General features: G+C 42.9%; 1 long non-coding RNA gene and 1 pseudogene across 1 annotated transcript; both read right to left on the bottom strand.

Moving 5' to 3' along the window:
* Positions 1-1464: 1464 nt before the first annotated feature.
* On the bottom strand, positions 1465-12156 carry LOC107984037 (uncharacterized). Its single transcript, XR_001755416.3, has 3 exons — positions 11886-12156; positions 4518-4672; positions 1465-2705 (listed from the first exon to the last, which is right to left on the bottom strand). It is a non-coding gene; the product is annotated as an uncharacterized LOC107984037 (long non-coding RNA).
* LOC107984030 (translation initiation factor IF-2-like) lies at positions 7265-8626 on the bottom strand (annotated as a pseudogene).
* Positions 12157-60948: the final 48792 nt, after the last annotated feature.

The following is a 60948-nucleotide window of genomic DNA, read 5'->3' as shown; positions in this document are numbered from 1 at the left end:
CCGCTAATTTTTTTTTTCCATGTCGACAGGGTATTATTTTGTTGCCCAGACTTACCGTGAACTCCTGGGCCAAAGCAACCATCCTGCCTCAGCCTCCTAAATAGCTGGAATTATAGGTGTGGGCCACCAATTCTGGCTTCATGTTCATTTCTTCTTGCCGCTGTTACAAACTACCCTACATTGAGTGGCTTAATACACCACAAATCTACTAACTAAGAGGTCTGGGGGCCAGAAGTCCAAAATAGGTCTATTAAGGCTAAAGTCAAGGTGCCAGCAGGACTGCATCCCTTCTGGAGGTTCTGGAGAGAATATGTTCCCTTGCCTTTCCCAGTTGCTAAAGCCACTCCTATTCTTTGGCTCATGGCCCCTAACTGCATCTTCAAAGCCAGAAGCAAAGCATATTCGAATCTCCCTCTGTGACCTGTGCTTCCATCATCAAATCTCCTTCAATTCGGACTCTCTTACCTCCCTCTTTCACTTATAAAGACCTCTTGTGATTGCTGGACACAGAGGCCGTGGCTCACAACCATAATCCCAACAGTTTAGGAGGTCAAAGCAGGAGAAACGTTTGAGGCCAAAACTTCAGGACCAGCCTGGGAAACACAGCGAGACCCCCTCAATTAAACAACAAAAAGAAATAAGAAAAAATTAGCTGGGCATGGTAGTATGCATCTGTAGTTTCAGCTACTTGAGAGGTTGTGGTGAATGGATCGCTTTAGCCCCAGAGTTCAAGACCAGCCTCGGCAATATAACAAGATCCCACCTCTCCAAAAATATACAAAAATTAGCTGGGCATGGATGGTGTGCACCTGTAGTCCCAGATGCTTGGAAGGCTGAGGTGGGAGAATTGCTTGAGCACAGGTGGTTGAGGCTGCAGTTAGCTACAACAACATCACTGCACTCCAGATTGGGTGAAACAGAGACTCTGTGTTCAAAAGAAAAAGAAAAGAAATACACATTTGGTTTCTGCCCGTCATCCTGGCACAGAGCTTCTCAAGCTCTTATAAAGGCCTTGGTGATGAAGGTGATGGGGCATCTTCTGTTTCAATATTTGGTCTTAGTCCCAGGTTTCTAACACAAGAGCCTCTAAGACCTTTGGGATCACCATAGTAAGAATGCATTTGGTGATGTTACTGAGATGACTGGGTGACTGAAAACTCCTAGACAGCTTCAGAAAAAGGGGTGGTTGTTGTCAGAAGAACAAACCATGTGATTAGAGGCTTGGAACTGTCAGCCTCACCCCCTGGGCTCCAGGAAGAAATAGTGGCCGAAGACTGACTTAATCACCAATGGTCAATGACTTCATCAATCTTGCCTGCATAATGAAGCGTTCATAAGCGCCCTCAACAACTGGAGTTGGAGAATGTCTGGGTTGCTGAACACAAGGGAGATACCAGGAAGGTAACATGCACAATAGAGGACATGGAAGTTCTGTACCCCTTTCGACATACCTTGCCCTGTGGGTTTTTTTTTTTTGAGACAGAGTCTGGCTCTGTCTCCCAGCCTAGAGTGCCATGGCACAATCGTGGCTCACTGTGAACTATGCCTCCCTATCTCAAGCCCCATCCTCTCATCCTCTCACCTCAGCCTCCTGAGTAGCTAGAATTATAGGCACTGAGTAGCTAGAACTATAGATAACTGTGCCTGGCTAATTTTTAGAAAAATCTTTTTGTAGAGATACATTTCCACCTTGTTACCCAGGCTGGTCTTAATCTCCTGAGCACTTAAGCGATGCTCCCGCCTCAGTCTCCCAAAGTGCTGAAATTACAGGCATGAGCCACTGTGCCCAGCATGTACATCTCTTTCACTGGCTGTTTCTGAGATTTAGCCTTTAAAATGAACCAGTAAAAGAAAGTAAATTGGTGAGATGCAGTGGTTCATGCCCATAATCCCAGCATTTTGTGAAGTTGAGGTGGGAGGATCACGTGAGCCCAGAAATTTGAGACCAGCCTGGGCAACATAACAAGACCCCATCTCTACAAAAAGTAAAAGAACATAGCCAGATATGCTGGTACAGGCCTATAATCTCAGCTATTTGGGAGGCTGAGGTGGGAGGATCACTTGAACCCAGGAGTCCCATGCTACAGTGAGCTTTGATCACACCACTGCATTCCAGCCTGGCAACAGACTGAGACCCTGTATCTCAGGAAAAAAAGAAAACAATCTGTTTTTCTGAGTTCTGCAAGCTGTCCGAGCAAATGATTCCACCCACCAATGGGGGTCATGAAACCCTGTTTTCTAACTGGTTGGTCAAAACTACATGTAACAACCCAAGACTTGCAATTGGCATGTGGAGTGAGGGTAGACTCCTGGGACTGAGCTCCCATCCTGCGGGGTCTGCACTAACTCCAGGGAGTGTCAGGATGGAATTGTGGGATACCCAGTTGGGATCCAGATTGTCTGAAAATCAGTGTAGAAACTCCACATGCACATTTGGTCAGAGGTGTTTGATCGTAACTACTATTCACGAAAAAGGTCTACTCATTAGAACTAAAAATCACAAAATTGTAAGTTCTACGAAAACAAATCAACCTTATCTACCGCCCAGTCCTACCGAACTACAGAATGTGAGAACAGAAGGTCTGACCATGGAGGCGAGAGCTGACAGGAATGTCACCACCATCCTGCTCTCCAAGGACTCCTCATCTTCAACAGACTCCTCATCTTCAATGGGCAGGGTGGAAACTGCAACTTGTGCCATGATCCTTGCACAGGAAAAGTAGTAAGAAAATGAGTGGTAGAAATCCAGTGTCCTAAACTCACATCCAGAGCTGTGAGAGTTTTTTACTGGCTGGATAATTCACAGTTTTCTTGAATCAGGGGAAAAATAAGACTCAGAAACTAGGAATTCGTTTTGCCCAAAACTCTCATCAGATACAGAATCCATCCGCTAACTATCTAGTATTATTTCCATAAGTTAGATCAATTATCACTCCCAAAACAAATGCACATGGCACCCAGAATCTGTGCATTTCTCCCAAGTAAAAGAGGAGGTGGACGGGCGCAGTGTCTCATGCCTTTAACCCCAGCACTTTGGGGGGCCAAGGTGGGTGGATCACCTGAAGTCAGGAGTTCAAGACCAGCCTGGCCAACATGGTGATACCCTTTCTCTACTAAAAATAAAAAAAAGTTAGCCAGGTGTGGTGGCATGTGCCTGTAGTCCCAGCTTCCTGGGAGGCTGAGGCAGGAGAATCACTTGAACCCAGGAGGCTGAGGTTGCAGTGAGCAGAGATCGCACCACTGCACCTCAGCCTGGACGACAGAGTGAGACTCTGTCTCAAAAAAAAAGGAGGGGAGGAAAGGAGGCAAGGCACTTTACAACCCAGTGATGGGCTACCACAACTCAGCACAGCAAAGAGTTGCCAAGCTCCCTTTCTCTCCTGCACAACCCGACACAGAAGAGTTGGTGCAGTGGAATGAGGCTGGATGGAGAGAAGTTCCTCTTCTTTCTTTCCTTTTTTTTTTTGAGATGAACTCTCGCTCTGTCACACAGGCTGGGGTGCAGTGGTGCAATCTCGGTCACTGTAACCTCTGCCTTATGGGTTTAATCAATTCTCTGCCTCAGCCTTCCGAATACCTGGGATTAGAGGCACCCCCCACCACACCCAGCTAATTTTTTTTTTTTTTTTAGTGGAGACTGGGTTTCACTATGTTGGCCAGGCTGGTCTTGAACTCCTGACCTTAGGTGATCTACCCACTTCGGCCTCCAAAAGTGCTAGGATTACAGGCATGAGCCGCTGTGCCCAGCCAAGAAGTTCCTCTTCTTACTTAGAAAACAGATCACAGGGCATCAAGTAACACGTAAAATCCTTTATAATAAGCAGTATTATTTTTGGAAAACCTTTCCTAATATTTTGGTATCAGCAAAAAGCCTCAGATTAATTTCAAACACTATAAAAATACAATACATAAACAGAAAATATTAACTGTCAGCAATGCTATAGAGAAATTGGAAGCTGTATGCATTGCTTTTTGGAATGTAAAATGGTACAGCCCACTGTGGAAAATGGTTTAGCAGCTCCTTAAAAATATGAAGCATAGAATTATATGATCCATCAACACCCTTTAAGCGTATATACCCAAAAGAACTGAGAGCAGGGACTCAAACAGGTATTTGTACACCCAATTAACAGCAGCATTATTCACAGTGGCCAAAAGGTAGCCCAAACCTAATGCCCATCAGTAGGTGAATAGATAAAGAAAATGTAATATATACATACACAGAGTATTATTCAGCCATAAAAAGAAAAATATCTGGCCAGATTCAGGGGCTTACACCTGTAATCCCAGTATTTTGGGAGGCCAAGGTGGGCAGGTCTCTTGAGCCCCATATTTTGAGACCAGACTGGACAACATGGCACATTTGGTTAGAAGTGTTTGACCATAACTACTATTCCAGAAAAAGATCTACTCATTAGAACTACAAATCATAAAATTATAAGTTCTACAAAAACAAATCAACCTTATCTACCACCCAGTTCTACCCAATTATATCATGTTAGAACAGAAGGTCTCACCGTGGACTCGAGAGCTGATATGAGAAATGTTACCACCATCCTGCTCTCCACGGAATCATCTTCAACAGACTCCTCATCTTCAATGGACTCCTCATCTTCCATGGACTCCTCATCTTCCATTGGCAGGGTGGAAACTGCAACTTGTGCCATGATCCCTGTGCAAAAAAGTAGTAAGAAATTGAATGGTAGAAATGCAGTGTCCTAAACTCAGATCCAGAGCTGTGAGAGTTTCTCACCGGCTGCCAAATTGTTTTTTGGGTCAGAGAAAAAAATAAAACTTGGTAACCTGGTACTCGACTTGCCCCAAACTCTCATCAGATAGAGAATCTATCCGCTAACTTTCTATCTAGTATTATTTCCATGAAGTTACATCAATATCACTCCCAAAATAAATCCAGGTGGAAGACTAAATCCAAAGCTAGCAGAAGGAAAGAAATAATAAAGAGCATAATTAGAGCATAAATCAATAAAATAGAAGGTTGGAGAACAGTAGAATGAAAAAATGTAGATTCTTTGAAAGATCAAGCCTTTCACTATATTGACTGAGCAAAAGATGGGAGACTAATTATTAAAATAATAAATGAAAGCAGAGCCATTACTACCAACTTTACAGAAATAAAAAAGGATTACAGGAGTATACTGTGAACAACTGTCTAGCAACAAATTAGGTGCCCTGGATGAAATGGATGAATCGCTAGAAAGACACAAACTACCAAAGTGGCTCAAGAAGAAAGAGAAAATCTGAATAGACCTATAACCTAGGAGATTGAATTAGTAATCGAAAGCGATTAACAAAGAAACATGTATGACCAAATAGCTGCATTAACTGGTGAGTCAACCTAACATTTAAAGAAGAATTAATACCATTTCTTCTCAAACTCTTCTGACAAAATATATGAAGAAGGAATACTTGCTAATTCATTTTTTGATAACAGCATTATCCTTATACCAAAGACAAAGAGAGCACAAAAGAGAGAAATACAGCACTATATCCCTTATGAATATATAAGCAAAAATCTCAGCAAAATACTAGCAATACTAGCAAAATACTAGCAGCACTACTGTATAATCAAAGGATTGTAAACTATCACCCTTTGAGATTTATCCCCAAAATGCAAGCGTGGTTCAACATATAAAAAATCAATCAGTGTAATATGCTGTAACAGTAAAATGAATAAGCACGTGATTATTTCAATTGCTGCAGAGAAAACATTGATGAAATACAACACCCTTCTATAATAAAAATACTCAATAAACTAGGCATAGAAGGGATCTTCTGCAACATGACAATGGGATGTACAAAAACCCAACAGTTAATATCATGATCAATGATGAAACACTGAAAGCTGTTTTCCTAACATCTAGAAGAAAAGGATGGTGCATTTGCCACTTGTATTCAACGTAGCACTGGCAGTTCTAGCCAGAGCAATTAGGCAAGACAAAGAAATAAAAGGCATCTAAATTAGAAATAAAGAATAGGTGTAAAATTATATCTACACATGGTCTTATGGGTATAAAGCTCCAAACAAAACACAAAACCGATTATAACTAATAAAAGAGGCAGGATGCAAACAAACATAGGCAAATGAGCTATATTTCTATATAGTTGTAAAGAACTATGAAAACATTTTAAAAATTCCATTTATAATGACATCAAAGAATACGTTATTCAGGCATAAATCTAACCATGGTGGTATACACAAAACATTGCTGCAAAAAACTAAAGAGAGTGGAAATAAGTGGAAAGACATTCTGTGTTCACGGGTTGTAAGACAATATTGTTAAGATGACAATACCATCTAAAGTAATCTACAGATTCAATGCAATACCATCAAAATCCCAAAGGCATTTTTGCAGAAACAAAGAAACTCATTCTAAAGTCATACAAAAATTCAAAGGATCTGACAGACAAAACAGTCTTGAAAAAGAACATTGGAAAACTCACATTTTTCAGTTTCACAGCCTACTACAAATCTACAGTAATCAAGAGAGTGTGGTACTGGAATAAGACCAATAGGCTTTCAGACCAATACAACAGAACAGATTTGAGATACTACAAGTTAGTCCTCACATATATGGTCAATGACTGTTCAACAAGGTGGCCAAGTCTAGTCAAGGGAGGAAAGAACAGTCTCTTCAACAGCTGGATGTCAGTGCACAAGAGAGAAGTTAGACCCCTACCTTGCAGTATATACAAAAATTAATTCTAAATTAATAAAAGACTTAAATGTAAGGACTAAAAATATGTAACTCTTAGAAGAAAACACACGGTAAACCTTTATGGCCTTTGAGTTTTAAGTGTATTTTGAAATGTGACAGAAAAGCACAGATAACAAAAGAAAATACAGGAAAATTAGATTGAATCAAAATAAAAAACCCTTTATGCATCAAAGGATACTATCAAGGGAGTGAAAAGACAACCCATAATATGTGAGAAAATATGTATCTGATAAAATCAAAATGTGTATCTGATAAAAGCTTAATATCCCACAGCTCAACAACAGAATTTCTAAGATCCCAATTAAAAAATAGTCAAAGGACTTGAACAGACATTTCTCCAAAGAAGATACACAAATGTCTAAGAAGGAAAAGAAAAGATGCTAAACACCATTATTCATTAATAAAATGCAAGGTAAAACCCAAATGAGATGCCACTTTGCATCCACTAGTAAGGCTTTCATAACAACGACACAGAAAATCAATGTTGCTAAGGAGGTGGAGAAACTGGAACCCTCATGAACTGGCTGCTAGGAATAGAAAATGATGCACTTGCTGTGGAAAAGAGTTTGGTGGTTCCTCAAAGAATCACACAGAGAAACAGGCGCCGCTGGCTTGCGGGTTCTCCTGGGCTGGCGCGGGACGTCCCGGAATGGCAGGCGCACATTCCTTCCCGCCTGAGGGCCCGCCTGGCCGTGACTCCCGCCCCTCTCCTCCTCCGAAGAGAGATCGGGGCCACCCCAGGGGCCGTCTGCAGCCACCGGGGATGGTGCTGAGGGTCGGTTCCTGCCCCGGTGCAGCCGCCCCTGGGCAGACCGCCTGGCTTGGTCGCAGCCACGGCGACATCTAGCCCCGGTTCTGCGAGGCTGGGAGCGCCAGCCAGCTTGGGAGTCGCCCGGCGCCTGTAGCTGGGCGCCCAGGTGGTGGAGCATGCCCTGGGCAGCCTCTGGATCGCGGGTGCCCCTGGCCTGAGAGCCTGCCAGACCCTGTCCCGGCCCGGCTCCTCCTCTGTCAGAGCTCCACATCTCTATCCAGGGGCCCTCTGCAGCCACAGGGGATGGGGCTGAGGGCCGGTTCCCGCCCCTGTGCAGCTGCTGCGGGACAGACCGCCTGGCTTGGCCACAGCCACAGGGACATTTGGCCCTGCTTCCGAGATGTGGGGAGTGTGGGCGGGCTCGGGAGTTGCCTGGAGACTGCTGCCTGCACGCAGAAGGCGGCTGCAGCTCGGGTGCCCAGGCGGGCTGGAGGTGCATGGCCTGGTCGGCCTTGGGATCACCAGCGCGCCCAGCGTGAGGGCCCCCAGGCCGTGCCTCCCGACCACTCCTCCACCTGAGGGAGATCGGAGCCATTTGTATGGGCACTCGGCAGTCACCTCGTGTGGGGTTGAGCGGTGGCTTCTCAGTTCTCGCTCCTGTGCAGCTGCTGCAGCAGGGCAGAATGCCTGGCTTGGCTGCAGCCACTGGGACACGTGGCCCTGCTTCTATGATGCTAGGAGCGCGAGCGGGCTCGGGGGTTGCCAGGCAGCTGCTGCCTGCACACAGAGGGCGACGGCAGCTTGGGCGCCCAGATGGCGGAGCATGGTTTGGGTGGCCTCTGGAATGCGTGCGCGCCAGGCCTGAGGGTCACCCTGGTGGGGCCACATACCCCGGTCTTCCTCTGCTGGAGCCTGGAGCAGCTGGAATGGCCACTATTCCGTCACAGGGGATAGAGTTAAGTTTTCTTATCCCACCCATGCACACAAAAAGGTGACTATTCTGTGAGGTAATAAACGTGTTAATTGACTTCATTCATGCCACTCTGCATCCACAAGTAAGGCTTTCATAACAATGACACAGAAAATAAATGTTGCTAAGGAGGTGGAGAAGTTGGAGCCCTCATGATCTGGCTGCTAGGAATAGAAAATGATGCCCTTGCTGCGGAAAACAATTTGTTGTTCCTCACAGAATGAGCATTGGGTGAAAAATGAAATCAAGATGGAAATGTAAAAAATTTCTTTGAACTGGATGACATAACCTATCAAGACCTCTGGGATACAGCAAAGGCACTGCTAAGAGCAAAGTTTGTAGTCCTAAAAACCTACATCAAAAAGTCTGAAAGAGCACAAACAGACAATCTAAGTTCACTTCTCAGGGAACTAGAGAAGCAGGAACAAGCCAAACCCAATCCCAGCAAACACAGGAAATAACAAAGATCAGAGCACAACTAAATGAAATTGACACAACAACAACAACAACAAATACAAAACATAAATAAAACAAAAAGTTGGTTATTTGAAAAGATAAATAAAATTGATAGACCATTAGCAAAATTAACCAAGAAAAGAAGAGAGAAAATCCAAATAACCTCAATAAGAAATGAAACAGGGGATCTTACAACTGACACCACTGAAATATTAAAGATTATTCAAGGGTACTATGAACACCTTTTGGCACATAAACTCCTGGAAAAATACAACTCTCCTAGCTTAAATCAGGAAGAATTAGATACCCCAAGCAGACCAATAAAGCAAGCAGCAAGATTGAAATGGTAATTTTAAAATTACCAGCAAAAAAAGCCGAGGGACAGACAGATTCACAGCAGAATTCTACCAGACATTCAAAGAATGTCTTCTTTCATTCAAGGAAGAAATGATACCAATCTTTTCATACTATTCCACAAGACAGAGAAAGAAGAAACCCTCCCTTATTCATTCTATGAAGCCAGAATCACCCTAATACCAAAACCATGGAAGGACATAACCAAAAAAGAAAACTACAGACCAATATCCTTGATGAACGCAGATGCCAAAATCCTTAACAAAATACTATCTAACTGAATCCGACAACATATCAAAAAATAATCCACCATGATCAAGTGGGTTTTATACCAATGATATAGGAGTGGTTTCACATATGCAAGTCAATAAGTGTGATACACCAAATAAACAGAATTAAAAAAAACTAATATGATTATATCAACAGGTGCAGAAAAAACATTTGACAAAATCTAGCATTGCTTTATGACTAAAGCTCTCAGCAAAATAGGCATACAAGGGACATACCTTAATGTAATAAAAGCCATCTATGACAAACCCACAACCAACATAATACTGAATGGGGAAACGGTGAAAGCATTCCCTTTGAGAACTGGAACAAGACGAGGAGCCTACTCTCACCACTCCTCTTCAACATAGTACTGGAAGTCCTAGCCAGAGCAATCAGACAAAAGAAGGAAATAGAGGAAATCCAAATCGGTAAACAGGAAGTCAAACTGTCACTTGTTGCTGATGATATAATCTTTTGCCTAGAAAACGCTACGGACTCCTCTAGAAACCTCCTAGAACTGATAAAAGAATTCAGCAAAGTTTCCAGATACAAGATTAATGGACACAAATCAGTAGCTCTTCCATACATCAACAGCTACCAAGCAGAGAATCACATCAAGAACTCAACCCCTTTTACAATAGCTGCGACAAACAACAACAAAAAAACAAAACTTAGGAATATACCTAGCAAAGAAATAAAAGGACAGCTACAATGAAAATTACAAAACACTACTGAAAGAAATCATAGATGGAGCCAAGCACGGTGGCACATGCCTATAATCCGAGCTACTCGGGAAGCTGAGGCAGGAGAATCACTTGAACCCGGGAGGCAGAAGTTGTAGTGAGCCGAGATCACACCATTGCACTCACACCTCAGCGACAAGAGCTAAACTCCCTCTGAAAAAAAAAAAAAAAAAAAAAAAAAAACGAAAGAAAATAAGTCATAGATGACACAAACAAATGGAAATGCATCCCCATGCTCATGGATGGGTAGAACCAATATTGTGAAAATTACCATTCTGTTAAAGGCAATCTACAAATTCAATGCAATCCCCATCTGAAAGCCACCATCATTCTTCACAAAATTACAAAAACAATTCTAAAATTAATATGGAACCAAAAAAGAGCCATGTAACCAAACCAAGCCTAAGCAAAAAGAACCTGGAGGTATCACACTACTTGATTTCAAACTGTACAATAAGGCCATAGCTACCAAAACACCAACGTACTGGTTTAAAAATAGGAACATAGAACAATGGAACAGAAGAGAGAACTCAGAAATTAACCCAAATACTTACAGCCAACTGATCTTCGACAAAGTAAACAAAAACATAAAGTGGAGAAAGGACTCCCTTTTCAACACATGATGTTGGGATAATTGGCGAGCCACATGTAGGGGAATAAAACTGGACTCTCATCTCTCATTTTATACAAAAATATACTCAAGATGGATTAAGAACTTAAACCTAATTCCTGAACTATAAAAATTCTAGAAGATAACACTGGATAAACCCTTCTAGACATTGACATACGCAAGGATTTCATGACCAAGAACCCAAATGCAAATGCAATAAAAACAAAGATAAATAGCTGGGACTTAATTAAACTAAACAGCTTTTGCATGGCAAAGGGAACAGTCAGCAGAGTAAATGGACAACTCAAAGAGTGGGACCCCTGAACCTGACCCTGACCCCTGACCCTGATCCCTAACCTCTGACCCTGACCCCTAACCCCTGACCCTAACCCTAACCCCTAACCCTAACCCTTAACCATAAACCCTAAGCCTAACCCCTAACCACAACCCTCACCCTCACACTAATCCAACCCTAACCCCTTATCCCTAACCCCTAACCTCTCCTAACCTCTAACTCTAAACGTTGACTCTTAACTCTTAACTCTGACCCCAACCCCTATCTCAAACCCCAACCCTAAACTTAACCCCTAACCCCTAACCCTAACACCAACCTTAACCCTAGGTTCGTTACTACGTTTGTACTATGCCAATGTTGATTATTATGATCTCTGTCTTAGGACTGCATGGCAGCAAGGGGATTGCGGATCTTATATTAATATTTTTGTATTGAGGCAGTGCATTAGCATTACAGGTGCTTGTTACATGAGCAATGGGGGTGTCATATTTTGGGTGTCATGTCTGCATTAGGAATGCTGCATTTGTCTTCCGAGGCTGCGGTGTGGATCTCGCACTGCGGCCGCCTCGGCTTGGCTGGGGAGAACCTCGGTGGTCAGGATTCAGAGGGGCTTTTGGTTTCCCTTTTCCACACTGAGCCCTTCTAACTGGTCTCTGATCCTGATTATTCAGGGCTGCAAAAGGGAAGGATTTTATTCACCGTCTATGCGGTCCCGAGTTGTCCCAAAGCGAGGCAGTGCCCCAAAGGTCTGTGCTGAGGAGAAGGCTGCTCTGCCTTAGCGGTGTCCCCCGGGTCTGTGCTGAGCAGAACGCGGCTCCGCCCTCGCGGTGCCCCCGGCCCGCCTGGGTCTGTGCTGAGGAGAACACTGCTCCGCCTTCGCTGTATCTCTGAAGTCTGTGCAGAGGAGAACTCAGCTCCGCCCTGGCGATGCTTTCCTTGTCTGTGCTGGGAAGAACGCAGCTCCGCCCTCACAAAGGAGCACAGCGCCGGCGCAGGCCCAGAGAGGCCCACAGCGCTGGCGAAAGGCGCAGAGAGGCCCACAGTGCCGGCGCAGGCGCAGAGAGGCCCACAGCGCCGGCGCAGGCGCAGAGAGGCCCACAGCGCCGGCGCAGGCGCAGAGAGGCAGAAGGCCCATGAGGGGAAGGTGAGACACCTGGGGCAAAGAAGAAAAAAAAATGCGCCGCGAAGCGGTGTCTGGGTCATCCAGGGACGAAAGTTTTTTCCCATCAGCCCTTGCGCTGGGCCCCAGGGACCCTGGCATCCCTGGTTCACGCCCAGGGTGTGCCTCAGGCGACTAGGGGTAACCCAACTTGGACAGAAGGCCCATGAGTGGAAGTTGAAGTTTGTGGGAGGAGAGGTGAGGCAGCAGGGGCAGAAAAAAAAAAAAAGAGGACCGCGTATCAGAGAAGCGGGACCTGGGTTCCCCACGGATGAAAGTGCCTTCCCATTAGGCCCTATGCTGGGCCTGGTGGACACTGGGGACCCTGGTTCAAGCCCAGGGTGCGCCTCAGGACAGCTTGGGGTACCACAAAGCGAACAAAAGGTCCATGAGGGGAAGGTGAGGCACCTGAGGCAGAGAAAAAAAAAACGCTCAGCCGAGAAGCAGTGCCTGGGCCCCCCACGGATGAAAGTGCCATCCCATCAGCCCCTTCCCTGGGCCCTGGGGACCCTGGCGTCCCTGGTTTGACCCTGGGGTACGCCTCGGGACAGTAGGGGTACCCCAAGGTGGGCAGAAAGCCCCTAAGGGGAAGGTGAGGCACCTGGGGCAGAGAAAAAAAGAAAAACTTCGCCGCGGAGAAGCACGGCCTGGGTGCCCCACAGACGAAAGTGTCTTCCCATCAGTCCCTGAACTGGGACCCAGGGACCCTGGTATCCCTCGTTCAAGCTCAGGGTGTGCCTCGGCCGCCAAGTGCACCCCAAGGGGGGCTTTGGGGACACAAAGCCCGTGAGGGGAAGGTGAGTTTTGAGGGAGGAGAGGTGAGGCACCTGTCACAGTAAAAGAAAAAAAAGAAACCCGTGCCGCGGAAAGGTGTGGCCTGGGTACCCCACGGATGAAAGTGCCTTCCCATCAGGCCCTGCACTGGGCCCCGGGGAATCTAGAGTCCCTGGTTCGAGCTCAGTGAGAGCCTCGGGCCACTAGGGGTACCCCAAGGCGGTGGAAAGCCCATGAGAGGAAGGTGAGCTGTGAGGGAGGAGAGGTGAGACACTTGTGGCAGAAAAGAAAAAGAAACCACGCCACGGAGAAGTGGGGCCTGGGTCTCCCATGGAAAGAAAGTGCCTTCCCATCAGTCCCTGCACTGGGCCCCGTGGACCCAGGCGAACCTGGTTATAGGCCTGGGTGCACCTCGGGCCCGCTAGGTGTATCCCAAAGCGGGCAGAAGGCCCATGAGGGGAAGGTGAGGTTTGAGGGAAGAGAGGTGAGGCACCTGCGACAGAAAAAAAAAAAACCGTGCGGAAGAGAAGCGGGACCTGGGTCTCCCACGGACGAAAGTGCCTTCTCATCAGCCCCTGCGCTGGGCCCCCTGGACTCTGGCGACCCTAGTTCAAGGTCCAGAAGAGACTCCAGCATGCTAGGGTACCCTAAGGAAGCCAGAAAGCCCATGAGAGGAAGGCGAGATTTAAGGGAGGAGAGGTGAGTCACCTGTGTCAGAAAAAAAAAATACATATATATATATATATCAGCACCTCGGAGAAGCCGGGCCTGGGTCCCCACTGATGAAAGTGCCTTCCCATCAGCCCCTGCGCTAGCCCCGAGAACCTGGCGACCCTGATTGGAGACCCGGGAGCGCCTCGGGCCTGCGCGTGGTACCCCAAAGCAGGCAGAGGGCCAGTGAGGGGAAGGTGAGGCACCTGGGGCGGAGAAAAAAACCGCAGCTTTGAGAAGCGGGGCCTGGGTACCCACGGATGAAGGTACCTTCCCATCAGCCCCTGCGCTAGGCCCCGGCGACTCTGGCATCCATGGTTCGAGTCCAGGGAGCGCCTTGGGCAGCTAGGGGTACCCCAAGTCGAGCAGAAAGCCCATGATGGGAAGTTGACGTTTGAGGGAGGAGAGGTGAGGAACCTGTGGCAGAAAAAAAAAAAAGAAAACAAGCCGCGCCTAGGAGAACCTGGGCCTGGGTCCCCCAAGGATGAAAATGCCTTCCCATCAGTCCCTGCGCTGGGCGCTGTGGACGCTGGAGACCCCGGTTCGAGCCCCGGGTGCACCTCGGGCCCGCTAGGGGTACCACAAGGCGGTCAGAAATCCCATGAGGGGCAGTTGAGGTTTCAGGAAGGAGAGGTGAGGCACCTGTGGCAGAAAAAAAAAAAACTGCACCACAGAGAAGGGGAGCCTGGGTCCCCAATGGACGAAAGTGTCTTCCCATCAGCCCTTGCGCTGGGCCCAGGGGAACCTGGCATTCCTTGTTCGAGACCAGGGTGCGCTTCAGGCCGCTAGGGGTACACAAAAGCGGGCAGAGGGCCCATGAGGGGAAGGTGACGCACGTGGGGCAGAGAAAAAAAAACAACAACAACCGTGCCGCGGATAAGCGGGGCCTGGGTCCCCCACAGAAGAAACTGTCTTCCCATCAGCGCTTGCATTGCGCCCTGGGGACCCTGGAATCCCCGGCTCGAGCACAGCTTGCCCCTGGGACTGCTAGGGGTACCCCAAGACAGACAGAAGGCCCATGAGGGAAAGGTGAGACACCGGTGGCAGAGAAGAAAATAAAAAACTGCGCCGCCCAGAAGTGGGGCCTGGGTCCCCCATGGACGAACGTCCCTACCCATAAGTCCTGCACTGGGTCACGGTGACCCTAGCATCCCTGGCTCAAAACAACACTGCGCCTCGGGCCGGCTAGGGGTACCTAAAGGCGGGCAGAAAGCCCATGACGGGAAAGTGAGGCACATGGGGAAAAGAAAAAAAAAAACGCCACAGAGAAGAAGAGCCTGGGTCCCCGAGGAAGAACGTGTCTTCCCATCAGCCAATCCGCTTGGCCCAGTGGAACCTGGATTCCATGGTTCGAGCCCAGGGTGTGCCTCGGGCCGCTAGGGGTACCCCAAAGCATGCAGAAGGCACAAGAGAGGAAGGTGAGGCACCTGGGGCAGAGAAAAAAAAACCCAGCCACGGAGAAGCGGGGACTGGGACCTCCACACGGACGAAAGTGTCTGCCCATCAGGCCTTGCGCTGGGCCTCAGGGACCCTGGAGTCCGTGGTTCGAGGTCACAGGGCACCTCGGGCGGCTAGGTGTACCCCAAGGAAGACAGAAGGGCCATGAGGGGAAGGTGAGAATTCAGGAAGGAGAGGTGAGGCATCCATGGCAGGAAAAAAAAAAAAAAACCGCGCCACAGAGAAGCAGGTCATGTGTCCCCTACAGACGAAAGTGCCCTCACATCAGGCCCTGAGGGTTTGAGACAGAATGAGGAGTGACTAATGTCTACAGGGATTTTCTCTGGTCGGGGGTGATAAGACGTTCTACAATGGATTGCGAATTAAAATTGAATGTGCACAACCACAGGTATACTAAAAGCCACTCAATTCATGACTTTTAATGGGGGAATCTTATGTGGCGCACTCTCATGGAGAACACGGCAGACATAGTGAGAGAGAAAAAGGTGAGTAAATATCTGAAATGGAGGCAGAAACACAGAGAATGAAAAGCCCTGTGAATGGAAGGGAGAGCGAAAAGGGAAAATGGTCCTATTTAAAAATGACAGATGTGAAACTGGGGTTCACATCAACAGTGTCATTGCAAGGAACGAGGATCACGCTAGCCATATCACCGGTAGTGTGGCAAGCAGGGACGCCGACCTGCTGGAGCGTCATGCCAGCATGGGCTGTGGCATCCACGTGGGCCAGCAGGAGGTTCCCGCTGCACAGCTGTGGGGGGAGGATAGACTGGGTGGTGATATCGGCCATTACAAGGGGCCTTTTCTGCTGGCAAGAGTGTGACAGTAGCAAGTAGATGGACAGGCCTGCGTGTGAGGACGGAATGCAGGAGAGGCTCTTGTGCGGCTGGGTGTGGGGCCCTCACGGGAACCGTGGAGAAATGGCCAGGTAACTGCGTCATGTGGGCTGGTAGATTGGCCAGGGCTTCGAACCGAAGGACAATAACGGGGAGTAGCTGTCAGGCCCTGGGAGTGCCTGAGTGTAAGTGGAGATGGGTTTGGGGTCACTGAGGGATGCGTGGGAGCCATCCCTGTATAGGTACAGGTCATAGGGAGATAGTCTCGTGAGGCCTGTGAGTGTCTAGGGTTGTCCTGGGTGCCTGGGGCTGACTGTGGCAGAAATCTGGGGAAGGCTGGAGAGAAGCTGGGAGACCCAGGAGAGTCTCTGAAGGCAGGGGGTGAAGAGGTGAAAGAAATGGGGGAGGGTTGCAGTAAGGTCCGTGATTTTGTAGGTGATTCCTGGGTGCGGGAGGCTGACTCCAGGTGAAATCTGGAGATGGTTGGAGAGTAGCTGAGAGAGACAGAAGAGTCCCTGAGAGTTGGGGGTGAGAACATGAGGGAGACTGGCGAGTAAGTCAGTGAAATTCGTGAGTTCGGTGGTGTATCGTGGGAGCTTGAAACTGACTCCAGCTGGAATCTAGAGAAGTTTTGAGAGTAGCTGAAAGAGACACAAGAGTACCTGTGGGCTGAGGGCAAAGACATGAGAGAGACCAGGGAGGACCTCAGTGAAGTCTGTGAGACTGAAGGTGATTCCGGAGTGTGGGAGGCTGACTCCCGCTGAAATGTGGGCGTGGTGGGAGAGTAGCTGGGACAGACAGGAGAGTCCCAGGGGGCTGGGGGTGAAGACATGAGAGAGAGTGGGGAGTAACTCAGTGAAACTGCTGAGTTTGGTGGTGATACCTGGGGGCCTGGAACTGATTCCCCCTGAAATCTGGGCATGGTTGGAGAGTAGCTGGGACACACAGGAGAGTCCCTGTGGGCTGGGGGTGAAGACATGAGAGAGACGGGGGAGTAACTGAGTGAAACTGGTGAGTTTGGTGGTGACTCCGGGGTGCGTGGAACTGACTCCAGCTGAAATGTGGGCGTGGTTGGAGAGTAGCTGGGACAGACAGGAGAGTCCCTGAGGGCTGGTGAAGACATGAGAGAGACTGGAGAGTAATTGAGTGAAATTGGTGAGTTTGGTGGTGATTCCTGGGTGCCTGGAACTGACTCCCGCTGAAGTGTGGGCGTGTTTGGAGAGTAGCTGGGACACACAGGAGAGTCCCTGAGGGTTGGAGATAAAGACGTGCTAGAGACTGAGGAGTAACTGAGTGAAATTGGTGAGTTTGGTGGTGATTCCGGGGTGCTTGGAACGGACTCCAGCTGAAATGTGGGCGTGGTTGGAGAGTAGCTGGGACAGACTGGAGAGTCCCTGAGGCATGGTGAAGACATGGGAGAGACTGGGTAGTAACGCAGTGAAATTGGTGAGTTTGGTGGTGATTTCTGGGTGCCTGCAACGGACTCTCGCTGAAGTGTGGGCGTGTTTGGAGAGTAGCTGGGACAGACAGGCGAGTCCCTGAGGGTTGGAGATAAAGACATGTTGGAGACTGGGGAGTAACTCAGTGACAGTTGTGGGCTTGGTGGTGATCCCCGGGTTCGTGGAACTGACCTGCGCTGAAATGTTGGCGTGGCTGGAGAGTAGCTGGGACAGACTGGAGGGTCGGTAAGGGCTGGGGGTGAAGACGTGAGAGAGACTGGCGAGGAACTCACTGAGGTCTGTGAGATTGTAGGTGTTTCTGGGGTGTGTGGTACAGACTACCGCTGAAAGCTCGGCGTATTTTGAGAGTAGCTGGGACAGACAGGAGAGTCATGGGTGGCTGGGGGTGAGCTGCTGGATGATGGCAGTAAGAACATATGGTATATTATTGATGAATGAGGTGACTGTGAAGAATCTCCAGAGGAGGACACGGGAGAACACAAAGACATGAGTGACTGCCCTGCTTGGTTAGGAAAGGGAAAAGTAAAGTTGTGGAATTCTGTTGATGATGGATGTGAGAGTGGTGAAGCCCTGCGGGAAGATGTAGAGGACTTCCACATCCCTGGTGAGGAGCTGCCCCTTGGGTCTGAGTTTCTGGGAGGGGAGAGGGAGAAGCTGGGTGAGGCAGGCATGAATCTTGAGGAGTCAGGGCTGGGGTCCGCTCATATTCTCCCGAAACCTGTGAGTCTCTGGGGGACCCCTGGGTGCATGGGGCTGACTCCCGCAGGAACCTGGGGATGGCCGGAGAGTAACTGGGAGCCACAGGAGGGTCCCTGAGGCCTGGGGGTGAAGAGATGAAAGACACAGGGGTGGAGCACTGTGAGGCTCGTGAGTTTGTAGGTGATTCCTGGGTGTGGGGGGCAGACTCCAGCTGATATCTGGGGTTGTTTGGAGAGTAGAGGGGAGACACAGGAGATCCCCCAGAGCTGGGGGTGAGCTGCTGGGTGATGGCAGTAAGAACCTGTGGTATATTATTGATGAACGTGGGGACTCTGAGGAATCCTCAGAGGAGGACACGGGAGAGCCCAATGGCTTCATTGATTGCCCATCACGGTGAGGACAGGGAAATGGGAGCTTGTGGGATTCTGGTGATGACAGAGGTGAGTGTGGTGAAGCCCTAGGGGATGGTGAATGGTAGCTCCGGATCCCTGGTGAGGAGCTTCCCCTTAAGCATGAGTTTCTGTGAGGTTAGAGGGAGAAGCTGGGTGAGGCTCGCATGGACCATGGGGATTCCAGGCTGGGGGACCGTTCAAGAGAAGAGACAGACAAGACCCTACTGTTCTTAGGTGCAGACATGGTTAGGAAACCTGCAGCACCCAGGGGTCCCTACTAATGTTCTAACTCGCAGAAGGAAGGAGTGTGTGTGCGTGAGTGTGTGTGCGTGTGTGTGTGTGTGTGTTTGTGTGTGTGCGGTGTGATGTATGTGCCTCTGAAGAAAATGGAAATCAACCAAACAATGGGACAGACAGACAGACACACAGAAAGAGATTCAATTGCCCAAGTGTTCTCTCCTGTCCTCTGAATCCGCTTCAAAGTCGCAAGATGCTGTGAGCTTCAAGTCCACGCAGAGTCCGCCAAACGCTCCGGCCGCTGATCCGCTCCGCGAAGATCTGACTACAGACCAGCCAGGGTGGGTTTAAATAGCCTCGGGCGCAGCCTAGCAGAGGAAAGGGCGGAGCTTCACTCCTCCTTTCCATCAGTCACCCCCAACTTCCCCAGGATACACCTCGTAGGAAACTGTTCTCCTGCTCTGATTTCATGCGCCACCTTTGTGACAATCTAAGAACTTACAAGATTTCTTGGCCAGATATATTAGGAACTGTATGCACTGAAACACTGAAAACCAACTAGTGTTTCTGTGCTTCCCACGTTGTGGTTTTGACACCAGCAGCATCCTTGCCACAATCAAACCCCGGAGATCCGCAGATCTGTGTTGTAACAAGACCTCCCCCTGACCCTGATGCATGGCAGTTGAAGAAGTCTTTCCGTGTAAGCGAAAAGACTTTGAAGAAAAGGTGGAGATATGCGTTGTATAAACATTCTTTTGCTCTGGAACCACGTAGAGACTTGGGAGCCAGTTGGGTGGAGCATTCGTTGGATGAGGGTGCTCGGGTTAGGAATATCAAGGTGTGGCTCCAGATAATCCAATCATCTAATTAAGATTCCAGTTATACTCATCTGTTTTAAAATTCCGTTTGGATAAATTCTTTTAGTCAGACTGAGAATGGCAAAGCCTCAACTCCAATTTCCAGGGAGGGTGGAGAGCCTCAGGTGGAGTTGATCACCAATAGCGTATGGTTTAACCCATCATGCCTATAGAATGAGGTCTCCATCAAAACCCAAAAGGACTGGGTTCAGAGAGCTTCTGGATAACACTTCCTGGAAGGTAGAGCGCCCCTCCCCACATGCTGGGCCCCACATTTATTTCTGAACTCATCCTTATTTCTTATCCTTATCATGTCTGCACCTAAGAAGAGTAGGGTCTTGTCTGGCTCTTCTTATGAACGCTCCCCCAGCACGGACAACCCAAGGTCCATGCGAGCCTCACCCAGCTTCTCCCTCTCCCCTCTCAGAAACTCAGGCTTAAGGGGAAGCTCCTCACCAGGGATCCGGAGCTACCATTCACCATCCCCTAGGGCTTCACCACACTCACCTCTGTCATCACCAGAATCCCACAAGCTCCCATTTCCCTGTCCTCACCGTGATGGGCAATCAATGAAGCCATTGGGCTCTCCCGTGTCCTCCTCTGAGGATTCCTCAGAGTCCCCACGTTCATCAACAATATACCACAGGTTCTTACTGCCATCACCCAGCATCTCACCCCCAGCTCTCGGGGGGTCTCCTGTGCCTCCCAGCTACTCTCCAAACAACCCCAGATTTCAGCTGGAGTCAGTCCCCCACACCCAGGAATCACCTACAAACTCACGAGCCTCACGGTGCTCCACCCCTGTGTCTTTCATCTCTTCACCCCGAGGCCTCAGGGACCCTCCTGTGGCTCCCAGTTACTCTCCAGCCATCCCCAGGTTCCTGCGGGAGTCAGCCCCATGCACCCAGGAGTCCCCCAGAGACTCACAGGTCTCGGGAGAATATGAGCGGTCCCCCAGCCCTGACTCCTCAAGATTCATGCCTGCCTCACCCAGCTTCTCCCTCTCCCCTCCCAGAAACTCAGACCCAAGGGGCAGCTCCTCACCAGGGATGTGGAAGTCCTCTACATCATCCCGCAGGGCTTCACCACTCTCACATCCATCATCAACAGAATTCCACAACTTTACGTTTCCCTTTCCTAACCAAGCAGGACAGTCACTCATGTCATTGTGTTCTCCCGAGTCCTCCTCTGGAGATTCTTCACAGTCACCTCATTCATCAATAATGTACCATATGTTCTTACTGCCATCATCCAGCAGCTCACCCCCAGCCACCCATGACTCTCCTGTCTGTCCCAGCTACTCTCCAACTACGCCCAGATTTCAGGGGGAGTCTGTACCCCACACCCCAGAAACACCTACAAACTCACAGACCTCAGTGAGATCCTCGCCAGTCTCTCTCACGTCTTCACCCCCAGCCCTTACGGACCCTCCAGTCTGTCCCAGCTACTCTCCAACCACGCCCACATTTCAGCGCGGGTCAGTTCCAGGAACCCTGGGATCACCACCAAGCCCACCACTTTCACTCAGTTACTCCCCAGTCTCCAGCACGTCTTTATCTCCAACCCTCAGGGACTCGCCTGTCTGTCCCAGCTACTCTCCAAACAAGCCCACACTTCAGCGGGAGTCCGTTACAGGCACCCAGAAATCACCACCAAACTCACCAATTTCACTGCCTTACTCCCCAGTCTCTCTCATGTCTTCACCATCCCTCAGGCACTCTCCCGTCTGTCCCAGCTACTCTCCAACCACGCCCACATTTCAGCTGGAGTCCGTTCCAGGCACCACGGAATCACCACCAAACTCCCCAATTTCACTCAGTTACTCCTCAGTCTCTAGCACGTCTTTATCTCCAACCCTCAGGGACTCTCCTGTGTGTCCCAGCTACTCTCCAACCACGCCCACACTTCAGCGGGAGTCAGTGCCAGGCACCCAGGAATCACCACCAAACTCACCAATTTCACTCAATTACTCCCCAGTCTCTCTCATGTCTTCACCATCCCTCAGGGACTCTCCCGTCTGTCCCAGCTACTCTCCAACCACGCCCACATTTCAGCTGGAGTCCGTTCCAGGCACCACGGAATCACCACCAAACTCACCAATTTCACTCAGTTACTCCTCAGTCTCTAGCACGTCTTTATCTCCAACCCTCAGGGACTCTCCTGTGTGTCCCAGCTACTCTCCAACCACGCCCACACTTCAGCGGGAGTCAGTGCCAGGCACCCAGGAATCACCACCAAACTCACCAATTTCACTCAATTACTCTCCAGTCTCTCTCATGTCTTCACCAGTCCTCAGGGACTCTCCTGACTGTCCCAGCTACTCTCCAACCACGCCCACATTTCAGCTGGAGTCAGTTCCACACACCCCGGAGTCGCCACCAAACTCACCAGTTTCACTCAGTTACTCCCCGGTCTCTCTCATGTCTTCACCCCCAGCCCTCAGGGACTCTCCTGTGTGTCCCAGCTACTCTCCAACCATGCCCAGATTTCAGCGGGGGTCCATTCCAGGCACCCAGGTATCACCAACCAACTCAGCAATTTCACTGAGTTACTCCCCACTCTCTCTCATGTCTTCACCCCCAGCCCCCTGGGACTCTCCTGTCTGTCCCAGCTACTCTCCCACCACGCCCACATTTCAGCGGGAGTCAGCCTCCCACACTCCGGAATCACCTACAGACTCACAGACTTCACTGAGGTCCTCCCTGGTCTCTCTCAGGTCTTTGCCCTCAGCCCACAGGGACTCTTCTGTCTCTTTCAGCTACTCTCAAAACTTCTCTAGATTCCAGCTGGAGTCAGTTCCAGGCACCCACGATACACCACCGAACTCACGAATTTCACTGACTTACTCCCCCGTCTCCCTCATGTTCTCACCCCCAGCCCTCAGGGACTCTTCTGTCTCTCTCAGCTACTCTCCAACCATCTCCAGATTTCACCTGGAGTCAGCTTCCCGCACCCAGGAATCACCTACAAACTCACGGACCTTACTGCAACCCTCCCCCATTTCTTTCACCTCTTCACCCCCTGCCTTCAGGGACTCTCCTGGGTCTCCCAGCTTCTCTCCAGCCTTCCCCAGATTTCTGCCACAGTCAGCCCCAGGCACCCAGGACAACCCTAGACACTCACAGGCCTCACGAGGCTATCTCCCTACGACCTGTACCTATACAGGGATGGCTCCCACGCATCCCTCAGTGACCCCAAACCCATCTCCACTTACACTCAGGCACTCCCAGGGCCTGACAGCTACTCCCCGTTATCGTCCTTCAGTTCGAAGCCCTGGCCAATCTACCAGCCCACATGACGCAGTTACCTGGCCATTTCTCCACGGTTCCCGTGAGGGCCCCACACCCAGCCGCACAAGAGCGCCTCCTGCATTACGTCCTCACACACAGGCCTGTCCATCTACTTGCTACTGTCACACTCTTGCCAGCAGAAGAGGCCCCTGTAATGGCCGATATCACCACCCAGTCTATCCTCACCCCACAGCTGTGCAGCGGGAACCTCCTGCTGGCCCACGTGGATGCCACAGCCCATGCTGGCACGACGCTCCAGCAGGTCGGCGTCCCTGCGGGCCACACTACAGGTGACATGGCTAGCATGACCCTCCTTCCTGGCAGTGACACTGTTGATGTGAACCCCAGTTTCACATCCGTCATTTGTAAATAGGACCATTTTCCCTTTTCGCTCTCCCTTCCATTCACAGGGCTTTTCATTCTCTCTGTTTCTGCCTCCGTTTCAGACACTTACTCACCTTTTTCTCTCTCACTATGTCTGCCGTGGTCTCCATGAGAGTGCGCCACATAAGATTCCCCCATTAAACGTCATGAATTGAGTGGCTTTTACTATACCTGTGGTTGTGCACATTCAATTTTAATTCGCAATCCATTGTAGAACGTCTTATCACCCCCGACCAGAGAAAAACCCTGTAGACATTAGTCACTCCTCATTCTGTCTCAAACCCTCTCCCTGACCCTCAGCCCTAGGTAGCAACTACCTAGTGCGATCAATCCCATATGCATAGATTTCCATATTGTGGACATTTCCTATAAACGGAATTGCACAATAGGTGAGCTGCTATGACTGACATAACACGTAGCACAATATTTTCAAGATTCATCCACATTGTAGGCTTACCCACAGGGGGAAACCACTTTTTGGGGGGTTTTAGTAACACTGGTGTTTTCTCCTTCCTTTCGTCCTTCTTTCCTTCCTTCCTTCCTTCCTTCCGTCCTACCTTCCTTCTTTCCTTCCTTCCTTCCTTCCTTCCTTCCTTCCTTCCTTCCTTCCTTCCTCCTATTTCTCTCTTACTCCTTCTGCCCTCTCTCTTTCATATGCCTTAGGTGCATCCCACATTCTGCGTTTTTTGGGGGAAATCCTCGACAGGTGCAGGAAAATTGTGTTATTGTAACTATTTACCGCTATCTCTCTTTCACGGCTCTCCATCACTTTTGAACAACTATTGGTTTATCCCAAGTCACTAAGCATATTTTTATTAGGTACACCTGTCACCAGAAGACGCTCCCACCAGTGCCATGACAGTTTGCCAATGCCATGTCATCACGAGAATTCCCCACCCCTTGCCATGGAAACAGATGGAAGTTACTGCCCATTTCTAGCTATTTATGAATAACCCGCCCCTTAATTAGCATACCATTAAAAGTGAATCATAAAAATGACTACAAGCCACCCCTCGGCTGCTGCTCTGGGAGCACTACCCACGGAGGGCTCCCTGCCCTGCCGGAGTGGACGCAGGGGTGTAACACCGCCAATGCCTCCTTAGAGCTGCTTTCTTCCACCACAGGCTTGCTTTTGGATTTCTTCCTGAGCGACGCCAAGAACCTGCCCTTCCTCAGTGTTACTCTTGCCTAAAACCTATCCCTGGTATTCTCTTTTCCTAAGCATGCCCTGACTTGTTCTTTCATCTCCTCTGATCTTGCAATTGGTCCTCAGTGACTCTATTCTGCAGATCCAGAAAACTCAAACTTAATCTTCCCAGAGCCCTGTTGTCTCCAATATTGGAATCTCTAGCCTTGTTTTCTCAGACGCCTAAATTACAGGCCTCTCTCTTGAACACCTATTGGTATGGTATCTGGGGATCCTTTAAATACATGATGATTGGCAGGGGTTAAATAGCGGAAATCAGTGTCTGACAATTCGCCTTCCAGGATATGGACTGTCATTCCCTCTCTTGGTGGGCCTTAGTCTCTTATCCATAAAAGTAGAGATTGTAATACTCATTTGAATTGCAGATACCTCAACCCGAACCCACCTAATATAATGTAAAACCAAGAATGCAACCCCTTTCCTCACCCCGTGAAGGTAAAGCCCTCAGAGCCAAGGAGAGAAGGCTCAGGGATGGTATCTGGGTGTTTCCAACGCTAACCATGTATTGTAGTTTTTAGTGTTCAAGTTTAAGCTTCCCCAGCTTTAATTCTATTGTAACAAGATTTATTTTTGTAATTCCATTTTTGGATTCTTGATTTCTTGGTAAAGAAATACATTTATTTTTGTATACCAATCTTATATAGTGTTACATTCTTAAATTTGTTCATGAGTCCTAATACGTTTTAGTAAATTTCTTACGATTTTCTAAATGCAAGATCATGTCATCTGTACATAAAGATAACTGTACTTCTTCCTTTCCAATCTAGATGCTGTTTATTTATTTACATTGCCAACTTGTCCCAGCTACCACTGTTATCAAGTAAAAGGGTCTCACTGCCCAAAGCACAAGAAGCCGGTACCATGACACTGAGTTTTCGAGAAAAGAAAAAGTTTAAAGTCAAACCAAAACCTGGGGTACAGGCCGGGCGCACTGGCTCATGCCTGTAATCCCAGCACTTTGGGAGGCCGAGGCGGGCGGATCATACGGTCAGGAGATTGAGTCCATCCTGGCTAACACGGTGAAACCCCGTCTCTACTAAAAATACAAAAAACAAAAATTAGCCGGGCGTGAAGGCTGGCGCCTGTAGTCCCAGCTACTCGGGAGGCTGTGGCGGGAGAATGGCGTGAACCTGGGTGGCGGAGCTTGCAGTGAGCCGAGATCACGTCACTGCACTCCAGCCTGGGCAACAGAGCGAGACTCCATCTCAAAAAAAAAAAAAAAAAACTATGGGATACAATAAAAACAGTACTACAGTACTAAGAGGTAAGTTTATAGAAAAAAGCACCTACATCAAAAAAAGTAGAAAAGCTTCAAATAAACAACCTAATAATGCATCTTAAATAATTAGAAAAGCAAGAGCAAGCCAAAACCAAAATTAGTAGAAGGAAACATAGCAAAGATCGGAGCAGAAATAAATGAAATTGAAATTTAAAAATATAAAATATCAATGAAATGAAAAGTTAATATTTTTAAAAGACCAACAAAATCAACAAACACTTAACCAGACTAAGAAAAAAGAGAGAAGATTCAAATACATAAAACCAGAGATTAAAAAGGAGGCACTATAACTGATACTGTGGAAATTCAAAGAATCATTAGAAACTATTAAGACCAACTATATTCCAGTAAATTGAAAAACCTGGAAGAAGTGGCTGGGCACCGTGGCTCATGCCTGTAATCCCAACACTTTGGGAAGCCAAGGCAGGTGATCACCTGAGGTCAGTAGTTCAAGACCAGCCTGGTCAACATGGTGAAACCCCATCTCTACTAAAAATACAAAAATTAGCCAGGCATGCTGGCATGCACCTGTACTTCCAGCTACTCTAGAGGCTGAGGCAGGAAAATCACTTGAACCTGGGAGGCAGAGGTTGCAGTGAGCTGAGATTGTACCATGCTGCAGCCTGGGTGACAGAGCAAGATTCCATCTCAAAAAAAAAAAAACCTAGAAGAAATGGATAAATGAAATTGAAGCCATAATAAAACATCTCCTAGCAAAGAAAAGCCTGGATTCAATGGCTTCACTGGCTTCACTGATTAATTTTACCAAGCATTGAAGGCAGAATTACTATCAATCCTACTCAAACTATTCCAAAAAACAGAGAAGGCTGTAGTATTTCCAAACTCATCCTATGAAAAAGACCACTCATCATGTCTAAGTGGGATTTATCCCGAGGATGCCAACATGGTTCAACGTATGCAAATCAATCAATGTGACACATCATATCAACAGAATGAAGGACAAAAACCATATGATAATTTCAATTGATGCTGAAAAGCATTTAATAAAATTCAACATCCCTGTGATAAAAAGAAACCCTCAAAAAAAACTAGATATAGAAGGAACATACCACAACACAATAAAAACCATACGCAACAGACCCACAGCCAGTATCATCCTGGACAGGGAAAAGCTGAAAGCCTTTCTTCTAAGATCTGGAACAAGACAAGAATGTCCACTTCCAACACTGTTACTCAACATAGTACTGGAAGTCCTAGCTAGAGCAATTCAGACAAGAGAAAATCAATAAAAGGGATCCAAATTGGAAAGAAGTAAAATTATTACTGTTTTCTTGTTTGCAGATGATTAGCTCTTATATTTGGAAAAACCTAAGGACTCCACCAAAAACTATTAGAACTGATCAACAAATTCAGAGTCACAGCATACAAAATCAAACTACAAAAGTCAGTAGCATTTCTAAATGACAAAAATGAACAATCTAAAGAAGAAAATCAAGAATGTAATCCCATTTACAATAGCTACAAATAAAATAAAATAACTGGGAATAAACATAACAGAAGAAGTGAAAGATCTCTACAATGAAAACTATAAAACATAGATGCAAAAAAATTAAAGAGGACACCAAAAAAAATGGAAAGATAGTCCATGTTCATTTATTGGAAGAGTAAATATTGTTAAAATACCCATACTTCACAAAGCAATCTACAGATTCAATGCAATCCCTATTGAAATACTAATAACTCTCTTCACAGAAATAGAAAAAAAATCCTAAAATTTACATGAAACCATAAAAGACCCAGAATACCAAAAGCCATCCTGAGCAAAAAGAACAAAACTGGAAGAATCACATCACCTGACTTTAAATTATAGTACAGAGAAATTATAAACAAAACAGCATGGTACTGGCATAAAACAGACACATAGACCAATGGAACAGAATAGAGAACCCAGAAATAAATCCATACATTTACAATTAACTCATTTTCAATGAAGGTGCCAAGAATATACATGGGGGAGAGGACAGTCTCTTCAACAAATTGTGCTGGGAAAACTAGATATTCATTGGCAGATTTTTTTTTTTTTTTGAGATGGAGTCTAGCTCTGTTGCTCACGCTGGAATGCAGTGGCGCGATCTGGGCTCACTGCAAGCTCCACCTCCCGGGTTCACACCATTCTCCTCCTCAGCCTCCCAAGTAGCTGAGAGTACAGGTGCCCACCACCACGCCTGGCTAAATTTTTTTTGTACTTTTAGTAGAGACAGAGTTTCACCGTGTTAGCCAGGATGGTCTCGATCTCCTGCCTCCATGATCCGCCCACCTCGGCCTCCCAAGTCATTGGCAGAATAGTTAAACTAGAAACCTCTCTTGCACTATATACAAAAATCAAATCCAAATGGGTTAAAGACTTAAATCAAAGACACGAAACTACTGAAAGAAAACATTAAGGAAACTCTCCAGGAAATTGCTCTTGGAACAGATTTCTTGAGTAATACTCCAAAAGCTCAGGCAACCAAAGCAAAAATGAACAAGTGGTATCACATCAAGTTCAAAAGTTTCTGCACAGTAAAGAAAACAATGGACAAAGTGAAAAGACAATCCACAGAATGGAAGAAAATATTTGCAAACTATATAACTGACAAGGGATTAATAACCAGAATATATAAGGAGCTCAAACAACTCTATAAGAAAAAAAACTAACAATCTAATTATTTAAATGGGCAAAAGATCTGAACAGACAGTTCTCAAAAGAAGGCACACAGGTCAGGCGTAGTGGCTGACACATGTAATTCCAGCACTTTGGGGAGCCAAGACGGGTGGGCCACTTGAGCCCAGGAGTTCAAGAACAACCTGATCAACATAGCAAATAATTTTAAAAACTACCTGGGCATGGTGATGCATGCCTGTGGTCCCAGCTACTCAGGAGGCTGAGGTGGGAGGATTGCTTGAACCCTGGCAGTCAACACTACATTAAGCCATGATCATACCACTGCACTCCAGCCTGGGTGACAGAGTGAGACCCTGTCTCAAAAAATGAGCAAAAACAAAAAAGAACATGTATAAATGTCAAATAGGTATATGAAAAGTTGCTCAATATCATTGATCATGACAGAAATTGAAATCAAAACTACAAAAATACATCATCTTACCCCATTAAAATGGCTTTTATGCAAAAGACAGGCAATAACAAATGCTTTCAAGAATGTGGGGAAAAGGGAACACTCTTACTCTGTTGGTGGGAATGTAAATTAATATATTCACTATGGAGAACAGTATGGAGGTCCCTCAAAAAATTAAAAATAGAACTATCATATGATCCAGCAATCCCACTGCTGGGTATATACCCAAGAGAGGGAAAATTAGTATATCAAAGAGATATCTGCATTCCCATATTTATTTCAGCACTATTCATAATAGCCAAGATTTGGAAGCAACCTAAGTGTGCATCAACAGATGAAGGGATAAAGAAAATGTAGTACATATACACAATGGAGTACTCTTCGGCCATGAAAAAGAATAAGATTCTGTCATTTGCAACAACATGGATGGAACTAGAGGACATTATGTTAAGTACAATGAGCCAGGCACAGAAAGACAGACTTCGCATGTTCTCACTCATTTGTGGGAGCTAAAAATTAAAACAATTGAACTCATCAAGATAGAGAGTAGACTGAGAGTTTCCAGAGGCTGGGAAGAGTAGCGGTGTTATGGGATCTTTGGGGTGTTACTTTTCTAGACCGAAACCTCTATGACTGGTGGCACCTTTGCCTGAGTTTTGCTGGGCCCCACACACTCAGCCTGGCAGGCTGTGCTCTGCTCATGCTACCACGTTGGATCCCATGCCTGCCAAGGGAGACTGCATGGAGTGGCAAGGGGTGTGTGAGTGAGCATGGGGTCTGGCCACTGTGCAGTCAGATTTGCTGGCTGCTGAAGTGGAGCAGGTAGCTCCAGGTGCCAACACAGGCGCCAGCTCTCCACAAGGCTCTGGCTGGACCACGGGCACCTCAAGAAGCTTCCACAGCTGGCACACTGGGAACACAGTGGCACCCAGAAGCTTGGAGATATCAGGAACCAAAGGCCCCAAAGAAGGAATCACAGCTCTGGCTCGGGGAGCTCCCAGGTCTGGGCTCCCCAAAGGGCCATAGCTCTTCTTTCCTTCTCTTTGCCCACAATGTGGCGAGCAAGGGGCATGTCTCAGCCCTGTTTGTGTTACAGCTGTTTCAGCCTCTTCCCTAGGATTTGTCATAATTAATTCCCATATCGTCTATTTTTTTACATGTGTTTCAACTTCAGAAGATGTATGGATCTAAACACAACATGATGTGTTAGCTAGCTGCCATATGAGTTTCTCCCTGTTTCACCACTATGTAGCCTAAAGTTATTCCGTAATCCATGACTATCCTGGCTAAAGAGTCTGAAGATCTTTATTTGGTAGCTATGGCTTCAGCTAGTTCATTTGCTAAGTTACCTAGAGTGGTTGACAGATTTCTAATTATACGTTCATGAGAGGTTACTCCCCACCATGGCAAGAGATTTCTGCCAAACATAGGCCAAAATTCATCTCCTTGGTTTGCAGGTATGGTTTGTCTAATCCTGGAAAATAATTTCGATGAACTACTTCAGCGTTCAGAAACATTGGAGTTATAAATAGGAAGAGGAAGAGCCACATAACCTAATAGACAATTACCTCTCATATGCCAGCGGTCAATACATTCATAAGCCCATGTGTGCTTGATCCAGGGACCACACAGGGTCCCTGACGGATTCTGAAATTTAAGGCTTTCGTTTACTGGTAACAGAGACAGGTTAAAGTACATGTCTTCAGTCTTGAGTAGAGTGTAATCAGTCTGATTTCTTTTTTTTTTTTTAATGAGACAAACATCAGGTAAAGACCTTGACAAGAAGGAAGAGAAATCCCGAGATTCTATAATCACAATAATCGAATTGTAATTGCTAGTTTAAGTAGTCCTTCAAAAATACATCTCATTCCTGACAGGATAAAACAAGTTTTTTTAAAAATATATTTTATCTGGGTTCACTAGGGAACACTTGGACCCAGGAAATAATTCAGGATTCAGCCCAAATTATAGGCAAATAATAAAAACTCGGAAAAGAATGATCAGGGCTGGAATCTAATAGCATATGTCACAGTTTTCATTTGAAACATGAATTTTCTCTCTCTAGTCCATCATTTTATCAAAGACAAACCATAGTAGGACAAATTTCTGTGCAAAATAAGTTTTAGTCTTATCATACCTGGTCTGATTATTTGCATAAAGTGCAGCAAGAATATTTATTGACCATATAGGCTTCTTAAAATTGGCTTTGTTGGAACTTTCTAATAAGGAATCTTAGATTTTTAAAAGCCTTGAGGCTAGCCAAGTCAAAGATTTGCATCATACTGAGTCTGTAATACTTTTTTTAACCTACTTTTTTATTATACTTTAAGTTGTGGGGTACACGTGCAGAATGCTGAGGTTTGTTACATAGGTATACATGTGCTGTGGTGGTTTGCTGCACCCATCAACCCATCACCTATATTAGGTATTTGTCCTAATGCTATCCCTCCCCCCGCCCCCAACCCCCAACACGCCCCAGTGTGTGATGTTCCCCTCCCTGTGTCCTTGTGTTCTCGTTGTTCAACTCCCACTTATGAGTGAGAACATGTGGTGTTTTGTTTTCTATTCTTGTGTTAGTTTGCTGAGAATGACGGTTTCCAGCTTCATCCATGTCCCTACAAAGGACATGAACTCATCCTTTTTTATGGCTGCATAGTATTCCATGGTGTATATGTGCCACATTTTCTTTATCCAGTCTATAATTGATGGGCATTTGGGTTGGTTCCAAGTCTTTGTTATTGTGAACAGTCCTGCAATAAACATACGTGTGCATGTGTCTTTATGGTAGAATGATTTATAATCCTTTGGGTATATACCCAGTAATGGGATTGCTGGGCCAAATGACATTTCTAGTTCTAGATCCTTGAGGAATAGCCACACTGTCTTCCACAATGGTTGAACTAATTTACACTCCCACCAACAGTGTAAAAGCAATCCTATTTCTCCGCATCCTCTCCAGTATCTTTTGTTTCCTGACTTTTTAATGATTGCCATTCTAACTGGCATGAGATGGCATCTCATTGTGGTTTTGATTTGCATTTCTCTAATGACTAGTGATGATGAGCTTTTTTTCATATGTTTGTTGGTTGCATAATTGTCCTCTTTTAAGAAGTGTCTGTTCACATCCTTTGCCCACTTTTTGATGGGATTGTTCTTTCTTGTAAATTTGTTTAAGTTCTTTGTAGATTCTGGATATTAGGCCTTTGTCAGATGGATAGATTGCAAAAATTTTCTCCCATTTCGTAGGTTGCCCTTTCACTCTCATAGTTTCTTTTGCTGTCCAGAAACTCTTTAGTTTAATTAGGTCCCATTTTTCAATTTTGGTTTTTGTTGCCATTGTTTTTCGTGTTTTAGTCATGAAGTCTTTGCCCATGCCTATGTCCTGAATGGTATTGCCTAGGTTTTCCTCTAGGGTTTTTACGGCTTTAGGTATTAGATTTAAGTCTTTAATTCATCTTGAGTTAATTTTTATATAAGGTGTAAGGAAGGGATCCAGTTTCAGCTTTCTGCCTAAGGCTAGCCAGTTTTCTCAACACCATTTATTAAATAGGGAATCCTTTCCCCAGTGCTTGTTTTTCTCAGGTTTGTCAAAGATCAGATGGTTGTAGATATGTGGTGTTATTTCTGAGGGTTCGGTTCTGTTCCTTTGATCTATATATCTGTTTTGGTACCAGTACCATGCTCTTTTGTTTATCGTAGCCTTGTAGTATAGTTTGAAGTCAGGTAGCATGATGCTTGAAGCTTTGTTCTTTTTGCTTAGGATTGTCTTGGCTATTCGGGCTCTTTTTGATTCCATATGAAATTTAAAATATATTTTTCCAATTCTGTGGAGAAAGTCAATAGAGTTTAATGGGGATAGCAGTGAATCTATAAATTACTTTGGGTAGTATGGCCATTTTCACGATATTGATTCTTCCTATTGATGAGCATGGAATGTTTTTTCATTTGTTTTTGTCCTCTCTTGTTTCCTTGAGGAGTGGTTTATAGTTCTCCTTGAAGAGGTCCTTCACATCCTTGTAAGTTGTATTCCTAGGTATTTCATTCTTGTTGTAGCAATGGAGAATGGGAGTTCACTCATAGTTTGGCTCTCTGTTTGTCTGTTATTGGTGTATAAGAAAGCTTGTGATTTTTGCACATTAATTTTTTATCCTAAAACTTTGCTGAAGTTGCTTATCAGCTTAAGGAGATTTTGGGCTGAGACGATGGGGTTTTCTAAATATATAATCATGTCATCTGCAAACAGAGACAATTTGACTTCTTCTTTTCCTAATTGAACACCATGTATTTCTTTCTCTTGCCTGATTATCCTGGCCAGAACTTCCAACACTATGTGGAATAGGAGTAGTGAGAGAGGGCATCCTTGTCTTGTGCTGATTTTCAAAGGGAATGCTTCCAGTTTTTGCACATTCAGTATGTTATTGGCTGTGGGTTTGCCATAAATAGCACTTCATATTTTGAGATACGTTCCATCAATACCAGTTTATTGAGAGTTTTTAGCATGAAGGGCTGTTGAATTTTGTCAAAGGCCTTTTCTGCATCTATTGAGATAATCATGTAGTTTTTGTCATTGATTCCGTTTATGTGATGGATTACATTTATTGATTTGCATGTTGAACCAGCCTTGCATCCCAGGGATGAAGCCAACTTGGTCATGGTGGACAAGCTTTTTGATATGCTGCTGGATTCAATTTTCCAGTATTTTATTCAGGATTTCTGCATTGATGTTCATCAGGGATATTGGCCTAAAATTTCCTTTTTTTTGTTGTGTTGGCCTCATAAAATGAGTTAGGGAGGATTCTCTTTTTCTATTGTTTGGAATAGTTTCAGAAGGAATGGTACCAGCTCCTCTTTGTACCTCTGGTAGAATCTGGCTGTGAATCCGTCTGGTCCTGGACTTTTTTTGGTTGGTAGGCTATAGATTAATGCCTCAATTTCAGAACTTGTTATTGGTCTATTCAGGAATTTGACTTCTTCCTGGTTTAGTCTTGGTAGTATTCTCTGATGATAATTTGTATTTCTGTGGGATCAGTGGTGATATCCCCTTAATCATTTTTTATTGCATCTATTTGATTCTTCTGTCTTTTCTTCTTTATTAGTCTGGCTAGTGGTCTGTTTTGTTGATCTTTTCAAAAAACCAGCTCCTGGATTCATTGATTTTTTGAAGGGTTTTTCATGTCTCTATCTCGTTCAATTCTGCTCTGATCTTATTTATGTCTTGTCATCTGCTAGCTTTTGAATTTGTTTGTTCTTTCTTCTCTAGTTCTTTTAATTTTGATGTTAAGGTGTCAATTTTAGATCTTTCCTGTTTTCTCTTGTGGGCATTTAGTGCTATAAATTTCCCTCTACACACTGCTTTAAATGTGTCCCAGAGATTCTGGTACGTTGTGTCTTTGTTCTCATTGGTTTTGAAGAACATCTTTATTTCTGCCTTCATTTCGTTATTTACCCAGTAGTCATTCAGGAGCAGGTTGCCCAGTTTCCATGTAGTTGTGAGGTTTTGAGTGAGTTTCTTAATCCTGCATACTAATTTGAATGCATTGTGGTCTGAGAGACTGTTTGTTATGATTTCCATTCTTTTGCATTTCCTGAGGAGTGTTTTACTTCCAATTATGTGGTCAATTTTAGAATAAGTACAATGCGGTGCTGAGAAGAATGTACATTCTGTTGATTTGGGGTGGAGAGTTCTGTAGATATCTTTTAGGTCCACTTGGTCCAGAGCTGAGTTCAAGTCCTGGATATTCTTGTTAATTTTCTGTCTCATCTATCTAATATTGACAGTGGAGTGTTAAAGTCTTCCACTATTATTGTGTGGGAGCCTAAGTCTCTTTGTAGGTCTTTAAGAACTTGCTTTATGAATCTGAGTGCTCCTGTATTGGGTGCATATATGTCTAGGATAGTTAGCTCTTCTTGTTGCATTGATCCCTTTACCATTATGTAATGCCCTTCTTTGTCTCTTTTTATCTTTGTTGGCTTAAGATCTGTTTTATCAGAAACTAGGATTGCAACCCCTGCCTTTTGTTGCTTTCCACTTGCTTGGTAAATGTTTCTTCATCCCTTTATTTTGAGCCTATGTGTATGAGATGGGTCTCCTGAATACAACACATTGATGGGTCTTGACTCTTTATCCAATTTGCCAAACTGTGTCTTTCAACTGGGGACATTTAGCTCATTTACATTTAAGGTTAATATTGTTATGTGTGAATTTGATCCTGTCATTATGATACTAGCTGGTTATTTTGCTCATTAGTTGATGCAGTTTTTTCATTGTGTCAATGGTCTTTATAATTTGGTATGTTTTTGCAGTAGCTGTTACCAGTTGTTCCTTTCCGTGTTTAGTGCTTCCTTCAGGAGCTCTTGTAAGGCAGTCCTGGTGGTGACAAAATCTCTCAGCATTTGCTTGTAAAGGATTTTATTTCTCCTTCAATTATGAAGCTTAGTTTGGCTGGATATGAAATTCTGGCTTGAAAATTCTTTTCTTTAGGAATGTCGTATATTGGCCCCCACTCTCTTCTGGCTTGTAGGCTATCTGCCAAGAGATCCACTGTTAGTCTGATGGGCTTCCCTTTGTTTGTAACTCAACCTTTCTCTCTGGCTGCCCTTAATATTTTTTTCCTTCATTTCCACCTTGGTGAATCTGATGATTTTGTGTCTTGGGGTTGCTCTTCTTCAGGAGTATCTTAGTGGTGTTCTCTGTATTTCCTGAATTTGAATGTTGGCCTGTCTTGCTAGGTTAGGGAAGTTCTCCTGGATAATATCCTTAAGAGTTTTTTCCAACTTGGTTCCATTCTTTCTGTCACTTTCAGGTACACCAATCAAACGTAGATTCAGTATTTTAACATAGTCCTCTATTTCTCGGAGGCTTTGTTCATTTCTTTTCACTCTTTTTTCTCTAATCTTGTCTTCTTGCTTTATTTCATTGAGTTGATCTTCAATCTCTGATATCCTTTCTCCTGATTGATTGATTCAGCTATTGATACTTGTGTATGCTTCATGAAGTTCTTGTGCTGGGTTTTTCAGCTCCATCAGGTCATTTATATTCTTCTCTAAACTGGTTATTCTAGTTAACAATTCGTCTAACCTTTATTTTTCAGGCTCTTAGCTTCCTTGCATTGGGTTAGAACATGCTCCTTTAGCTCGGAGGAGTTTGTTATTACCTGCCTTCTGAAGCCTACTTCTGTCAATTCGTCAAACTCATTGTCTGTCCAGTTTTGTTCCCTTGCTGGCGGGGAGTTGTGATCTTCTGGAGGAGAAGAGGCATTCTGACTTTTGGAGTTTTCATCATTTTTGCACTGGTTTCTCCCCATCTTTGTGGATTTATTTACCTTTGGTCTTTGATGTTGGTGATGTCGATACTATTCCTTTCTGTTTGTTAATTTTCCTTCTAACAGTCAGGTCCCTCTGCTGCAGGTTTGCTCGAGTTTGCTGGAGGTCCACTCCAGACCCTGTTTGCCTGGGTATCACCAGTGGAGGCTCAGTTGGAAATGCATGAACCACCTGACTTCTGTGTTGTTCTCATTGGGTGCTGCAGGCCAGAGCTGTTCCTATTCAGACATCTTGCCAGCTCTCCTGTAATACTTTAATGAATGGGTGTAGTCCTCTCTTCTCAAGGTCCCCAAATATCTTGAGGTTCCTGGCCCATCAGAAAGTGACATTCTTTATTTCTTACCACAAGAATAGCAACTTTGTAAAGGACCTTTGTATACAGGACATCAAGCCAGTCATTCTAAGGGGCTTTGTATTGGTGCTATAAAGTCAACCTCAATTCCTTAAAGTGGTCTGGTTGTATCTGCCTTTCGAGTTAAAGCCTTGAAAAAACAGTGTCTCCAATTGAATCTTTTTACCAAAAACAGATTCTTATTGAAATTATGCAAATAATTATATTGCCATAATATAAGAATGCTCACGAATGGCTTCTGAATTCTGGAGAAATCACCTAGAGAGACAGATAAATGGGTCAAATTTTTGTTCACAATGTAGTTTATCTAATGTATTGTAAGTTAAAAATAGCTGAAAAGAAAAAAATTCTTGACTTTGGAAAACAAAACATAAAGAGGATCAACAATGTTTCTAATGGAAGGGCCATGGATAAAATCTTTTCCTTCTTTTATAAGTTCAGTCCCATGTAACTAAATCTTGTTCTGCTTGATTTCAAATAGCAATTCTCATTCAGGTTTTTGTGTTTTGCTTGATTTCAATTAGAAATTCTCATTCAGCTTTTTAGAGTCCTGGAAGATTTTCCTAGTCCAATGGTTTGATCCACAAAGTTATCTGAAACCATATTTAAGAGAACTTGTCAGAATCCTTTCCATTAAAAGTAATTTAGATGATAGCTGATTGTAAAGGCTTTTTTTTTTGAGACACGGTCTGGCTCTATCACTCAGGATGGAGTGCAGTGGCATGATCTTGGTTCACTGCAATCTCTCCCTCCCAAACTCAAGCCATCCTCCTACCTCACCCTCCGAAGTAGCTGGGACCATAGGCATGCACCATCATGCCTGGCTAATTTTTGTATTTTTGTAGAGACAGGATTTTACCATGTTGCCTAGGCTGCTTTCAAACTTCTTAGTTTAAGCAATTCACCCACCTCAGCCTTGCAAAGTGCTGGGATATTTACACGCCTGAGCCACCATGCCCTGCACCATGCCCAGCACCATGCCCTGCATGGCCTCCAGCACCGTGCCCGGCCTGTAAAGGGTTTTAGAGAAGAACTTTAATCAATCAACGTGGATGACAAAAACTTAGAATAGCCGTTGGTTAAAATCCAGTGGAAGTTCTCAAATCTCGAGAAAATTTAGTTATTTGTATTATATGTAGCATTTTAAGATAACAGCCAGAATCATGACTGATGGCAACGCATCAGATCCATCAGACTTCCACAAATTTTATATAATCTTTAGAATATTTATATTATTAATATATCTATACACATACAACTTTAGAAAATATTTAACATCATCAAAATTATGACTGAAACCCTATTAGATTTTTATAATTTATATAACTTTTAAAATATTTATATTAATAACATACCTATAAAAGTAACCAAAAGAAGATTTAAGCTGGGCACAGTGGCTCATGCCTGTAATCCCAACACTTTGGGAGGCCAAGTTAGACAGATCATCAGAGGTCAGGAGTTCGACAACTGCCTGGCCAACATGGAGAAATCTTGTCTCTACTAAAAATACAAAATTAGCCGGGCATGGTGGCACGTGTCTGTAGTCCCAGCTACTTGGGAGGTTGAGGCAGAAGGATTGCTTGAACCTTGGGGCAGAATTTGCAGTGAACCTAGATCATGCCACAGCACTCCAGCCTGGGTGACAAAGCAAGATTCTGTCTCAGAGAAAAAAAAAAGAAGATTTAGTGTTACTTATCTTTTGGCAATGCTTCCCATACAATGTTATCAACTAAGTTTTAGCAAAGTTGTCAAAAAATTGAAAACATTTGACCAAAACGGAATGGCAGTTTATTGTTTTTTATTTTATTATTTTTTTGAGACAGGGTCTCACCCTGTTGCCCAGGCTGGAGTGCAGTGGTGAAATCATGGCTCACTGCAGCCTCAATCTCCCAGGTTCAGTTGATCCTCCACCTTAGTCTCCCAAGTAGCCAGGACTATGAGCACTTGCTACCACACCTAGCTAGCTTTTGTATTTTTAGTAGATATGGGGTTTTGCCATTTTGCCCAGGCTGGACTTGAACTCCTGGGCTCAAGTGATCCACCCACCTTGGCCTCCCAAAGGGCTGGAATTACAGACAAGAGCCGCTGCACACAGCCACATGTCATTTTAAAATAACATTCATTTAATTAGCATGACAACCAAAAGACATCAAAAGCAACATAGAAGGTTACATGGATGTGAAAACTGAAAACCCTCAGTTTTCCCAAGTAATTAAAAAAACAATAAAGGCAACACATGGATTATCTTGATAAAACCTAAAATCTTTATTACAGGCCAGTCATTTAAAGGGTAAAAGCTCCTGTGGCATAATTGTGTCTTCTTATAGGAAGCTAATTTAAATCACTTGGAAGTCAAACCGATGACAAGGAGACTTGAATTTAATTACACATAGAAAGAGTGTGTCCAGGGTCATGAGTGAGCATAATATTACAGAGGAATGTAAACAGGAAAACCAGAGCATAGAGAAGTGGGGATCCATAGCTCACAATGATAGCATGGAAGTTTCCTGCTGTATCCTGGTTACATGAAGTAATTAAGACATATTTAAAAGCCAAGAGTACAAAATTAGACCTGATGAAAAAGCTGAAGGAGTTATCATCCCAGCCAAGCAGGAAACCCAAGCCTTTTATTCCTTCTCAAGAAGAAACAGAAGACAATGATGTGATCTGTGAGTCATGTGTAACATGAAAGTACAGGAAACGTTGAACTTCTGATATACAAATCTGAAAAGATTTTATAGTAACAGATATCAGGATTAAAAGTCAATATTTATTACCTCTTATTATGAGCAAATAAATGCATTAAGAAAACCTTGTTGTTTTAACCAAAATTTTTTGTTTTTTATCACTATGTTTTTAATATTACAGCTAATTTAAATAAACTTTATAAACAATCTATCTGATCTCAATCAGTTTTGACCTCGAGGTAAGATTTACATAAACTTTTAATAACCTTGTATAATTTTTTCCATCTTTCCCAACTTTTTATACACATTTAATTTTATCTATCTTTTTTATTCCTTCAATTTAAAATAATCCTTAAAAATCTCTAAGCGAATTTACTTTCTCTGAAACAAAAACCCGTATACATTTTGCATACAGAATTGTTTCTCTTGTATCTAGTAGTCTTAATCACATATATCTACCAAGATATTAACACTTAGTAACCCTTATTTTAATAAAAAACTTAGGAAGAAAGAAATCTTGAATTGTCATATAGCAGTATCTTACATATGAGAATGATTTCATAATTTAGAATTATGTGTTCCTAAAACATATTTTTTAAGGTGGATTTTTGTTCTTGTTGCCCAGGCTGGAGTGCAATGGTGTGATCTCAGCTCACTGCAACCTCCGCCCCCCAGGTTCAAGCAATTCTCCTGCTTCAGCCTCTCGAGTAGCTGGGATTACAGGAACCCACAACCACACCTGGCTAATTATTTGTATTTTTTAGTAGAGATGGGGTTTCACCATGTTGATCAGGCTGGTCTTGAGCTCCTGACCTCGGGTGAGCCACCCGCCTTGGCCTTCCAAAGTGTTGGGATTACAGGCGTGAGCCATAGTGCCTGGGCTAAAACATAAGTTTTAAATTGGAAATAACCCAGATATTTAATGAGTATCTATTATTTAATTTAACATAACTAAAATTTCAAAAATAGGCTGGGCATGGTGGCTCACACCTGTAATCCCAACACTTTAGGAGGCCAAGGCAGGAGTATCGTGAGACCAGCCTGAGCAAATAGCGAGATGCTGACTCTACAAAAAAAATAAAAGTTAGCTGACCATGGTGTTGCATGCCTGTAATTAACAGCTTCTTGGGAGGTTGAGGTGGGAGGATCCCTTGAGTGCAGGATGTCAAGGTTGCAATGAGCTGTGATCATGCCACTGCACTTCAGCCTGGGTGACAGGCAGAGACATTGGCTCAAAAAAATTTCAAAAATACATTAAAATGTCTTGTATAGACATTTATCCATTTACATTTACTTATTTTTGACAGTTTATCTAGAGTATTTGTGAGAACTGAGGTATTAGACAAAGCTAGTCATCATTTCTAGGTTATTTTCTTGTTAACCATGTTATAGCCTGTGAATATCAGGTGTTCACATAAGTGAGGATTTCAAAGTTAAATACAAGGGTATTTTACCAATAACTCAGAAAATTCCATTATTTTTGTTCAACAAACCGTATTACATTGGTCTTATGTATTTAAAAAATCACATAAACAAATATTCTTTTTTTCCTGTGTTTATAGCTTTATATCCTTCATGCCAAACCCTAGCACCTTAAAATATCTAGCAAATGTAAATATAAAACACAGTCAAAAATGTATGCTGACAATTCTGAAGACATTTCTATTTTTATTTTATCAATACTTTTTAAATTATTTGCATTATAAAAGAACTCTTTTGTCTGGGCACAGTGGTTCATGCCTGTATCCCAGCACTTTGAGAGGCTGAGGCAAGAGGATCACTTGAGCTCAGGAGTTTGAGACCAGCCTGGGCAACAGAGTGAGATCCAATCTCTACTAAGAATAAGATAAAAAATTGCCAGGCGTGGTGGTGAATGCCTATTGTCCCAGCTACTAGAGAGGATGAGGCAGGAGGATTGCTTGAGCCTGGGAGGTTGAGATAACAGTGAGCTATGATCCCACTACTGCACTCCGGTCTGGGGAACAGAGTAAGACCTTAGAGTAAGACCTTGTCTCAAAAAGAGAAAAAAATAAAAAATGGTTTCATTCTTTTGTTTTTCTTCAGCCAAGTAACCTTGAATTGGTAACACCACAGACAGTAAGTCTTATCTCAACACCAGTAGGCAAATCAGCAGATTCAAAGTAGGCAGGGAAAAAAAAAGATAGGCAAAAGAACTGAGAATTTTTCATTTTAGGGTTTTTTAAAATAGTAACTATTTGAGTTCTGAATTTTCTTTCATGTAATTTGGCCATCAGGTTTAAAGTGTGCACTAGAGACCAGGTGAAGTGGCTCATTCATGTAATCCCAACACTATGGGAGGCTGAGGCAGGTGGATCACTTGAGGCCAGGAGTTTGAGACCAGCCTGGCCAACGTGACAAAACCCCATCTCTACTGAAAATACAAAAATTAACTGGGTGTGGTGGTGTGCACCTGTAGTCCTAGCTATTCAGGAGGCTGAGGCAGGATAATCGCTCAAATCTGGGAGGTGGAGGTTGCAGTGAGCCGCGATTGTACCACCATACTCCATCCTGGGCAACAGAGCAAGACTGTGTGTCAAAAAGAAAAAGAAAAAAAATATAAATATAAATATAAATATAAATATAAATATAAATATATATAGGCTGGGCACAGTGGCTCATGCCTGTAATCCCAGCAGTTTGGGAGGCCAAGGTGGGTGGATCACTTGAAATCAGGAGTTTGAGACCAGCCTGGTAAACATAGTGAAACCTCATCTCTACTAAAACCACAAAAATTAGCCGGGTATGTTGGCGTACACCTGTAATCGCAGCTACTCAGGAGGCTGAGACAGGAGAATTGCTCGAACCTGGGAAGTGGAGATTGCAGTGAGCCAAGAGCGCACCACTGCACTCCAGCGTGGGCAACAGAGCAAGACTCTGTCTCAAAAAAGTGTGTGTGTGTGTGTGTGTGTGTGTGGCTAGAATGGTCCATAATATATAGCCAGCTCGAGTCCCAGAAAACCTAGCAAGCTTAAGGTTAGAGCTTCTCATTTTGGCCTTTTCAAGATTAAATCTCCTTTAGTAAGCCCTTCCCCTCCAGGGAGGTACTTGCCGGAGCGCTGCCTGAAGTTGTTTTTCTGATGCCCTGTTGTTCCTGTTCTGAATCGTTTATTTCTCATTATAAGAGCTCAGCAAAGCAGGCAGAGTTAAAAAGCAGAGACATGAAGGCTTTAAAATCATGGACTTCACTCCTACACTGAATCTCAGGTCCCCGGAAAGACAGAAACACCATGGGACCACAGCAAAGGCAGAAGGAGGAGTGAGAGACGGAGGTGGACAGAACAACAAACAGGAGTTGGCTCTCAATTTTTCACGTGTGCCATTTTCTTTAGGTTTTTCTAGTTTATTGAGTCTCTTTGTTCCAGTTGAGCACACAGATAAACTAGAAATCTCACAAGGCTTTTGCTGAGAACATCAAAGCCTTTAACCTCTGTTGGGCCAAATATTTAGACCAAAAATACAGATAGACACACAAAAGCCAGAACCAGACCAGATTGAGTAGCTCAGTAGCTACAGCCTTTATTCCCTTTATTCTTTAGGGTTTGAACTCAAACCAGGTTCAGGATTCTAACCCAACCAGGACTCCCCTGGGGTGAAACTGAAACCCCCAGTCTAGACAAGGTTGGGGGTCTTTTTTTATTTTTTATTTTTTTGAGATGGAGTTTCACTCTTGTTGCCCAGGCTGGAGTGCAATGGTGCAATATTGCCTCACAGCAACCTCCGCCTCTCAGGTTTAAGCACTTATCCTGCCTCAGCCTCCAAAGCTGAGATTACAGGCTTGTGCCACCATGCCCAGCACATTTGGCATTTTTAGTAGAGACGGGGTTTCTCCATGTTGGTCAGGCTGGTCTCAAACTCCCAACCTCGGGTGATCCGCACACCTAAGCCTCCCAAAGTGTTGACATTACAGGCATGAGCCACCGCACCCGGCCTGCTTGTTCTTTTCATTTCATCCTGATCTCCGAATACAGGAGAGTAGCTGATTTGGTGTTCACTAACAAGCACAGAAGCTTTGTTACATTTACAGTGTCATTCTTGGCAAAACCTGAAGTTTTGCCTCCCGGGTTCATGCCATTCTCCTGCCTCAGCCTCCTGAGTAGCTGGGACTATAGGCGCCCGCCACCTCACCCAGCTAATTTTTTGTATTTTTATTAGAGATGGGGTTTCACCGTGTTAGCCAGGATGGTCTCGATCTCCTGACCTTGTGATCCGCCCACCTCGGTCTCCCAGAGTGCTGGGATTACAGGCATGAGCCACCGCGCCCAGCCAGAAGCTCTAATTTCAATGATGATTGTGCTTTTTATCTCTTCCTCAGCATCTGACTCATGATAAAATTTCAGGTGTCTTGATGGTATCTAAATCAGTTGTTGATTCGGTCCTGGAGAAACTCAAGCATAATCTCTATGCCAAGTTATAATTTTACCTATTTCCCAACTTTTTGTTATTGGATCTCTCCACCAAACCAGTTGTTCTGCTTCTGTCTTTGCAGCTAGTTTCTGTAGATGCTGTTCAGCTGCTGGTAACATCTGGCCTTTGGACAGGCTCAAAAATTTGAAAGTTAATGATAGATTCATTTGTGTATGGGCTACCCGTAATCCCTGTTTCTCCCCCTTTTTTTGTTTTTATTATTAGTTGTTCATCTGTATGAAATCGTAACTGAGCATTTTCAATTCACTGTGTGGAATGAACCATGTATGAAGAATCAGAAATCACATTAACAGGCATATCAAAAGCAGTCAATACCTCAATTACAGATACAAGCTCCGCTTTTTGAGCTGAAGTATAGGGTGTCTGGAAAACTTTACCTTTTGATCCAGAATAAGAAGCTTTACCATTACTAGACCCATCTGTGAAACAACGAAAACGCTTAGCAGGCTGCAGGTTGTTTACTGCAGGAATTGTAAATGCAAACCTTTCACAGTCTTGCTCAGCTAAAAGGGTAGTAAAGTAACAGTCTTTTAAATCTGTGACTATTAAAGGCCAATTTTTTGGAATTATAGTAGGAGAAGGCAATCCTGGCTGTTATGTTTCCATAGGTTGTATAACTGAATTGATGGCTCTTAAGTCAGTTAACATTCTCCATTTACCTGATTTTTTCTTAATTATGAACACTGGAGAATTCCAAGGGGAAAATGTTGGAGCTATGTGCCCATTTTCTAATTGTTCAGTAACTAATTTCTCTAAAGCATCCAGTTTCTCTTTGCTTAGCAGCCATTATTCTATCCAAATTGGCTTATCTGTTAGCCATTTTAAAGGTATAGGTTCTGGAGGCTTAACAGTGGCCACCATCAAAAATGGTATCCTAATCTTTGGCAGGAACTTTGTCTTTCCGTTTGAAGCAGTTCTTTCAAACCTTGCAATTTTTTTCTACTCCTATACCAGGGACATGCCCCATTTCCTGCATCATATGTTGACTTTGAGGGCTGTATAATTGTTATGGAATTAGAACTTGTGCTCCCCATTGTCATAATAAATCTCTCCCCCATAAATTTATAGGTACTGAAGTTGCAATTGGTTGAACAGTCCCAGGTTGTCCATCGGGCCCTTCACAATGCAAAATATAGCTACTTTGATACACTTCTGGAGCTTTAGCAGTTTCCACTGTGTTAAATTGAGTGGGCTGAATTGGCCACATGGACAGCCAGTGCTGTAGAGAAATGATTGAAATGTCCACTACTACCAAAAAAAAAAAAAAAAAATAGTATCTACCAAACCTTTAAAGTTCTTTACATGGATAGTTATTTCACAGATAGGATGTTTATCAGTAATTTGATTTACCCAATAAGCTGCCTTGCCTTTTTTATTTGTGCTTCCAAATCCTCCAGTTCATTTAATTTCACTTTTTCCCATTCCCACATATGGCTCACTCAGGAGCTGTGCTATGCGCACTCCTGGCTGTGCTTTCCAGGGAACAGAAGTAGATATCACAATTTGAATTTCTTCATTGTAATCTGAATCAATGACTCCAGTGTGTATTTGTACCCCTTTTAAACTTAAACTAGACCTTCCTAAAAGTAATCCCATTGTCCCTTCTGGCAAGGGTCCACAGACTCCTGTTGGGACCTTTTGCGGGGGTTCCCCAGGCAGAAGGCTCACAGCTTTTGTGCAGCATAAATCTACTGCGGCACTATGGGCTATGGTGGGGGACAGATAATGTACAGGGGTGAGGGAATGGCCTGAGCTGGAAATGCCCTTGTTTAGAACAGGGCCTGGGATGGGCCCCTCAGGGAGTTTCCCAAAATCGGGTTCCCTTCTTTATCAAACTTAGAGTGACACTGATTAACCCAAAGTTTTCCTTTTTTACATTTTAGACATATTTCAGGATCAGCAGTTTTCTTTTTTCACCTATCTGGTGGCCTGACTTGCTGATTTTTTTTTACATTCTTTTTAGTATGACCATGCTTCCCACAGTTAAAACAAGCTCCAGGAAATAGAGTATTTCCTTTATCCACTCTCAGTCCTGCCATCGCCTGTGCCAACAAAGTAGCTTTATGTAGATTAGCTCTGATATCATCACAGGCCTTGTTATAATCAACTAAATGTGCTTTCCATCTGATAGGTCACAGAGCAGCCTGGCAATAGGGATTAGCATTGTCAAAACTAATAACTGCAACACTATATCCTAAGCAGCCAAATCTGCAATCATCTTTTTAAGAGACTCCTGTAACCAAGCTATAAAATGCACATATGGTTCTCTTGGTCCCTGTTTTATAGCACTAAATGAAGGGTATTGTTCTCCATATGAAGTGATTTTTTCAAAGCTCTAATGCACACTCCTCTAAGCTGTTCTATGGCATCATCCTGCTTGACCACTTGTGCATGTAAACCAGCCCAGCCACCAACCCCCAAAAGTTGGTCTGCAGTTATATTAATTTGAGGTTGGGCCCAGGCATTGCGAGCAGCCTGAATGGAAGCTTCATCTGCCCACTAAGTTTTAAATTGTAAGAACTGAGCAGGAGTTAGACAAGCTAGAGTAAGAGTGTCCCAGTCAGTAGGAATCATCCGACTGGAAATGGCAACATTCTTTAACGGTCCCATTTCAAAAGGAGAACCTGGTCCATACTGATTTATAGCTTGTTTAATTTTTTTGAGTAATTTAAAAAGAAAAGGCTCAAATGTAGCTATAATATTTCCCTGTTGATCTGGGGGGTGTATTCAAACAGGGAACTGCCAAACCTCTAAATCCCACTTTTGTCTAGCTTGCTGAATTCCTGCCTGAATAGAACTAAGCAGCCGCTCAAGGCGGTGCTCGAACAGTCACCAGGGCAACTACTTTTCACCCAGTGTCCTCCAGAAAAGAAAGATCTGGAGGGTCGTTTTCTTCAAAATAATAATGAGGGGGTGCAGAAGGGTAGGGATGAACCTCTCCCTCCTTTTCTGCTTTAGCTTTAGGTGGCAAATAAACCTGGTCTGTAACCTCTACTGTTACTTTGTTATACTCTCCTTCCTCCTCATTATCAGTGTGAAAAAGTTCCAAGGTAGAACGAACCACAGCCCACACTTGTCCCATTGTTACCCTGATGCTTCCGAGCTCCCCTTCTGACTCACCACGGGGATTGCTTTAAGAGTACTCGGATGTCCTCCAGCTAGTTCCACATTCTCCAATCGTTGCTCCAGCGATCCTTTGACCTGTATTCGAGCCCCCATGAATGGGCACTACTTGCTGAGACCAGGTCGGTTGGGGAGACCCTAACCCAGCAGCACTAGAGGAATTAAAGACACACACACTGAAATATAGAGGTGTGAAGTGGGAAATCAGGGGTCTCACAGCCTTCAGAGCTGAGAGCCCTGAACAGAGATTTACCCACGTATTTATTAACAGCAAGCCAGTCATTAGCATTGTTTCTATAGATATTAGATTAACTAAAAGTATCCCTTATTCTTAAGGCACAGATCACTCATGCTATTGTTTGTGGCTTAAGAATGCCTTTAAGTGGTTTTCCACCCTGGACGGGCCAGGTATTCCTTGTCCTCATTCTGGTAAACCCACAACCTTCCAGCGTGGGTGTTATGGCCATCAAGAACATGTCACAGTGCTGCAGAGATTTTGTTTATGGCCAGTTTTGGGGCCAGTTTATGGCCGGATTTGGGGGGGCTTGTTCCCAACATTTCCTCAGGGTAAGGGTGCCCTAACTCCTGTGGGGACCTTCTTTCGTGGCTCCCCAGGAAGTAAGGAGATGGGAATTGTGCTGTAGAGGTCTACAGCAGCACTGCTTGCTGAGGCGGGGGACAATTGCTGTACATTTGTAAGGGCAGTGGCTGTGCTGGGTATGCCTCAGTTTGTTGAGGGGCTTGAGGCGGGTCCCTCTTCCTATTTCCTCAAAGAGGTTGTCTATCTTTGCTAAATTTAGAATGACACGGACTTGCCTAGTGATTGCCTTTCTTACACCAGGGACATACACTGGGTCTTTTCTGTTGATTGATGGTAGTAGTTTTCGTCTTTTGAATTCCTTTCTACATTCCTTTCTTGTGTCCAATTTGCCCACAATTAAGGCAAGAGCCTGAGAAATGAAACATATTTTTTCTTACTCTTAATCTAGCCATAGCCTGAGCTAAAAGAATAGCCTTATGTAAGTTACCTCCAATGCCATCGCAAGACTTAATATATTTAGTTAAATGAGCCTTCTCTCTCAGATATCTAATAGCAGTTTGACACTCTGCATTAGCATTATTGTATGCAAGAAGCTGTATTACAACATCCTGAGCTGTTTTGATCATTTACGGCTTTATACACAGCCTCTTGGAGCTGAGCAATAGAATTAATATATGGTTCTTTAGGTCCTTGTCAGACAGAACTGAAATAAGGATACTTTTCCCCTGTAACATTTATCCTTTTCTATGCATGTAAGCACATGAAGCACAGCTGAACAATGGCAACATCTTCCATTACTGCTTGATTCTCTAATCAACCCCAGTTAGGGCCAACTCATATTAACTGATCAAAGAAAACAGGCACAGGTGGCTGCACGTGTGTGTTTTCTTTTGCCTGAGTTTGAGTTCATCAGCCTACCAAGTTTTAAACTGCAAGTACTGAGATGGAGTGAGAACAGGTTTTGTCAAAGTATCCTAATTATATAGTAGTAATCTTTTATCAAGAGCCATATTTTTTAATAAAGACTGCACAAAAAGACAGTTCAGTCCATATTGACTAATGGCGAGCTTAAATTCTTTAGTAACTTAGAAGAAAAAGCAGGCTAATTAGCTATATTCTGTCCTACTTGCTGGATTATAGTAACGGGAAATTGCCATGCTTCAAGGTCTCCCTTGGCTTTAGCTTTTTGAATAGAATTTTGTCTAGCACCACCAACTGCTCCAGGTTTTAATGTTGTAACTACAGGAGCAGTAAGTTTTTCAGCTAATTTATTTTCTCACCCATTTAGGGGAGAGAGAGGAGGTGGCCATTCACTTAATTCAGCAGGTGGAGCCAACGGGCTAGTAAAACATACTTTTTAAAGTTTTTCTTTCTTTTCTTTAATCTCCTCCAGTAGCTGCTCCTCACACTCAGAATTTGAAGTTAGTTTTTTACACATCATCCTCCTCTTCCTCATCTGAATCTGCCTCATCATCTGTTTGAAATGGCTCAAGGGCTGCCTTTATTAGTGCTCACACTGACCATATATAAACTGGAATTTCTGCTCCATCTTTATATGCCTATTAAAAATCTTTTCCAATTCTATCCCATTCATCCAACTTCATAGTCCTTTGTTCTGGAAACCATGGGCAAAACTGCTTTACTGTACTAAAGAGTGATAACAAATTCTAAGTACTAATTTTCACTCCCCATCTTTGTATGTCCTCGGGTGTCTTTTGATGATGTGTCCTCTGCTTTCATATGCTCTAGCCTTCCCTCACCGGGTCTTTGTCACCCCATGTTGGGCGCCAGGAATGTTGGGGTGATCAGACCCAACACTAGGTCATGGGGGTGATGAAGTCCGGCAGAGTCAAAGGAATGAGAAAAAGACAGTTTGAGAGAGAAAGTGGGACCAGGAGACCATCACGAGTATGGAGTCTGCAAAGTCCCCAAGCTCTGGGAGCCCACGCTATTTGTTGGTGCTCAAACAAAGAAACAGGTGGTGAGGATGTGGGGGTTGAAAGGAAATGGTGTATCAAGTGAATGAGAAACATATGGCCCTGCCTCAGCTTCTCTTCCAACACTCAGCTTTTCTCCCAACACATTCCCCTTATGAACAGGAATAAAATAGGGATGCCTGTTCTCTCCACTCCTGTTTAACAAGTCCTAGCCAGAGCAAGCAGGCAAGAGAAAGTGATAAAAAGCATCCAAATAGGAAATGAAGTCAAATTATCTCTCTTCACTGATGATATGATTCTACACCTAGAAATCCCTAAAGACTGTGCCAAAAGGCTCCTAGAACTGATTAAAAAAAAACTTCAGCAAACTTTCAGGATAAAAAAAAATCAACATATAAAAAGAAGTAGCATTTCTGTTCACCAAAAATGTTTAAACTGAAAGGTAAATCAAGAGTGCAATCCTGTTTACAACAGCAACCCCCAAAATAAAATAAAATAAAATAATATGTCTAACCAAGGAGGTAAAGGATATCTAAAACGAGAACTACAAAACACTGCAGAAAGAAATCATAGATGTCGAAAAAAATGGAAAACCATTCCATGCTCATGGATTAGAAAGATCAATATTGTTAAAATGGCTATACTGCCAAAAGCAATCTACACATTCAACACTATTCCTATGAAACAACCAATGTCGTTTTTCACAGAATTAGAAAAAAAAATATTCTAAATTTCATATGGATTTTTAAAGAGCCCAGACAACCAAAGGAAATCTAAGCAAGAAGAACAAAGCTGGAGACATCACATTACTTGACTTCATACTATACCCTAAGGCCACAGTAGACAAAATAACATGGTACTGATATGAAAACAGACACAAAGACCAATGAAACAGAATAGAGAACCCCAAAATAAACACATGCACCTACAGCCATCAGCTTTCCCAGGATAACACAAAGAGAGCCAAGTGGCACCTGCACATTACACTGTGGAAGAAAAACCCAAGCTCAAGAAACCCCAACTTGTGTTATTGGAAGTTCAATTGGCTGTATGCTTCCCAAGAGGGAGAAATTATCTGCATTATACTAGACAGTAAATAAACTTTTCCTTTGTTCCAGAAGGAGGTACTGGTTTTCTATTCCAAGGCTGTTTTCTATACAAACATGCTTGAAAACAATCATTTGGAACAATAAATTCAGCTTCCATACTTGCAAAATGTGTGGAAATTAAAGACCCAAAAATTGTTTCTCTACCAATTTTTATTTTTAAAAATCAAATTTTCCCCATATAATATGCTTTTAATATGTGATCTTTTTCTGAAATTGTCGGAGCATTTACCCCCATTTCTGCGTCCAGAAGGATACAATAGATTTAATTTAATTTAGTAACACTTCAAATAGTAGTGATTGTAATAGCAGAGCTAGTTTGTAGCATAAAGAAAAAATAATAATATTATTAGGTGACACTTACAAATAATGCTAGTCACCATTTCTAAGTGTCATGGTAAGTACAGTGATTATTTTCTTTCTTTCTGACTCTTTTTTACTTTATTTTTTGTTTTTTTCCATAGGTTATTGGGGTATGGTGGTATTTGTTTCCATGGGTAAGTTATTTACTGGAGATTTGTGAGATTTGGGTGCACCCATCACCCGAGCAGTGTACACTGCACCCTATTTGTAATCTTTTATCCCTCGCCCCCCTCCCTATTAAATAATAGACCAAAAATAATGGGTTTAGAATAAATGAGTTCAAATGAATTGTCAAACGTATGTGGGAAAAGTGGAATCAGTTTTTGAGAAAAAGCAAAAAACTCAACAGAAATGCTGATAAAGCATCATCCCTTCATGGCTAGAGCTGCCAGGACCCCAGAACACCAAAATCAGCTAGGGAAATTTTGTAGAAGTCCCAGATGTACTAAATGTTCTGTGAATACACAGAGATATAATTATAACTGTTACCTGCACGTAGAGTAAAGATGAGAAGGCATTGGTCATGGTGGCAGCTACCTCAGGAGTTACAAAGCAGACGTGGTTCCAGGACAGTATATGTCAGGGCAAAGCTGTCCTCGGAGGCTATTAGGAGTTGGTTACGGCACAGACATTGTGAGTCAGATGGTCTCATTACTTTCAATGACAAAACCAAAATTACTTTTGCATCAGCCAATACAACGGCCTGGCCAGAGCAGAGAAGAAGTCCCTGTGGCTGTTAGGTGGGGACCTCTGATGCAGCACAATTCCTTCATCCCCTTCTCCAAAACCCCCTCTTCCAATTCCACTGAAGAGAGAATCTGATGGAAGTGCTGTGTAAGCAGGCTCAGATATATCTACCACTATAGATAGTAGAGGTGATTCATAAATCCAAGCCTATCAAATAGATCATAAATAAGTTACACGTTTAATTTTTTTTTGAAATTAGGGATCATGATATGAAAGTTATCAGAATCAAAACTGTCAATAATATTTAAAAAGAGAAGAAGAAACCTGAACAAATAGATTCAGAGAAGGCCTTGAAGAGAGGGTTCTCATGCTTCTAGGCCTGATAAAAACTATCACAAAATACCACAAAACCACCACCCTGCACAAAGGCCATAGCAACCTTACACAAAATACACTTCTGTGAGGACATCTATCCAGCAACCGCCTGCCCAAACTTCAACTGATATTGACCTTGTTGTTGATCTTTATAGTCAAAGGTAACTATATCAAAACTATTATAGAAGCCCCTTCATTTTTCCCTTATTTATTTTTTTCTACTCCCCCGTACTTCCAGGTTGATCATTTTTCTTTTAAAGACCTTGTCTTCCTTTACCATTTGAATCTATATAGTTTGCTTTGTCATGCATATTCCCATTGCAGTGCCTTCCTCCCTAAGATGTGTCTTTTTCCTTTAGAGAGCCTTTCTCTGTTTGTTATTTAGGTTTACAATGAGAAGGCACGTAAAGTATTTTTACTGTCTTCCTAGGAAAAAATCACTGACTTACAGTATTTATATTTATTTATTTACATTCCTGGGGATGAGGAATTAAAGATTTCACAAATTTTCTTATTGAGAAGATCCAAGTTTTCATGTAAGCAAAACTGAATATGTAAATTGATATGTAAATTATGCTGCAGATAATATGGTCAAATGTTTACTTGTATATAATTTGTTACACATGAATATTGCATATGTAAGATAATATACTAAGAAATTATCACATTTAATGAAATGCTTTAATCAAATTCCTGATTGAATTTTTGATATCAATATCTTTTTCATTGTTTAATCCATCTTTAGGGTGAACAGGGCTTTATAGGCCAAAGTTATGACTTCTATCTAAATTGTCTGAGTTACAGAACTTTTTGAATTTATTATGTTGTCACAGGAAGTTTCTTATTGCTTGTTTAAAGGAGTGTCTCTCAATATGATGCAGAATGCAAAAGCACTGAAGGGCATATATCCTGAGTTTCTATTACTGAAGCCAAAGGTTGCCAATTTCTTGTAGATCCTGCTAGAGTTAAACTTCATTTAAGTAATCATTAAAAGCTGAATTTATTCCCTCACTTGAAATTTTGATTTCACACTATTAGGACTAATCCTCTAAGTCTTTGCTAAGTTATGTTCCTCTTTTTCTTGTAGCTTGACTTTGATGATCTCTATATGCAACTTCAATTGACATAAATTAAAGTACATTCAGGGCAAGAGAGTTTCTTTAAATATTACTTTGTTATTCAAAATAATCACAAAAGCACTCATCGTAGGAAAACTTGTGAGGACTCAAATATAGGGAAATACTTTTTCTTTCTAAGGCACAATTCTCTAAAGAAGTTCACTTTAATTTGAATATACATGGGAAAATATCCTTGTTCACTAATAGTCTATATTCACTCTGTTTTCTTCCCTCATAGACCAGCCGGTTCACTATTATTCTCCAAATGATGTGTGCTTCTCTAGAGTCCAGGCTATCTGCATATCTAATTTTTCCCACAAATTACTGTTTTGAATTGCACTGAATTCAATTCAAGGGGATGTCATTTATAAACAGTGCAAATATATACTGCACGAGGGATCTTAGAAATCATACACATGGTTTGATCCATAAGCTCATATGAGCGTGCAATGTCAACTTTTTTCATGTTTTTATAAATCCACTTAAATTCTATTTTAAGCCATCATCTGCCTGTGCTGTTAGGGCAGTTAGCCTTCAATCATTTTAAGATGCTCCCCTCTAAGTACTGTGATAGTGATAGAGATATCACCAGTCAGGTGTCCTAGGAAGCCGACTCCGAGTTGGAGATTTGCATGCAAGGAGGTTGAAATGATATTCCCAACACCTGTGGAAGAGTGAAAGCAATAGGATTGGGTGGAGCAGGAAGTCGGCTGGAATGCAATCACTATCATGGCCGCAGTCCACTCTACAAGGATCTTGGTGAGTTTACCTAATGACCTCGAATTGGAGCAAGAAAACCAGGCCATTATATTTCTGTACCAAGCAGTTCTCGGATGTGGGATGCCTTGAGAAGGGACATGAACTTGGATGAAGGAACTTTACTGTGCTGTGAGTATTGTTGCCAGGAGTCAGCTGTCAACACTCCCAGGAGACGGGAAATTATGCTTTAGTCACTGAGGCGGCATGTAGTGTCAGACCACAGCCTTGTTAAACAGAGCCAGAATTTGGAGGATGGTTGGTGGGTTAAACATTTGGGGCTTGACATCTTGTCCCCACAAGCTGCTTCTGGCCTCTTCCTTGTCCATTTCTGTGTGACCTGTATAGGAGCCCCAGCTTCCTGCTTCTTCTTTACCATATTTGGAATGCAAAAATCTATACCTAATTTGGCCCATGGACCCTTCTGCTTAGACATATCCTTGTAGCTATTTTTTTTAAAAGATGACTATGCCTTCTAGAATATTTCTAAGAAACTGCCTAAGTCACCACTGCTCACCAAGAGGCCTTTGTTTTTTCCTCTTCTTAACCATAGGAAAGGAATGTAGGAGGGTAGGGAGTGGATATTTTCTAACCTGGAAAAAACTCATTTTACCCTATATGATTTTTGTTAGCAAATTCCTTCTTTGCACTTACTCCACAATCTTTCCAAATTCTCCCAAATGCTCAAGCTTTTAAAAAACAAAAGACAGAAAAATAGCAGGTTATTAGGTTTTCCAACAAACCTTTTCTTTCTATTCCTTTACATCAGTGGGCTTAGAATAACTCTGCTCCTGGAACTGGGAAAGGCACTTGGGAAAAGAAAGAAAAAAAAAAGCTCTCAAAGTTTAACATCACAAAACATTATAGTCATTGCTATTTTATTATTTATTTATTTATTTATTTATTTATTTATTTATTTATTTTTGAGATGGAGTCTTGTTCTGCCACCAGGCTGGAGTGCAGTGGTGCTATCTCAGCTCACTGCAACCTCCGCGTCCTGGGTTCAAGCGATTCTCCTGCTTCAGCCTACTGAGTAGCTGGGACTACAGGCGTGTGTCACCACACCCAGCTAATTTTTCTATTTTTAGTAGAGATGGGGTTTCACCATATTAGCCAGGATGATCTCGATCTCCTGACCTTGTGATCCGCCCGCCTTGGCCTCCCAAAGTGCTGGGATTACAGGCATGAGCCACCGTGAGTGACCTTGCTTTGTAATTTTTACATCATATATCCCCTGTGTTAGACCAAGAGCTTCTAAAAGCCAGAAGACATACACCATTTATAGTTCAATTAGAGATGTTCACTGATAAAACTTATTCTTCCATCTGAGGGTGGTACTTGTAGTTACAGTAATGTAGATGACAATCTAAGTTATGTTCTATAAACTGTGTCACTGACATCTCAATCTACAGCTAACTTTAATTTTTTAAAAGCAGAGGAGTGGGTTCTATAGGTTTAGAAATACATTCATCAAGCTAGTTAAGTGAGATAGATTCAAACCTTCAACTCACTGGAATATTTACCAAATTGACTATTCATTAGCTAAAGGAGCCATACAAACAAGGTACGTTTTAAAATTCAAAATTATGTAAGGTTTTGTTTCCTTTTTATGCTGTTATGAATTGGATTGTAGAGGTTATAAGGTAAAATAAGGTTACTTTTACAGTAAAGCATACAACACATTGTCACAAGAGGGCAGCCTTTGAACATGAATTGCTTCTCAGGCATTCCTTGAAATTTTGAGACAGTTACTTTAATTAACACAATTAAATAATAAAACACTACAGAGGATCTAAGAAGATACTTTGACTTATGCATATTGTTACTTTTTTATTACTGCTAGTGGAAGATGTAATCTACAAGGAAGGCAAGGGCTGAATTTGTTTTATGTAAAAAGACAAATTTCTTTGGGTTTTAGCTTTCAAACAAGATAGTAGGTCAATGTCTAAATGAGTGTATCAAAGTTGTCACACTAGCACATGTAAATCCACCTCTTATCTACCCAAAACTCCAACCAAGCAAAGGCAAGTTGGAAGAATCAGACAAATGTAAGTGCCTAGGATACATAAATGCCACTGGATTTTATGTTTTTAACTTTCAACCTCCCAAGTTTCACTAAGAGACATGTTATTTGGAGAGGTTGCTAAAGTGTAGTTGCATGATGTCTCTGTGTACGGTTGGTCTGGACCTCTTTCTGTCCAGTGGTTGCCCTCAACTGATTAGAGTCACCTCTCTAAAGATCATGCTTACGTCCCTGGAGCAGTCCACAGCACTATCAATGTCTGATCTCCACCTTTTTCCAATTAATATTTCTGTACTTACTGAATTGGAAAACATACAGGTGTTTTTTGCCTGGTCACTTGTGGTTTTACAACACTCCCCCCGCTTCCGCATCACTGCCCCAGGTGATTTTGTTGCCAGCCAAAGTGTGAGAACTACTGGCAGCTGCTGGCAGACAGCAGCAAAGGCCCAAATCCTCTGTGTGATTTCAATACCCCTATCTGGTTTTCAGCCATATTTCCTTCTCCTTCTCAAAGCTGAGCCCACTCCTCCTCCCTCACCACCTGTAGGCTATGCTTTCCAGCCTGTGTCCAGGATTAGTCCTGATGTAAGGCACGTGGGGTTTAAGGATCTCTCTCTTCAGTCTTATTTCCGCACCATCGCTGACACATATATTCCAGTTGTAATCATGGGGCTACCTCCTTTTCTTTCCAGTCCCATGCTCTTTTTCTCTATCACATTCTACCTTGTAATAACCTAAATCTTCTGGTGGGCAAGCTTCTTCCTCAATCAAATTTGTGTTTATGATTGTGTTGGGGATTGGCTTAGTAATCCAGGTACTGCTACTGCCTTGAAAGCGGAGACTGCATCCTTCTGTCTGGATATCTTGAGTTTCTGGATTGTAAACCTTATTAGGGCCCATTTTTCCTAGAATTGGAGCCTCTACTTTGTTCTTGCTACTTTAGTTCACCCAGAAAGCACGATCTCTGCCTGAATTTCAAAGTGTTGGCTAGCTTAAATATCCTTTTGTGAGACTTTCGTCTTCCTGCGGGGTGATTTTTTCATCTTACATACCATTGCTAATCTTTTTGTCTTGAATGTAATTGAAATAGTTTTAATCTGTGTTACCAGCAACAAGAACCCCTTTTATGAGATGAAGAGGCCAGGTCAGTCTCATAACATGTGTCCCCCTCCGTGTGTTGAATTTATGTCAGAGCCAGGTTCTTTCCTATTTGACGTCTCTCACCAAATTCCAGTGTTTATGTCCTAGGAGGTGCCCAATAAATTCTAGAGTTGATACAAGCTGCAATTTTAGAGAAATTAAATTAGCAAGTAAAATTAGATTATATACAACCTAATCAACTTTTTTTTTCTGAGGATGACCAAGATTTGGGCTTCAGTGACAATAGTTGTCCCCTAAATATTTATACTCAAAATCTAGGATCACCAGTACAATGTTGAATAGAGGTGATGAACACACACATCCCTTTCTTGTCCTAATCTATGTGGTTTAAACATTTACGCTTTCACCATTAAATATAGTATTGTTTATATGTTTTGTTGTGGATGCTTTCCATCACGTCGAGAAAATTTCTTTATCTAGCTTGCTGAGAGTTTTTTTTTAAATCAGCAATAGATATATCTCCAAAGAAAATATCCACATGACCAACAGATACATGAAAAAAATGCTCTGCATCACTAATCAGGGAAATGCAAATCAAAACCACAAACAGATATTGCCTCAAGCCCTTTAGAATGGTCTTATTAAAATAAAAAGATATCGAGTGTTAACAATGGGGAGAAATTGGAACACTTCTACAGTGTTTCTGGGAAAGTAAAACTGTGCAGCCTCTATGGAAAACAGTACGGTGGTTCCTCAAAAAAATTAAGAAAGTAGAACTACCATATGATCTAGTAGTCTCACTTCAGGTTATTTATCTGAAAGAATGGAGATTGGGATGATTCTCAGGCTCATTGCAGCATTATTTACACTAATTAAAATGTGGAAATAAGGTTAATGTCTATTGGCAGATGAAAAGATAAAGAAAATGTGGTATATTCATACAACGGAATATTATTCAGCTTTAAAACAAGAAAGCCCGTCAATATGCAACATGGATGAACCTAGAGGACATTAATGCTAAGTAAAGTAAATCAGTCACAGAAGGACAAACTGTATGATTCCACTTGTATAAAGTATCTAAGATAGCCAAATTCATTAGAATCACAGATTAGAATGGTGATAGCTCTTTAAATTGAAGTCAATTTTGCATTCCTAGGTTTTGTAATTTTGGTATCAGGATTCTGACTCATAAAACAAGTTTGGAATTTCCCCCTTCTTTATTTCTGAAATAATTTAAAAATTTTATTTTTTTTAAACGTTTGAAAGAATTCACCAGTGAAATTCTTTAGATCTGGGGTTTGCTTATTTTTTTATTTATTTAATTTTATGTTTTTATGTGCAGGTATTTTACAATTAATTTAATTACTTTAATAAATGTCAATTACTTCATATGTTCCATTAAATCTTGTGAATTTTTTTATAAGTTTTTTTCAAGGAAGTCACCCTTTCATCCAAGTAATGAAAATTTGTATATAATGTTTCACAATATTCCATTATCTTGTTAATGTCTCTTGTGTCTACAACTGTACAATCTCATTAATCCCTGATATGTATAATTTGCGTTTTCTTTCTTTCTCACAGAACTAACTTTTGGCCATGTTGATTTTCTCCTGTTTCTGTTTTCTGTCTCATTGATTTCTAATTTCTGTTTTATTTCCTTTCCTCTACTTGTTTTGGACTTAATTTGCTCTCTTGTTTTAGATTTTCTTTTTAAGGTAGAAAATTAGTTCACTTGTTTTGAACTTCTCTTTTCTAGAATAAGCATTTATACAAAAAATTTACTCTGGGTCTGCTTAACTTTATCCCATACATTTTTATATAGTATATTTTTATTTGTATTCAGTTCAATGTATTTAAAAGTGTTTCTTATGATTTCTTCATTGAGCTAAAGGGCATTTTAAGGTGTATTTAAATCTTCCAATAGTGTAGACTTTCCTGGGTAGCTTGTTTTTACCCATTTCAACTCATTTTCATTATGGTCAGAAAGCTTACTTTCCATGATTACAGTGTTTTGAAACTTCTTGAGAGATATTTTGTGGTCTATAGCCTATTGATAAATGTTTCATGTGTAGCATAATAGAACATATATTCTATTGTCTTGGTCAATATCGATTAGGTCAAGCTGTTGTCAAAATTATTTTATCTTAATTTTCTTTAGTTATTCTGTCAGCAATACAGCATTATGTCTTCATAATTACTTGACATTTTATCATTATGAAATAGCTGTCTGTTGTAATATTGCTCGTTTGGAGGTCTACTTTTTCTTATACTAATATAGCCACATAAGATTTCTTGTCCTTGTTGTTACCTTGGTATACTTGGAAATTATTTTACTCTCAACTTATCTATACCATAATATTTGGCATGCATCTCTTATAGGTACTTTTATTATCCAGTTGGACAATCTGTGTTTTATTTGGAGTATTTAAATTACATTTGAAATAATTACTGAAAAGGTTGGATTTAAGCCTACTATTTTTGCTTTTTCTTTTTTTTTTTTTGAGACGGAGTCTGGCCCTGTCACCCAGGCTGGAGTGCAGTGGCGGGATCTCGGCTCACTACAAGCTCCGCCTCCTGGGTTCACGCCATTTTCCTGCCTCAGCATCCGGAGTGGCTGGTACTACAGGCGCCCGCCGCCATGCCTGGCTAATTTTTGTATTTTTAGTAGAGACGGAGTTTCACCGTGTTAGCCAGGATGGTCTCAATCTCCTGACCTCGTGATCCACCCTCCTCGGCCTCCCAAAGTGCTGGGATTACAGGCTGAGCCACTGCGACCAGCCTATTTTGCTCTTATGTTCTATTTGCTCCATCATTTTTTGCTCCTCTTTCTTTCATGCCTTTTTATATTAACTGAACAATATTCAGCATTCCATTTTAATTCCTTTATTGGCATTTTAGAAGAATATCTTCATATAATGTGGTGGTTCTCTAGGGATTATAATAAACATCCTGGGCTTATCGCAGTCCACTTAGTGTTAATAGTCAGCGTTTTCATGTAACATAAAGAAAAGTTGCGACAAAATTGTTGCGTTTAGTCTCCTGTCAGAGCTATTAATTTAGAATATTTTACACACATTATCAATAGTACACTTAATTTTTTATTCAAAGCATCAGTTGTTTGTTATAAAACTAAAAAAAAAAAGCCTTAGTTTTTCACGTTTATGCACATGCCATTCCTAGAGCTTCTCCTTGCTTCCTGTAGGTCAGAATTTCCATCTGTTGTTATCTTTCTTTAGCCTAAAAAATTTCCGTTTGCATTTCTTGTATCTAGGTCTGCTAATGACAATTGTTTGAAGCTTTCTTTTATCTGAATAAATCTTTCTTTTCTCAAGAATTACTTTATCTAGTTATAGAATTTGGAGTTGACAGTTTTCTTTTGAAGATGTAGTTTCATTGCTTTTTAAAGTGTCATTTCTGATGACAGGTCATCTGTCTATTTGTTTCCACGGATGTAAATTATTTTCTCCCTCCCTTTAGCTACTTTCAAGATTTACTCTATTTTTTGCCCAGTGGTTTGATTATGGTATGTCTACATTTGGTTCTCTTTATTTTTATTCTGTTCTTTGAGTTTCTTAAACCTGTAAGTTGATATATGCTGACAATTAGGAAAACTTTTGGTCTTTACTTTTTCAAATAGCTTTTTTTGTCTCATTTACTTCTCTACTCTTTCTAGGACTCCAATTATATTAGTGCTAGACCTGCCCTATTTTTATTATTTTTCTTCGTTTGTATTAACTGTATTGGGAAATTGTTCTTGATCTGTTTTTAAGTGCACTGATAATTTTTTGTGCCATCTTTAATTTACTGGTATGTACATAAAATGACATTTTTATAAAAGATATTCTGTCTCTCAGTTCTAAAATTTGTCCTATTATCTCTTTATCATTTTTACTTCTCTGTTGAGATTCTCCATATATTCCCTCTTATGACCATCTATTCCTTAAATCCTTGAATATGCTTATAATAGCTTATTTTAAATTTCTTATATTCTAATTCCAGCATGTG

Source organism: Homo sapiens, chromosome 22, assembly GCF_000001405.40.
Source record: "Homo sapiens chromosome 22, GRCh38.p14 Primary Assembly".
In the NCBI taxonomy this organism is placed as follows: Eukaryota; Metazoa; Chordata; class Mammalia; order Primates; family Hominidae; genus Homo; species Homo sapiens.
The sequence above is the reverse complement of the archived record's forward strand: the minus strand, read 5'-3'. Positions and strand labels throughout refer to the sequence as shown.